Raw genomic sequence first — 61,353 nt, 5'->3', positions numbered from 1 at the left:
GAGAGGAGAGGTGCCAGACTGGTCATCTACAGCTATGCTACAGTAAAACTGAATTGGCACTATCGCTTGTCTTCTAGATCTACAATTAACCAGTTAAGTGTCACATTAATGTTTTTGGTTATTTTGGAAGCAAGGCTGTTAAACGTGATGCAGTCATGCAATAATGCCCCTGAAGGTTGTGGTCTCCCAGGAACAACTTAAGCCTGTGGCTTTCAGCAGACTATAGCGCATAGGTGAGACTTACAGAAGAGCATGAAGAACTCCTCAGTTGATGAACTAGAAGATCGCAGTGAGGAGTCTTACCTGGGACTGTTTGAAACTGTACAAGCAGGCATATTACCTGGCAATCTTTGGGTTGTTTCAGGAAATCTGGTACCTAAAATGCGTGCGTCCAGGAAAATTGTGACGGTCGTAGCTGCTGTGTCACATCAGGTGATCTCTGATCAGATTGTTGCTGTTTTGCCGTGGGCTGCCATAGCAATCTAGAGTTCCTTAACACTTCATGAAATAAAGATTTATAAAGAACTAAAGTTTTCAGCCTGGGTTTGATGTTCAAAGCCTGTGGAAAACGTTGAGCCATAGTTGAGGGAGAAAAAGAAGATTCTTGGTGAGAATACTAAGGTGGCTGGAGCCCAGATCACTTGGCTGGCAGCAGCCAGCCTGAGCAGGTTTTAGAAAGGCAGAGTTGGTACTGCTGCAGAGATAGGAGGAGAGTGGTGGGAGAAGTCTCTTTACTTGAAGCACTTAGAGGGCATGTTGTGCTGCTTTGCCTAAGCAGAAAAAACTCCCAAGTACTTGCTTCTGCCTGGTCAGCGTGAGGTAAAGATGCAGAAGGCAGGTGCAACAGAGCGTAAAACTGAAATGAGATGGTGACTGCTGGTTGATTCTTTGGCAGGATGCCTTTTGTCCAGCCCATTTGCTGAAGAACAAAGCCTTTTGGCTCCTGTGGAACTAAGGGGTGGGGAAGAGGTTCCTGCCTGAGTTGTGTGGGTTTGCTTTGGGTTTGTGTTTTGGTTTGTTTTTTTAATGGATGCTATTGGAGCATGAATGTACTCTTGAGTCTTAAATATGGTTGCCAAAACACTTGTAAAATCTGCACTTGAAATGAGTGGGTTGTCTTGGGGTAGTAGGGATGGCCTAATCGTAGCATATTCTTTGTTCAGCCTTGTGGTAGGTTAGTATGGATTAACCGAGTCTTTACATATAATTGTCTCAGTTAAATGGTAATAAAGCTTGAAGCTCTGTCATTACAGACCTGAAAGCCTCTGGGACTTAACCTGTAGCTAAAAAAATGCTGTGTCAAAGACCTGCAGTGCGGGTGACGTCTATAGTCTGCTTTTCCATTCCTGTAGAACTTGGGAGTTAAGCTTGGTTATGAAGATCCTGCAGCTACTGCTGCGTAGTACTCTGGTGCTTAACTGCCTTGTCATCACTCAATAATTCTTGTGTGTCTGAAAAGCAGTGGTGTTCTCTGAGAATTACTTTTTTAACGAAACGGAAGCTGAGAAATACAAACCAGGACGTAACTTCAGAAAGGAGACAATTATTCCAGCTGAGGTATCTCTTCTAGTCGTCTTTCTGCAGAGAACAGTTGAGAATATTGATGCTGCTACTTCAAGTGTCAGTTGTTCCAGAGTCAACGAGATGAAAGAGCAGATACTGATTTCAGAAATTGTGGGGACTTGGAAAAATCAAACCTACTATTTCATTTGTTCCATGTTAATCTCTTTCACTAAGTGAAGCGTCTCCTCATTTGTTTTGAAGACCAGTGCCCTGACAAACTTGTGGTTTTCGTAGATCTGGTGGATTGTATGGATCAGGAAGGCAAAGAGATAAATATGTGATCGATCGTTTTCCACACACAGGGCTCTCTGAAGGGCTGGCATTTTCTGGAAAGGGAAATTTTATTTTATTAAAATTACCGGCAGTCACTGAATAAATGCTCACTGAAAACCAGTCTTCCCAGTGTGGTTTTTAGACTGACTGCGAAGGATTAATGCAGCTGCTCCACTGACAATGAGATGCGCAGCCTGTACACGGTAAAATGCGGGTGGCTTTGGCCAGTGTGTTGTTTCACAAACGGAGTTTGTTACCCGGTGTGCAACACCCTTTACGCACACAGAGCCGAGATACCAGTTTATTTCAAGTTTGCGCAAGCCGGGGTGCTAGGTGGTGGTAGCTCCACAAAGCTAGCACCCCCTCGTTCACACAGGTGTGGTATTTATACTGTCTAGTTGTACATGTGCATCAGTAATTACGTAAAGCAGTTTTCTATTAGTCTACATTTTCTTGTCTTATTCTTAAAGCTACAGCGCTACTTTAATATTCTGCGCATGCCCAAAGGTGAGGGGTCTCCAGTTGAGGGGGTGACTTGTGGTGTTACAGTGCGGACAGTTCGCATGAGGGTGCTTCTTACCACACTTTTGCTAGCAGCTTCAGATTGTTCCCACAACATCTGGATCAGCTTACGTACTTCTCCAGGATGCGTTCCACTTCCCAAGGACAACGGTTTTAATTAGATGTTCCACATTCCGGTCTGAATCCCCCTCATCAACTTGACGTATGTCCCGGCCTTCCACCAGCTCCTGACTGACGACAAGTAGGCTGCTGAAGAAGTCTGGGCAACAGGAGAACCTACGTTTTAAAAATAGCGAGGTAGAGAAATCTGTGGTCTTCCCCGTTAATTTTACTGTAAATGTACGTATCAAACCGTGGCAGGCGAGAGGTGCGGCGCCCGTGGCCCTGGCTGCCCGCCCGCCGCTGCCGGGGCGGCTGAGGGGTTTCAAGGGCCGCGCGGGGGCTCCAGCGCCGCGTGCCGGGCGCCCCGCGCATGCGCGGCCGGGGAGGGGGCGGGCTTTCCTCGCGGCGCGCGGGAGGGGCATCGCGCACCCGCAGTAGGGCGAGGCGACGAGCAGCCCGTTGATGCGCGTGCGTAGTGGGCGCCGGTTCCAGTTCCGGGGCGACGGCGCGTCTCCTTCCGGGCTCTCCCTGGCGCGGTCGGCGGCGGTCTCCGGGGCGGCGCGGGGCCGAGGGGGCCGGTTGGCGCCATGGTGAGTGCGGGGCTCGGCCGGTGGGCCCTTGCTCCCCGCTGGTGCTCGTCGCCCGCCCGTGGGTCGCTCCCGCGCCGGGCCGGGTGTCCCCCCCGCCGCGCCGGCCGGGCTGGCGAGGATGAGGAGCGAGGCGGGGGGCCGAGCGCCGTCAGTAACGACGCGTCTGCTTTCTCTCTTTCAGGCTCGAAACGCGGAGAAGGCCATGTAAGTTACGCTGTCCCGCACGTATTTGGCCCGCGTATTTTTGTCTGGCCGTATTTGGTTTCAGAGACGTCTGTGCCCTGGGTGCCGCGGCTCGCACCCACGGAGCCACGCTTGCCCACTGGGACTTGCTGTTCAGCCTGTTCTAAAGCACCGGGAGTTTCGTAATGCGCTTCGTGTCGTGCCGTGCCGGTCTAGAGGCGCGGGGAGCAGGGGGCACAGGAGGCACGGGCACACGGGGTGCCTGGCGGCGTGGGGCCTGCGTGGCTGCGCCGGGTGCTGCGGGGCGAAGCAGCGCAGGAGAGAAACTGCGGCAAGGGCTGGGTGGGAAGTGGAGTGGAACACCTTCTCGGGGCCCTTTATGCTTTTAGGCAGCGCCCGTTTTTGGACAGAGATGCCAGGGTAGATAGGGATCTGTCAGCATTGGTTTAAGCATAATTCTTCTTGCTTGGGAGTGGCTTGGGCTAAACCGGTGTTTTTTAACGTATTTATTTTCGTATTGGCTTTCTGGAGTACTTTCCAAAAATGTTTGCAGACATGTATTTAGAGCTACTAGATCAGAGGCTTTTTTAATATATTTGCCTCATGTTTGTTCTTTTCCCTAAAATACTTTCTGAGCTTGTAATAGTAACTCCGAGGCTGAAGAGACTGCAGCTGTCTAATGCCTTGTGAGGCGCTCTCATACAGCAATCCCGTCCGGTGCATCTTGGGTGCTGCATTGGGTGGTGTGATTTTCATTCTGGAGGTGCCTCTTAACAGCAGATGGAGCCTAGATAATTGGCTTAGACGTGGGGTATAGGTATGCTGTTAAAAGGTGTTAAATGCTCTCAATTGTCTTCTGCTTTTTAAGGTAACTATTAAATGTACAGCAAATAAAACTGTGTGTTAAAAAGCTGTAGTCTGTGTAGTCTCTGCTCAGTTGTGAGAGACTCAAAATATTTTGGTGATGTTAATAAACTTGATTACTAACTGCTGCTTTCCTTACTGAAGCTTTTTTTTCTCTTGAGTTATTAGTTTGCTTTTTGATGTGTCCCCTGCTAAGATATGTCAACTTTATGCTTGTGCTTATAACTTACTGACATCCTTTTGCTGCAATGTCTAACATGCTGGCATATGCTAAACATAAAAACTAATTAGATGCTTACCAGGATTTATATTTATCTAAGAACTTAACCACTGAGGATTTCTAGGGTTGAAGAAGTCGCTAGCTGGAAGAGCTAGTCAATGAATATGTTCGAGCCTTTTGTCATTAAGTCCATAATAAACACCCAGAGCAAAACTTGTTCCTGTTGGAATGTAGATTTGTAAAAGTAAATCTGCTTCCTTTCTTTTCTTTAGGACGGCCTTGGCAAGATTTCGTCAAGCTCAGCTTGAGGAAGGAAAAGTTAAGGTATGAGGTAAAAAACCTGAAGCTTTGTTAGCTCTAGTCAAGAGTGGAATGGAAGCCATGTACAGAGCTGCGTGAGAGCTGTCAGAAAGGTCACGTGCCAGATACAGGTATCCTATAGGAGCGTGACACTAGTCATCTGGAAAGCAGTTGAGGTGGGGACTGTATTTCACAGTGACACAAAACCGAAATGGGAAATAGTTAAGAAAATTCTAAGTAACCTGTTTAAAAAATTATGTAGACGTATGTTTCAGAGGTATGTTGGCTTGGCTGCCGAGAAGAAAGTGAAAATTGAACATCACTTAATTTTTTTATGTAATGTAGGTAGAATATGTAGTAGTTTAAAAGAAAACCCAAACTACAATAATGCTATAAATAGAGGCAGTGTGCTGGGCAGAAAATGAACTGAAGTTACCTCCTCCTGCAATTACTTACACAAATTGATGCACATACACTTATTTTTACTAGCAGTAATCAGAAGGTCTGTTTGGATTTCTTCCCAGAAGAGATAGAGAAATCCTTCTCATAATCTTCTTCATTGGTAATATTCTGACAAAACCATAAGCACAAAACAGAGGGCCTTCAGGATCGTTGTGAACTCGAGGCTTGCGTGAGGCATAACATTGGCATGTTATTAACCCAACACATGATAGCTGTGCATCTATTCATAATTGTCTTCACTGTCATGCAGCTTTTTTTTTTGATTGGTGTAAGCTTGACAAAAAAATGGACTTAGCAACTTCGTAATTTAAAAAACCCCCACCACTATAGTGAAAGAAATAGCACCCCTAAACCCACACAGAACCTTAGAGACTGATTCTCAACTATCTCTGGATATTCCTATACATTTTTCACTGAGTCATAACTCAAATTGCAAGAATATTTATGTGGGGATCAGAGTGTTCTCAATAATGTTTTTTGGACAGGTTTATGATTTTTAATTTTGGGTAACTGACAAAGGAATTCTGGAAACTATCTGAGATGTCCTACGTTTGCACCTTAAGAAATGATGTTTTACACGCAAGTGTGAGCAATATGAAACACTAAAGTGGAAACTAAGAGTTTGGGGAAACTGTAGTGGAAAAGATTCCATGAACAACAGCCAGAGAATAAGATTGAATAGAGTTTCTGGTATATTATGTGAAGGAAGGTTTTTTAAATATATAAAAGGTAGAGCTGTGGAAGTACTGTAGGGAAAGGGACAAAATAACTGCGCACAGAGTCCTAGAGGTAAGATGAAGTATTAGTTTGTGTAAGCAAGTCAACAGAATGTGAAGAAGGTTGGGAAGAAGGTGTTTTGGATAAACTGTAGTTGGGAGAGTATACAACAAAATCAAGTTGGAAAAAAATTACAGTATTTAGGTAGTAGCTATTGAGAAAGTAAGGCCTAAACTTAATAGCTACTTGGAAAACAATGGCTTTTTTTTAGATGCTGTATATTGAAAATGATGTTGTAATTCATCTGTCCTAACTAGAACATTATTTGTATTGGAGAGGATTGTGAGGTGTTTTGAATAAAGTGGATTTAAGTAGATTGTTATATTCTGTGATAGTTTAATTTGGCAAGGCAGTAAGTCGTCATTGTTTTCCACTTAATAAAAATCGGTGGGAGCAGAAGGCACCCACCCTTAGTAGCATAGTTTGGGATTAATCAAGCAGTAAAGTTTGCATGAAATGCTGTAAATATATTGGTGCTAGGTTAAAACTTCATGGTTTGTGGCTTTCTGTCAAACAGGAACGAAGACCTTTCCTTGCATCAGAGTGTAATGAATTACCTAAAGCTGAGAAATGGAGGCGACAGGTAATGTCAAGCTATAGATTTTTTCCAATTCTACAGTAGGTAGAACTTCAGCACTTCCTATTTAGACAGCCTGCTTACAATTTTTTTTCAGGCTTCTTCAGTATGCTGACAGTTAAATCACAGAATAATTTAGATTGGAAGACCATATAGTTCACCACGGTGTTCAAAGTAGGTCCTACCACATCAAGTTGCTCAGGGCCATGTCCAACTGAGTTTTGAATACCTTCAGGGATTTGGATTCCACAGCTTTTGGGGGCCCCTGTTCCAGTGTTTGATTACCTTCTTAATGATTTTTTTTCCCCCCCCTTGAATTTAATCCAAATTTCCCCCGTTCCAACTTGTCCTATTGTCATGCATCTCAAACAGTCGGGCTCTGTCTCCTCTGTACCTTCCACTAGGTAGTTGAAGACAGCAATAGGTTATTCCCTTTTCGCCTTCTCTTAAGGTGGATCAAACCCAGTGCTTTCTCAGCCTTTCTCTGTATTTCATGTGCTCCTGCCCTCATCACATGTACAGCTGTAAAAACGTTCCCTTGGTTTTTAAGCTTCTGAGGGACTATATTTGTGTCTGAATAAAATCTATGTTGATATTTGAAATTGACAGGCTCAGGTCCATTTTCTAGATCAAAAAGCCAGCTTAGAAGTTGGATCTTTCTAGGGTTGTTTTTAGCCTTTTCTAGCTTTTTTTTTTTTGAGAAATTCACTTCTGTGTTCTTATTTAACTAGATCATTGGGGAGATTTCCAAGAAAGTGGCACAGATTCAAAATGGTAAGATTTTTCTAATTACGTTTTTTTTTAATCTCCAGTCCTAAGCAGTTACAGTAAAAATCGCATTTCATGTGAACTCTACTGTTTCCATTGCATAAATTCTGAAATTAGTCTGGTGCTCCTAGTAAGTTGCCTAATTTATTGCCTTTTTCCCCTCTAACAGCTGGATTAGGCGAATTCAGAATTCGGGACCTCAACGATGAAATAAACAAACTTCTGAGGGAGAAAGGACACTGGGAATTCAGAATAAAGGAGCTAGGAGGTCCTGATTATGCTGTAAGTGTAGATTATTTTGTCCTACATGGTTGTTCTGCTTACAAGTACAGTGACAAATGAGAAAAATCTGTGCAACATTTAGTTAAGCACGTATTACTTGGCCAACGTTTATTAGAGAGGAACTTAATTCAGCCCCTGGAAATGTTAGGTTGTGTTAGAAGTATTTGCTTCCATGATGAGCAAATCAGACTTTTCATTCAGAACACCGGTTCAAGGGGTCTTGCCTTCCTGTTACGAGTTTGCAGCAATGGTCTGATTTCACCCATCAGTAGGTGTTGTTTTGCTATATTGTACTCTATCAGTCTGTAGAAAGGTTTTCACTTGACTCACCTACTGACTGCTGAAAATAAAATAATGACACTAGCTCTCACTTGCCAAAACATCAAAAGTATGCTTGTTGCCAGATTTAGTAGTGCTCGTTTATCTGATACCTGAATATACTAGTACAGAGAATAAGACAGGTTTAGATATTTTGGGAAGGTTAATCTGGTATGGGCACTCTATGGTTTGCGCGGTCATTTTAAATGTGTGATTTGTAGTAAAAGTAGAGAACCTGTATAAAAATGAGCTATGAGGGTGTTTTACTTGTGGGGTAGCTTGAGCTGATATGGCATATCTCCTTTCTCAATCCTTTAATCTATTAAGATGCCCAGGAAAATGGGAAATAAAAGATGCAAGAGGAATAAAATTTTAAACCATGAACTCTGTTTATTTTCCAGCGGATTGGACCAAAAATGTTAGATCATGAAGGGAAAGAAGTTCCAGGAAACAGAGGGTACAAATATTTTGGAGCTGCAAAGGATTTACCAGGAGTTAGAGAACTTTTTGAAAAGGAACGTAAGTAAATAGCAACTCCTCCCTGACATGAATCTACATAGTAGCGTATCTTGAGTAAAATGTCTGCTGTAGTGTGTGGCGAATGCTAGTAACAGCATATTCTGGCCTATGTCTTAGATCAGCTAAATGAAACGCTGAACACAAGTAATTATTCAAATGCTGTTTCTTTGGGCAAAGGACCCCTTTGGCTGTTTGCAAGTAAAGAAACGTAGAAAAGAGTAAAGTCTGTTTTCTGCTGGGAGTTCCAAATGGTAAGGACTGATGTTCTATAGAAACTTTCCAGCATAACAGGTTAACTATTGATAAGTTCTAAATAGCACTCTGAGTTTGGAATTTAAAAAAAAAAAAAAAAGGAAGTTGGCTTGAACACTATTTTGGAAGCAGGAATCAGCTTTCGTAATAGGAAAAACTAGATGTAAGCGGATAACACTTTATATATTGATTTGTCATAGAATAAGTGGGAATTACTTGGACCTGAGTGAGGTGAGGCCTGCTGAAGTGAGGCAGGCCTACTGAATCAGCTCTTTCTTTCTTGCCGTCTGCAAAGAAAAGTTATGGGAAGTACTACATGATCTGGGGGAGCTTGGGACAGATTTTTAGTTCCTTTCATATAGTAGTCTTGCTCAGTACTGGGACTCCAGTACAGGGGGAAAAACAATCCCATGCATGGCAGTGTAGAACTGCCACAGAGTGGGAACTGTGCAGTATGAAGCATCAGGTCGTGCAGTCAAACTGTTTCGTGCAGGCCAGAGTAAAATACCAGTACTCCTGATACTAACAGCAGTTCAGATCATGCATTGGTTATTAGCTTAAGCGAGGTAGCTGTAGTTGCTGTGAGGTTGATAGGAACTGGGAATGCACAGCAAGCTGTGAAGATTGACCTGGATGAATGACAGTTGTGTGTTCTTTCAGCCCTCCCACCACCTCGGAAAACTCGAGCTGAGCTTATGAAAGCCATTGATGCAGAATACTATGGCTACAGGGATGAAGATGATGGTATTCTAGAGCCACTGGAACAAGAACATGAAAGGAAAGGTATGTGAGATTCAAAACCCGCATAAAGCAGTCCAGGAAGGGGTGATGATGGACTCTAAAGTTAAGATACCTTTTTTTTTTTTCCCTGTGAGTGTTCTCTTGTGCTTAGCTGTCAGATTTCATCTGTCATGTAGGTATCCAAATCACTATTGTGTAAGGCATTTCAGGGGTGAGGGAATGTGCTTTAGAGTTCACTTTCATCTTTATTACTGTTAATGATTTAATATTGTCAGCAAGTGATTTGCTATTGAAGCAAAATCTCCCTTTTTCCCCCCACCTTTTTCATCTTAAGAATGTAAGAGTAGGTTGCAGCAGGGAGATCTATGGAACTCAAGTGGTTATCTCCCTCCTTTGTGAAAACTGACCATACTGACCATCTGTTTCCTGTCTCACCTAATTATTTATCCATACACATAGCTGTTTAGTTTTTGTGGAGATTAGAGGGGACCTTCTGGAAACCCTCAAGTCTAGATGGCCTATGTTAATTTATCCACGTCATCTATCTTGGAACTTCAACACATTTGTGAATCTTTTTTCCTTTGAAACCCATACTTTCTCAGTAGATGATATTTATCCGTGTGTCTGCTCACTTAGTTCTCTAGTTTTGTTTCTACTGACTTGTCTGGTAAAGACAATAGGATTATGAGTCTAATTCCTGAAACCCTCTTTAAAATTCAGCACTGTGTGCCATCTTCTGGTATTTGTGTAGCTTTAAGCAAAAGGCCACCCACCACCTTTAAGAGCTTAGCTGTTTTCTAAATAGTTCTTTCAGTGCTTCTGGTGAACCTTGAGTCCGGGCGATTTGTTGCTGTTTGCATTGTGTGTTTGTTTTATAATCTCTTCTTCTGAAGCTTCAACTGCAGGCAGATCCTCAGTGCTCTGTAGGAAATGTCCTGGTATAGGAACCTTTGGCAGGCTTTTCCACAGAACACAGCAGATAAAACAATCAGTTTTTGCTTGAATGGTGCTTCTTTTTGTCTACAATTCTCTCTGGAATGAGAGAGAACTTTAAACAAAACTGCAGGAAGTGACTTGTTAAATGATTACAAGTTGCTGAGCTTGTAACTGTTATCAGTACTTAGGATCTCTTGGTGTGGTCACCCACTTCTTACATTTATCCCTTCTCCATGTGTGAGATCTTCATGGTATTGTGTGTTAGAGATCATGCCTTGTCGGTTCGGTTATAGGCCAGGGAGGAAGAGGGGAATAAAGGAAATATTTCACTTATCTGTGCCCTGCAGCATAGCTTAGAGCCTTAAACCAAGCTGGCTGGCAGACAATTGATAGCGTAAGAAAGGAAGTTGTGTGGTGCAGCACTCCCAGAAAGGCATCCTACTCTGCGTTCATCTCGCACACCTTGCTAATTGCAGACAGGAGAGGTAGCTCATCTGGATTCATATGGTCATTTAAGCAAATTATCATCTTTGGTGTCACTTGAAATAACAAGGCTAGAGATGCTAACAGAACCAGTAAGTATACTATTAACGTACAATTAATGTACTATTAATGCACAATAGCTAAGATTCTCTTAGTGTCACTTGTCTAGGCTCTTGTAGTTTTTACCTTGTTATCAGACGAGTTAAATTGTTGTGAAGCAAAGTATTGAAAAAACTTTGTTTGGGATACCTTTTGTGTTATGAAACCACATAAAAATGCAGCTGTGTGCCACTAGTTAGTTAGATTTTGCTTTCTCAGGGAGAGTATTTCAATGTTTAATCTTTGAGAGCTAGGGGGAATGACTGCTGGCTTCCATACTTGTAGGCATTTCATACTGCCTAGTTGCATTAATCTTGCAGCTCCCTAGGATTTTTGTACATACTGGTGATGTCACTGATTAAGCTTCTTAAAACTTGTTTTAGCACTCTTACTAGCACTCTGCTATGTAGTAGAGATACAGCAGCCTAACAGCTCCTAGCTAGCAGCGAGTTACAGAATTGGAATCGTGCGACAAAATAAGAGAAATAGACTGTGAGATGGAAAGAAAGAGACTTATGTGGGTGGTCACTCTAAGGAGCGTAATCATGTTTAATTACATGGTGATCAACATTCTTATAGCTGTTGACATGCTACAGGGCTGTAAGAGCCACTTAGGCTGGTCATGTGACCCCCCGTTACTCAGTTCAAAAGTAGGTTGATATTTATCCGTGACATTTAGAGTCTAAAATGTACCCAAATTAAGGCGTTAGCAAGTACCACACTTTCACAATGCTAGCATTGGGTTTTGCTCAGACTAGGTTGATATATTTTATTAGATACTACATCAAGGTTCTACAGTAGGTGTGTGTTACCAATGTAGAGGATTTAAGCAAGAAGTTTAAGTCTGTTGGAAAAGCTTTGGAAATAGGAGGCAAATCAAGGGAGCTGTAACTTCAGTTGTCACGGAACTGGGGCTACAGCTGGACCATGCTGCTCTAACTTGCTCTCAGATACACTTGCCATTTTCCTTTGCTAACCAGTTATAGCAGAAGCAGTGGAGAAATGGAAAATGGAGAGAGAAGCACGACTTGCAAGAGGGGAGGAGGAGGAGGAGGAGGAAGTAAATATCTATGCTGTCAACGATGATGAGGTATGTGATGGCTAAGGTGATGTAACATTTAATGTGTCTTCTATGCTGCCTTCTTGGAAGTAGAGTTATTGTGCTGAGAATCTGTCTTCTGCTGCGTTCTGCCCTTCTCTCTGCCTAACTTACTATACAATTGTCCCCGTTGTGTAAAAATCAGTAGTAGATGAGTATGCTTGGTCCAAGTTTAGAGAGGGATGAAAGCTGGCAGCTAGGGAAGACTTTTCACTCGAGTGAGAAACAACTAACAGCTGAGACCTTGTTGTGATTTAACTGTCACTGCCTGGAATGCTGGTACTTGTAAGGTAGCGTGTTGTTAGCTGAACACTGATCGGTCTTGCTTCTAAGAACAGTCTACATCAGTTACAGCACAAGTAGTTTTGTGTACAGTATAACTTCATACTGTCAATGCATAGCAAAACCAAGGGTTGCCAGGGTCTTGTTTATAGATGAATATAGCTGATGCTATAGTCACTGCTGTGACACAGTTCTTGCCTCTTTCTTCTCCCTGCTCCCAATAGCAGTAAAGGAAGCGAGGGACGTTGCCGCCGCTCTCCAAGATCTGTAAAAGGGGTACTGGAAACTAGTTCTTATTTTGCCATACCTAAGTGGGTTTATTACAAGAATAAAAAGGAGATAGTCCATAAGGTAAAACTGGCGGTTCCATCAGTACCCTGTTTTATTTGTATAATCTCATGATTCATAAGCCCAGCTCTCAGGTGTGAGAACAAAGCAGTACAGAGCTATACAGGGAAGTGGTACATATATTTTTAAAGTACTTGCTTTCTTCTTGGTTAGTTGGCTCCTCTTTTGTTTATAGCTTTGCTATGGAAGCCAGAGAGATATGGAAGAGGAGGGAATACAGCTTTACGTGCATGCCCATGCCACAGCAGAGGAAAAGCCATATGAAGAATGAAAGCAGTAATTCTGAAAATGTCAAGGAGCAGGATTTGAATGTGATGCTTGTCATATTCCTTTGTTGTTTGGTCCTGTTCACTGACTTCTTGTGTTTGTAGCATTGATCATGCTCTATCTGGTTCCTTCTGGCAAAGCAAGTAAAAGTGGTTTCGATGACCCCTTCAGAAAGTAAACTCAATGTGGCTTTATTTTTATTTTTTTTTTTTAGTCTGATGAGGAAGGTGGCAAGGAAAAAGAAGGTGAAGAAGGCCAGCAGAAATTTATTGCACATGTTCCAGTGCCATCTCAACAGGAGGTAAGACATAAGAAAACTAAGTTGCAGAGATGCACTCTGGCTATTGCAAGATGGAGATCTTAACTTGTGTCAGGTCATCAGTAAAAATGTCCTCGATTTGTTATTTCTGTGACTTGACTGCAGTTGTTTAATCCTCTTGCAAATGCTGTGGAACTGGACAGAATTGTGGTACCATTGCTGTAACCCTTTTCATCTGAGAATTTCCAAAACCTTCATAAATATTACATAAATTGGAAAGCGTTATGGTGGTATGGTCAAGATAACCCTGATTGCCTTCTGTATCTTTACTGTGCTTTTCTGCTGACGGTCTAACGTTTTTTTTAATTCAATGGGATGGTTTCTGAATTGCAGGGTTTGCTCTCATAAGTTTTCTAAAATTATTCTGGTGGCATGACCTTGAATTGACTATTTTATTTTGAAACTGCTCTAGGGCATATATTACCTTAACAGTGACAGGTTGTTTGAAATATAACTCAGGCAAGAAGGTTCTGGAGTTATGGATCTTTTGGTAGGTCTTGTGGATCTTGGTAGATCTTTATGGATCTTGTGGCCTTTACGTCACACAGATAGCATGTGGCGGTTTGTCCCCTGCTGTCATCTTGTCAGATGACAATGCTGTATTCTGCTGTGAAGTCATGATCCTGCACATTCAACAAAATATACATGTAATGGCTTATCAAAACTGTAGGGGAGAAATAATGATTAAAAACATTGTGCTCTGGCCGATGGTATTCTCTTGATGAAGAGAGCATAACTGAGAGTCAAAACTGGCTTTCTAATACATAACCACTGATTTGCATAGCAGTTTTTTCTAATTAGACAGTAGTCAGTGTAATCTTTTCTCTTCTAGTGGCAAATCACTCCATACTTTATGCCTATGGGATTATGCCTTCTAGATTCTAAATTACAAAAAGCTAAGGTTCAGAACACTTATTTTAAAGAGATGCTGTGTGCCAGTGTGCAATTTGGACAAATATAAAATTATTACTGAGGTTAAAACATAAGTCTTGCCAGGTTGCTATTAGTAGATCTTTAAAGTACACACTTGTTAAAGAATCATGTATTGCTGGCACTTCTAGACAAAATTTAGGTAAGAGGTTCATAGCCATTGCTAATGTAAAAGGCGCACTTGCTAAACTGTTATTTCAGGGGTGTGGACTAGGGTGGCATAACTCCCACTTGTTCTCCGTTTGTTAAAGCTGTATCCGAGACTATTGTTTGAAACAAAATTCCAGTGATTGTACTGAGAGTAAAATAAAATTGCAGCTAATGTCCTAATTAAAAAGGGTAGGAGCATAGGTCTGGAATGGAGGCATCTGTTTTACTGCTGCTTTTGAATTCCGTGAGCTTCAGTTGAGTATTAAAAAGATGCTCCTGACTCATCTTAATTCAACTACTTTTGCACTAGTACATGCCTCTTTCACAGTCCTGTGTTTTTCTTCCTCCTGTCTTAATAGCTAAGCATGCTAGGTTTTGGCATCTCAATTAAGCTGAATGTCATCCTATTTTTATATTTGCAGATTGAGGAAGCTCTTGTACGGAGAAAGAAGATGGAGCTTCTTCAGAAGTATGCCAGTGAAACCCTCATGGCACAGAGTGAAGAAGCAAAAACACTTTTAGGATTGTAACAGTGCACCAGTATGTGTTGGGTTTTATATAATCCATCTTAAAGCAACAGGTTTAATCTGGTAGCAATCACCCTTAGCTCCGAAAGTCCCTTTGGATGGTAAGAGTAAACTGATGAAGTTACAGTGTATTCTGTAGAAGGAAAACCATCATTTTGGTTTATCCACTGAGATGACTTGCACTTCAGTGCTGAAAAAGATCAGACCTAGGTTAACTTGTCTCTACATCTTCACCAACTGTCTTCAGTCCTTTCACTTTGTAAAAGGGTCTGTGCAGTGGTGCCTTTTACAGATAGAACCGCAAACCCAGTGACTCCTTAAATCCTGAAGGAAAACTGACTGATGTTACTGCCGTTCTGTCTGCTGTATCCTGACTGTAAGTGTGCACATCTTTTCTCATGTTGATTTTTGCTGGCCTGAGTCCAGAACTAACTTACTCTATTATGCCTGGTTGGTTTACCAGAATAGCCTAAAATCTGTTTAGAGATACCTTGATGGCAGATCTTATGAGCGACTTAGAAGTTGATTTGGTTCTTTATACAACACATGCAACATGTCTAAAAACCGTTATCCTTTTTGTGGTTTGTAACAGTGCCTGGGTGAATTGCTTAAATGCTGGATATTTCAGCAACTATTGTAAATACTTCCAACTTTGCAATACCTTGTTTAAATATTTTTAGTAAAACTTATTTACAACCTGATGTCTTGTTTCATTCTAGCTCAAAGGATTGTGTTGTTTCCCTAATCGTAGCCGAAGAACGGGATCATAAACAGCCATCCATGTAGGGATTTGAAGCTCTGCATCCCCTACTGCTCTTGGCTTGTGTATCCTGTGACAAGAGGCAGATTACAGCAGAGCCTGTTTAGAATCTTACGGGTGACTAACATTGTTATACAGGTCTGAATGAATGAAACTTTAAATTGGACATCTGCAGCCATGGAATAGAAGTGCTATCTAAGGAATATAGTATTTAACAACCAAGTGACCATGTCTGGGACTGTTTAGAGTTTGTAGATGCTCTTAGTATTCAGCTCTGTCTATTGTAAATAATCCACTCTAGAACAATCAAAGCTCTAAATTATAGAGGAAAGCTTTGTCTTACTTGAAGTAAATGATTAAACAAAAAAAGCCTTGAAAAAGTGGGAAGCATAGCTGTGAAATTCAAATCTTAAAAAAAAAAAAAATCAAAACCTCAAGTAAGCAGATAGCAAGCAGACAACTAACATTACAAACACATTATTCTCTCTTCCTGTTAGCAGCATAGCTTTCTCTGCTTTGTAATAAAGCAGCAAATGAGTATGTTTATGACTCGTAATAATTTGTGTTCTCTGAGTTAGAAGCACCTATCCAAAGCTGGTTTTAGGTTTTGCTGCTGCCCCTTGAGTGTTTTCTGTTCTTGGGTTTAGAGAAGGTGATGTGCTTTTATCCACATGCTGTTTGTATTGCTGTAAAAGACAATGCTGTTTCCCAGAGTTCCTTCCCTGAAACCCCTGGCCACCAAGAATTAAAAAACAGGCTCCTTTCATGTTGGATGTGCTAACAGGTTCATGGTCTTGCAGTACTGCTTCAGACTGGTGTACTTCACCTGTGGAAAAAGATTAGTATGTGAAGGATAAAGGCTTTGTTGCCTGGCACTAAGCCACTAACTGAGTTCCTGGAGCTTAATAAATTGGCAGGCAGTCTATTAAGTCCTTTTCAGGCTTCAGCAGTGTTGGTCACCAAACCATAGTATGACTGGGGCAGGGGAGAATGTGACACCAACAAAAAAACTAGCGCAGCCAAAGGGGCTTGCCAAAAAGGCATTTAGAGTTCAAGCTCTGTTGTGAACAGCCCTTTGCCAACCACGCTTCTGCTAGACTGTACATTTTTTCTTTTTTATTTCCTTTTTTTTTTGTTGTTGTTCAGTACAACAACTGTTTTTCTTCTAGGGGAACAGGGCTTGGAAGAAAAATGCCAGTCTTGCTATAGACTTGCTAAGCTATATGCTGGAGATAACCAAACTAGATTTAGGGGGGGGGAAAAACCCAACTAGTTTTTATGGCCTGATACAGTCTGGGAGTTTGATAGTACCAATGGTTGATTCCTTCTGTCACTATATGAATCTATAACATAGAAGACAGAAAACAGAAGGGTAATGACAGGTCAGGGACAGAGTGATAATGACAGAAGGCATTAAAAAAAAAGGCGGAAAGAATGAAAGAAAATGGAGACGGGATAGTAATTGCATTCATGTTCAAAGGAGTAGCTACCAGCCCTGAGCAAGACCAATATAATGAGGTAAATGGAGAAACCTTTAAGGCAGTGCTGATCTCTGCTGACCAACACAGAGGTGGAATAAATGTACAAAAATGCAATACGGAACTGTGCCATGCAAACTGTGGCTGCTGCTTGAACCTGCTGTACTAGTAATATTCACTCTGTAGCTCTGAGTGCTAAGCATTTTTAAGCTGAATGTTCTTTTTGGCTGCATCCGAGCCAACAAATTGCAGAGTAATTGTTTGCCAGCAGTGGCCTACAGCAAAATGCCCGTGTTCTGCTTGCTGTACAGGCTGTTAAATTGCTGGTGGAGTTAGGGCTGGGAAGCTTCTGCTGCCAAAGCCAGGAAACTGATCTTGTAGTTTGTCTTAGAGAATGAAACGGTGCATAGGCTCTGCATTAACTCTTGCTTTGTGCAGCTGTACTTAGTCGTGTATGCGTTGTCAGGCTAACTGTTCTGCTCTCTGCATCAATTTTGGCTTGCATTTGTGTTTTAGAAATGCATTCAATTCTGCTTCATTTAATGCGAACCATGGAAGCGGTGCAGATTGAAAGACACCTTCCTTAATCTTTGTCTTGGCGAGTGCAGTGCAATCACTGGAGGATCAGTTTCTCCCTGGAGTCTGAGAAATATTTTTTGGCAAGGAATATTTTTTGGGAGTACCGGGAAAGAAGTGGATTTACCTAATCTGTATGAGCAGATGAGCAAGACAAACAGAGATAGCTCTGCAGAATATCCATTAACTAATGATACGATTTGTGCTCGTTTTCTCACTTTCAGGTCTAGTTGCTGGGAAATGCCTTTGCAAGACAGATCCCACATCTAAGATACCGCAGGGTTTGTGTATATACACGATGCGCTTTTTTCTAAAAAGCGTTGATTCCTGAAGAGCCAGAAAGCACATCTGGTTGGTTATTAAAGAAAAATCTGGTTATTTCCTTGGCAGAAATTTCGTGCTACTCCCTCTTCCTTTGCTGCTCCGGTGGTACCACCTCCTGCTGAGTCTGAGGAGGGGCAGGCGGCTGAGCTCTCCGGCTGGCTCCGGCGCTCGCTGCCCCTCCTCAGCGCCCTGGCGCAGCAGGCTCGGAGCCGGCGCCCGGCGGCTCCGCAGCCCTTCGCCGGGCCCCGCGCTGTGCAAGGGTGCCGCAAAGCCCAGGCGCGGGCCTCTGGGCGGGACGGGCCCCGGGTTCCGCGCCGGGCCCCGGGTTCCGCGCGGGGCGCCTGCCCGCTGCGCGGGGGCGGCCGCTGCGCGGGGGCGGCCACGCCCGCTGCGCCCTCGCGGCCCCTGGCGGCCGCCGCTGACCCAGCGCTGGCGCGCGCCGCTCCGCGCGGGGGCGGGGCCTGCCTTCCCGGCAAAAGGCGCGGGGCGGGGCCTCCGCCGGGGGCGTGGGCGGGGCCGCGGTTTGAAGCGGCGGCAGCGGCGGGCACGGCCGGTTCTTGGCGCTGCCGCCGCTCCCCGCCTCCTCCCCCCCGTCCCCCCGCGGCCGCTATGCGGCGGGCGCTGCCGCCGCTCCGCGCTCTCCTCAGGGGCGGCGCCGCGGGGCGGCCGCCCTGGGTCCCGGCACTCGGCGGGCTCTGCGGCGCGGCGGCCGGCCCCCCGGCGGCCGAGGGGGGCGGCGGCAGCAGCGAGGTAAGCGAGGGGCCCGGGGCGGGGCGGGCAGCCCGCGGGCCGGCGGCTGTGTCCCGGGAGCGGGCGGGCCCGCGTGGGCGGCGCCGGTCGCTTGCAAGGCGCGCGCGGCGAGCCGGAGCGAAACCGAAACGGCGGCGGGCGGCGGCGGCGGCCAAACCCGGCCTCGGCGGGGCGCGGCCTCCCGGCGGCCGAGGGCGCGGCGGGGCGCGGCCGGGCCGCCCGCGGGCTCTGAGGGGCGGCCGCGGAGGCGGGGGCGCGGGCCCGGGCTGCCCGGGCGGAGCGGCGGTTCCCGCGCCCGGGGGGGCTTTCCCTGCCCGGCGGGGTCGTCTCTCTCCCGTCCCAGCGGGAGCTGGGAGGCCGTTACCGGGGGTTTCCTCGGCAGAGCCTGCGAGCCCGCCTCTTCCGAGGGCCTGCGGCCGCGCTGGTGGTTACAGCAGAGGGACAGCGAAAGGGGCTGCGGTGGCGCGCGGGGCTTCGTCCCCTCTCCTTTGTTCTGGCAGCGCTGCAGCTCTCCTGTCGCGAGGAGAGGATTCCTTTACGGTCAGAAGGGGAAAAAAATAGCTGTTAGTTTCGTTGTTTCCCGGTTGGGTATACGCTGAATTCCCTTCTTAGTTCTTTTTTTCTCCGTATACTTAGCAAAATACTTTTTTTTTTTCTTTTTTTTTGCTACAGGATTGTTCGCTGTAAAATTCACATTTGTAATCTACGTTATTTACAGATAGCAAAATCGACGTGAAGAGCTGCGTTTGTTACAAAACTATTACAACGTAGTTTCAGTAATTTCACATACCAGCTTACAAAGCCTGAGGAGACTACTGCATGTTCATCAGCGAGCCTGCAGTGTCTGTAGTGGAGCAGTGGGGTTATTTCCGAGGTAGCATTCCTGAAGCGGTCGCAGACAGCTTGAAGACAATGGTTGCAGGGGTTTTTGTTTTTAAATAGAGGGCTGATGATTATAGAGGGGAGAAAGGAGAGGGCTTCAGGGGGAGTACCTGCATGTAAAACTGAACAAAAACCAACTGCCGAATTAAAATCGGTGATATTGCAATACGTTTGAAGTGTTGACTTTATTAAATCGGGCTCTGTCGGGGTATGTACTCAAACTCATGGGTTTTCAAATGTCGTTTGTGTGTCACGGTTTTAGCAAAGGCAGCCGTGAGAGCCAGCGTGTCAAGGAGCGTGTCGGTAGCTATGTCACCTTTCACATGGCAGTGGCAGTGGCTGTCTCTGTGCTGTACCCAGCTGCAGGAAAAATGTAGCAGGTGAATAATTGATGAGGAACGAAGTGCTGCTTAAACAGGCAAACTGCCCTTCTCCCTGCATGGGAGAGGCAGGGGCTGGATTGCTGTCAGTAAGTGCCCCGAGACAGCCTGAATAGCAAGGGCTGTCCCACCTCCGTTGGCTGGGGTCATTTCTGCGCCTGTTCTCCCCATCATGCTCGGTCTCAGCGCTTCATCTCTCACTCCTTTTTCATCAAATGATGAAAGAGGGGATTGTAAACCCCAAGAGTCCTCGATTCCATTTTGGGCTTGGGAGAGGAGTGAAGTTTAGATTATAGACCCTTTTTGGTCCATCCTTTTCCAACCTTATTCAGTAATGGTTTCATTGCTCGACAGTCCTCTCTCCATCTCCACTGCTTAGGCTTATCATCCAGCTCATCTTTCTTACCCCCAGTTAGCCTCGCTCTTCTTTTCTGGGCTCGTGAAGTCCAGTTCTTCAAAGGCAGGCAGTGAGATAAATTTTAGTAACTCAAACAGCATCTTTGTTAAAGGAGGTGCTAACTTTAACGACAGGCATTAGTCTGCCACAAACAAAACTAAGAATCAACTGAAGCGATGTGTAAGGGGTGCAACAGATACCTAGCTGTAGTTGAACCTGTTGTGGAACAGAAGAGTACAGGTGACAGCAGGGACACTTTTAGTAGCTAAACATCTTGTAAGGGAGGAGCCCAGTACAATATTTGCATTTGACCTACCTGCTGCTGAAAAATTTACTTTTGTTTATTTTGTTAGTAGCTTATTTTGTTAGCGCTCTGTGCATTGAAATGACCTGTGCAATAGAGTGGGGTTAAATCAATCAAAAGTGTGGCTCGCTGGCACAGCAGCATGTATTTTTTATCTCTTTTCATCAGTTTAACTCAATTTGTCCCAATCTTCTGAAACATCCTGGAACTACTCACAGAGCAAGGTAGAACTCAGGGGGCTGCATGCATAAGGAAAAGGGAGCTGTAGGGCTCCTTTGTTCACAGTAGGTGTTGTAGTGTATGAATATGTCTGTGAGGCACATGAAAATGCGCAAAGTTAAAGATCCCTTCCTTCTCTGTGGAAGCATCTGTTTTTATTGGGCTTTAGCTATTGTAAGCTTTATCAAACAGGCCTAAGTAAGGGCGTAACTAACGTACTCTTTCTTTTCAATTCCTTCTTGCAGCTCAACGTACTGCCATCCTTTGGTTTTCTTTTTGACATTGATGGTGTACTGGTACGAGGAAAGACTCCAATTCCTGCTGCAAAAACAGCCTTCCAAAAGCTAGTTAATTCTCAGGGACAATTCTGGGTGCCCGTAGTATTTGTCACCAATGCAGGGAATTGCCTTCGCCAGAAAAAAGCCGATCAGTTGTCCCATCTACTGGGAGTTCCAGTGAGTAGCTTAAATCCTATTTAGTTGTTTACTTATGGTGAATGTGTCAAATGTATTCTCTTCCACTAAATGCTGCTCAGTTAATCAGTTTTGGTTTTCCCTTAAGCCCCCTGAAATGCTTTGCTGGAGGTATTATAAAAGTAAAAAATGCTGTCCAAAGCTAATGGCATTTCCATTGGTAAAGGTACTGATTTTTCCAATGGTGAAGCTAATGGTATTTCTTTGCAACATCATTATTGCGGGAATAAATCTTGCCTTCTCCTTCTGAATAAAAAAATGTATGTGCCAGTAACATGAAGCTCTGCTCTAGCAAGCTGAATGTCTTCTGTGATAATGTGCAAGGCAATGTGAATGTCCTGCCTCTTTTTGATAGCAGTGGTAAAACTTTATTCCCCCCGATTTGTGGGCGCTGCAGGCAGTAGGATTTCTCCGTTGTTGGAGACTGTGTTTGAGCATTAGTAAGAAAGCCATAAAGTTAGTTCTGCAGTGCCTTTTGTTTCGGTAAGGGCCAGCAGACATGGACATATCTGTATCAATAAAATCCTGTGTGTCATGGGTACAATGACATCTCGGCTATTTTGGGGTTTTTTAGATCTGTAAAGGTGATATGTAGTGATTCATAATAGCATCCTTCCAGGATAACAATTTTACTGTTTTTATACCTATTGAAGGAACGGGGATATGTAAACTAAAAGGAGGAGGTCTTCTGGTACAACTAAATCAATGCTGCAGTCTAGCAAAGGGACCACAATTGGAACTAGGGCAGTTCTGATTCTTCTTCCCTGTTTGTTTTTTGAATAAATTCGGTGATCCTGTAAAACTAGGAGAGAAAACCTGGTCTTCATGTTGAATAGAGTAATTCTGGAAGCTGGAAGGAGCGCATAGGACAATTTGTCAGTAATGTATTTTTTTCTGGCACATTATCAATACATTGTCTGTGAAACTTAGGAGAAAATGATGTGGTCGGGTTTTAGGTAAATATGTATGATTGTTTTGTAATTAATAGAATTTGTCACACCTGTTAATTAAATCTACATATAAAAACTTATCTGAAAAACAACAGACTCCTTTTGTTTTTAAATCCCAAACAGATTTCACAAGAGCAAGTGATGATGTCACACAGTCCTCTGCGGATGTTCAAACGTTATCATGAAAAATGTGTTCTTGTATCTGGACAAGGACCACTTCTTGATATTGCTCAGGAGTATCTTTTAAAAAAAACCAACAACTTTCTGTTTAAGTATTTTCTTTAATCAAGTTCAGGGGATCCTGTGGATCAAGCGAAGACCAAATATTTCAACATTACAAATCCAATAATACGCAATGGTAGTTCTTACTATGATGTCAAATTTAGGCATTGAAAGTGGTTGCTGTGTCGATATTTGCTTCACTTTGTTCTATCTGTTTTTAATGAGGAAGGAAAAAAGAGAAAGAATTCTTTTTTTGACTCATATATAAATGAAAGAAAATTCTTTTTTTTGATTCATACGTAAATGACATTTTAGCACAAAGGGTTTGTGCTCTCTGGAGGATGAGAACGTGGCACTCCAGCTATTATTTAGCTCAAGATCCGCTTGTAAGCGTGCGGCCAGGTCAGGTCACGTTGTTTTTGTAACCAACATCTAGAGTAGAACTATACTTGAAAATATTGTGACGCTTTTATACTAACTGCCAAAAAGAACTTGAATTATGTTGGTATAACTGTGGTATCGAAGCTTCAAACTGTAATTTAATGACCTTAGCTTTTGCATAATCTTCACTCATGCTTCTAGTCACTCCCTTCTGTGCTTCTTCCTTTATTGGGATTTTAATTAAAGTTGGTGTAAATCATAAGTTGTAAAAAATGTATATGCAACTTTTAAGTATAAGCTTTATTTCAAAGACAAAGATGAGAAAAAGTTACTGAAGGAATATTCCAGTTAACTGTCAAAATTTGTTAGGCATGGCTAGGAGAAAAGTATATTACAAGACTGAATACAAAATATAAAAACCATACTTCTGTTAGATAGCATTTTCATATGGGATAATCTTGTCTTAAAATAACTTTACAAATGGCCTGTGGTGTTAATTCCAATACAAAATCAGGTGGTTTAGTTTGTATAACTGATATATTTAAATAGCTCTTATTTTCATTTGCATTGTAAGAAGTTGTCTTAGTATTGAGAGTAGCATCACAACTGCTTTTTGCATAAACAAGCAGTTTTAGTTTGATTACCTCTTGTTAACTAAGTTTAAATTAACGGGGTATATCAGCTTTTAAGACCACTACTGTGCAAATCAGGAGGTTCATTTTTCCCTTTCTGGTCCTTTCCTTTTTTGATGTGTTTTGGTGTTTATCTTAACTACCTGTAGAGCATAATTAACCCTGATTAGTCACTCCACCATTTTGCAAAAGACTTTGCTTTACGGTGTTTGTTTATCTAGCAATACCTTTGCAGCGATAATGGCCTAAGGAAAGCATAGTTTGTGGAGACAGTAATATTTCCTCGACTAGCTCTTATTTCTTTCCTGTAATAATTAGACACAATGTTGTCTTGCTGCCAGATAAACTTCTTCTTGTGCTTATGTAAAGATGATCTTGGAGTATTGCAGGTGTAGAGTGGCTTCTTGCTTTTCATCTCATACTTTGAGAAAGATTTACGTATAATTTCTCTCTTGAGATTTCAGACACATAGGTCTCCTGTTTATAAATAATGGGGTGATCATCTTCTTTTCTCACAGCAAAAAAAGTCAGTCTTTGATATGTTGCTTTCATTCCTAAATAATTTGCTTTACCAGATAAACAGCATATGTTAAAATTGTTAAAATGGAATTACTGACTTTTAAAATCTTTTAATATAAGCAATTCTGTATCCTTAACTGGTATTTTCCTAGCCTTGGTTTCTGTCAACCTATTACCATTGAAACATTGCGGGAGAAACACCCTTTGCTAGATGTAGTTGACCATGACAGAAGACCTAATGTTCTGGTGAGTGAGTATTTTTGTTTTAAAATTCTTTGTTTGCTCATTAGGTGATATTCTATAATAGGGGTCAATATTTAAACTACTGAGCTAATGCTGTTGTTCTTGCATTGTATTTTGACTTTGCTTTTCTGCTTCTTTATTTGTTTTATTACAGCATTTTCAAGAACAACTGTATAGACTTTTTTCTATCAGTGGTAATTCTTTAATGTAATCTTTGATTTTGTAACTTAGTGTTGTGGGAAAACTTATAATTTAGTACAGATACCTAATTCTAAATCTGTCTTGGAAAGCTTATTAGCTTCCTCAGGTGTGCAGAAGATTAAAAAAAAGCTTTTTCCTTCAGTATAGAATTGTCTTGGTATTGTTTCTAGGCTGTGAGGTTGCTTTGATTGTAAATTAATGCTTTTTAACTGATTTTTTCTCCAAAGGACTCCCTTTCTTGTTTATACCATTATTTAAATATATTTAAATATTAACAGTGTGTACGGTATGGTTTCAACTGAATCGTGCAGAATTTCAAAAAGAAGTGAATACATACACAGTAAACACATGCGTGTATTGTACGTATTCAGGGTCAGTATATAGAGTGGATTTTTCCCCTGTGAACTCAAGAAATTCTTTGTGGTTCATAGAATCCATAACTCAAGTTATATCACCTTTTGCCTTGCTTCTCAACCATGCGGATGTAGAAGTTCCAGAACCTGTTAATGTATTTGCCACCACAGGGAGTAAATAATGAAGTGCAAACTCTTATTTGTTTAGCAAATATATTATGTGTTATACAATGTATTTTTCTTTCTTAGCAGTGATAAAAGAAATACATTTCAAAAACTATTTTTCAAACGTCTTGTTAATACTAGAGGCCTCTTACTCCTGTGGAAAAACAAACATCCAGACTTTCATACACAAGTTAATTAAACAACTGAAGCTTTATGGCTTGCCAGAGGAAGTTAAGTAGATGTAGGAGACTGGCAAATGTAGAACACGCTAACTTGTCTGCTGACCGTTTGCCACGAGTTGACACTTCAGAATTGAAAGACAAGTTTCTAAGTAAACTGACGTCAGGTATCTACCAAAATAGAGAGTGCATTTCCTGTCAGTGTTGCAGAAGGCAACTGTGGGACCTATACTTGAATTTATTCTGTTAAAAACAGTAGTAGATGTTTAATCTTGTAGAAAACTTTCACTTTTTTCTTATTGCAGTACCCCTCTGCTGTGGAGCTTCCCAAGATTGAGGGTCAGTTATCTTTATTTAACTTGCAACTATCCATTAATAGATGAAATATCTTTATTGTACTTTATAATTAGAATTTATTTTTAGATTGCTGGGCAAGAAAGTTGGCTGAGACAATTCTAAAACTTCTTTGTTAATGACATCTGTCATTAATTTGGAATGTATCACATGTGATAAAGCTGTTTTTTAAATGTGTGCAGTTTTCAGCCACGTGGTTTTGGTTTCAGAAGGTAGGTAAGGTCTGCTTTCCTCTTCATCTTCCTTTAACAGGCTGTTGTTGCCTTCCTTTCAAAAATGAGGAATGAAGTGACGTGTTCAGAAATAATCGGTCTTGTTCTTACAGTTGTCAGGATGGTCACTTCAGAGTTGTAGTATGAGAAGCATCTTGTTTCAGCACACTGTATTCGCTCGCATCTCATCTGAAGTACAGGAAAGTAGAAACTGGACTTTAGGAGTTACAAAAATCCACGTCAGATTATTGCTGGAGACCAGAAGAATGTCTAAAAGCAACATTCAAATTTTGTTTTAAGATGAACAAAATAACATCTCTGATGGATTATTTAAACACTGTATGTAAACATAGAATTCACAAAGGTATAGAAGACTTAGAAATACAATTTAGAAGTTAATATTTTGTGGTGCTGTGGAGAAGCTTGGCCAATAAAAAAAATATTTCTTAAACCTGTAGATTTTGCAGTGAGGTCTTGTTACTTCTGAGATTTTCTGTGAATGAATGGGTATGTAATATATTAAAAATCTAAGTTAAAGTTATTGTGACTATTTCATCAGTTCCTGATTAAATCAAATTACTTGTTCAGTCTCTTTAGACCAAGTTTTAGTGTCAGAGATTTGGTGCCCTGTTAACTAATTCCGTAACTCTATTTTATAATTCTTGTTCTCATAGCTGTTGTTTTGTTTGGGGAGCCAGTCAGATGGGAAACCAACCTTCAGTTGATAATAGATGTTTTGCTGACAAGTGGCTATCCTGGAAATCCGTATCACCATGCAAATTACCCTCACATTCCTGTACTTGCTTGTAATATGGATTTGATGTGGGTAGCTGAAGCACAGTCTCCAAGGTAAGTGCCATTATAACACGTGTGGATATCGTGATATATTTGGGGTTTCCTCATTTCTTCAGTAAAATTCAGAGTCAATACTTTTATACAAAATGTGTGCTATAGCTTCACAGTAGGTCTCAGCTTTGAATATGACGTCTCTAAAGCAATGCGCTTTCAGCAGAAATGCTGCCTTATTGTTGTCTACATTTTTGCATTCAGGAAATCAGTTACTCGAGATAAAAACTGCTTTTAAGCTCTAAACCTTTTTGTCTCCCCACTCCCAGAAGAGTGGGGAAAGATAGGTTTCTGCCTGAGGGCCTCAGAGTCTCAGTTCAAAGGAAAAAAGGAAAAAAATATCAAGGCCATTGTTTCACTTCATTAGGTTCTTCTTTGGTATTTCTCTTTTCCACCCTACAGTTTCTGGTAGGGTAAAGAATCGACCCTGCTAGCTGGAAGCAGGGAGTGGTTTTGAGCTGAGGACAATATAGTGACGTCTTTAAGGAACATATGAAAAAACAAGTAGAACACACAGAACAAGGTGGCGTGATCTCTGATAGTGGTTTTGTTTGATTTTGTTTTCAATCGAAGGTAGTTCTTTAATAGGTTTTTTTCCCCTCCCTTCCCCCCAGTCTAAAATCTCAACATACACTGAAATAGAAACTGTTGTTATTGTGACTTGATTGCTGGCTTGATCTGGGGTGGAAGATCTTGTCAGATACCCTTACTTGGATGCAAAGACCATCTCTAATTAGCACATTGGCAAAAGACATAGGCGTGGTAGTTTCAGGCTAGAGTAAGGCAACCAATATATCTACAGTGAATAAGGCAGGTAGTTTGTTGTGTCCTTTGGGAAAGATCCAGTAAAAAGTTTGTTTTTTCCTTTGAGTTTGACAGAACGACACGCTTGCATCTGTCAGTGCTGTTACCTTCGCTATGGGAATATAATGCCGTGACTAAGTTGTTTTAAGATGTTGCTAATAATTACTGGAAATAATTTTATGCTTATTTATTGGTATTTCATAATACAAAGCAACAAACAGGGTGGAGAGAGGGAGTGAGGGGTTTTCTGAATTCAGGAGTTCAGAAAAGCTAATTCTGTACCACATTTGAAAGTGCTACAGCTGCTTCCTTCTTTGTAGCTTTTTTCCTTAAAATACTATGTTGATTTCTAGGCCACTAGAGACTTAATTTCTTTATTAGTGCACCTCATATATCTCTACTGGCTTCTGATGCTCATTATATTGGTGGTTTGGGGTTTTTTTGGCTGTAGATACCTGGTTTGAGCAGATATACCAATCTGTGTGCATTAGAAGTTATCTAGCAGCTCTTCTTAAGTAGTATGTGTAACTTATTGTATACAGAATTGTTGTATAGCAACTTTTTATTCTTCTTAGGGTGTTTTTGGTAATGCGACATTCTCAAGTGCTATGTGTTAGTTCATCCCTAATCCCACACCCTGACATCAGTAACGAAGTAAAACTGCCTTTTTTCATCATGAGATTACATCTTCTAAATTACTGATTTACTGACTTGGTTGATGACCCATCATCACTGTTTGCACCTTGATCAAAATAACTGAGTGAGTTATCGAAAGAATGCCGTAAAATTATAGTTTGTTCCTTGATCCTCCTTTGCATCTATTTTTTTAGAGAAACCCATGGTTTTTTGTTTCCATATTACAAGTGGGTTTTGGTATATTCTTGTGTTTAAGGAGAGGTGAATTTTCCTTCTGACTGATTCTAACTTTCCTTTTCCGTTTCTCCCCTTTGTTAATTTAGCTGATTCTGTTAGGTCACTGCAGAGAGTAGATCATTTCAAGAAGCATCACTTTTCTAACTAGAGTATCTACTTAAATGCAAGTAACACTAATGCAAACTATTACTACATTTTAAAACTAGATAAGTCTGTTGTGCTGTCCCAATAATGTGTTTTTATTGTGGTGTTTATTGTTCAGCTAATCAACACTTAATTTTCAGTGAAACAGCTGTGGAAATGCTGCATGCAAACTGAGGGAAATTTGATAGTTACAGGACATGATTTATTCCTAAGAGATCATGAAACAAAAAAGCCTTGGGTTTTTTATCTCTACTTAATATTATTTGATTTGTCTTTATATCTGTGTAGGTTTGGGCATGGAACATTCATGGTTTGTTTGGAAAACATTTACAAGAAGATCACTGGCAAAGATCTGAAGTATGAGGCCTTAATGGGCAAACCTAGTAAACTGACCTACCAGTATGCGGAATACCTCATCAGGGCGCAGGCAGCAGAAAGACAATGGAAGCAGCCTATTCAAACTCTTTATGCTGTCGGGTAAGATATCGTAAGTCTAACGAGTTCATCAGGAACTTACTCGCAATGTAAATACTAGCAATGAAAAATACACAACTCTTACTACTTTGTTTCTCATACCACTGGGACCACCTAACGTTCTTGGTGCTCTGGTGTACTTTTTGTAATGTTTTCAAGCCTCACCATTTCTAATCTTCAAAATTAATAATACATTGCCCTTTCTATGTGTAATTTCTGTAGCAGCACAAAAAGTGGTTTATATGCAACTAAGATTTCTCCTGATTTTTTTAAAATTTATTATTATTATTATTTATGTAACAGGCTGTGTAAATCTAACAAAAAGAATTTGCATGGGTGTTTTGTTTTGTTAGGTTTACTGGTATAACACCAACAAGCGTTGAATAAATGATGGTTATTAGGGAATGTAGAGCTAGAATTTATTTGTGACGTTGTTAAGCTTGGTCATATGCTACTGCGCGTGCTGTCACATCATAGAATCCTTTTCATAGAAAGAGATAAAGCTGTATTGTATTAAAGACTGTTCCAGAATCTCCAAGATGTTTGGAAATATAATGAGCTCATTCATGGACTGTTAATACCTATCCTTGATTTCCCCTCCCCCTGCCCTGGTCTGCAGTTTCAATATGGAGAGTTACTCACTTTTATCATGTGTCATGCTTCATGAAAAGGGTGTAATAAAATAGCTATAGGATTGGATTTCTTCCTATCTGCATAAAGTTATGTAAAGTATAAATCCACATAACTTTATGTAAAGTATAAAATAAGCTGTTAAATCGAAACCCTAAAAATGTCTTTCATACAATTGAAATTGGACAACTAAAATTGCACTGCTGACTAAACTTTCTTCTTGTATTTCCAGAGATAATCTCATGACTGATGTCTATGGTGCTAACCTTTACAATCGCTATCTCGAAGAGAACTCCAGAAAAGGTTCAAAATCACGGATTCAGGCCAAAGTAGCTGGTGGCAGAGGATCTGCCACTCTCTCTCAGGATGATGAAACAGACAACAGTTGGGAGAATGAATTAGCGCCTGCAGCTGCTGCCCACTGTAGGTCTGTTCTTGTTTGTACGGGGGTTTACAACCCTCACACGGAGGTACCCCTGGATACCAGGGAGAGCGTAACTGAAATGGTGTTCCATGGCCACAGGGATTTTAGATTTGATCCTGGTTTAGTGGAACCAGATCATATTGTACCAGATGTTGATGCTGCTGTAGACCTGGTCTTCCAGCTGGAGAACTTTGCACCTAATTGAGATGACATGATTTCTGAAGGACTACTCAGTGCTATGCTTTTCTTCCCAAAAAACAAGCTGTGCTTTAAAATCATGCCACAAACTGCTGCTTTCTAAAATTCTTAACTTTTCAATTAATACAATCTTATATGAAGTACATTAATATACTTAGGTATTTAAGTATATTAAATATCAATAATGCTTTTTCTAAGTACTTTGAAATATGTAATTTCTTGCGTTAGTTGCCCTTTATTGTCCTCCTCTTCATTACATTAGGTATTCTAATAGCAACTTTTCATAGTAGCTTATGCATGTTACTGGTACTTAAATTCCCACAGGACAGTACATTCTTTTGTTCGCTGGAAGATTCAGCTTCTAGGTATTGGAGATATCAAGGATATCAGACTGTGGTGCGTGGTCGTTCACACAATTACAAACTGCCTGGTACAGAGCACAATGTGTGCTACGGCTTGGTATTCTGCAAGTAATGAGCGCTCTTTCAAATTACAGCAAAGTTCAAGTCTGTTCTGCTACTTTTGTACTTGCTCACGTATAACCCTGCAGCCTTTCTTTTTATCTGTGTTCCCATGTGTCTGGAGCTGCTATTGCTTCTCTCTACTCTGACATGTAAAGCCTTAATAGAAATGCCCATGTAAGATGGAGAAGGCTGACTTGTTAACACCATTTTTGGAACTCCAACCAAGCTGAACGCAGTCATGTAAGGAAAGCGGCTAACATTAGGTGTCCTGTGTGGCATAATACCTGGCCTTTTTGTCTTTGCCTTTTTATGTGCACTTTTTTGAGGAATTGAGAATCTTAGAAAGCTTTAGCAATTATGTTTCAGGTGTTTCTGTCAGTTGGACTTTTCCACTGAATGAGTGACTACTGTTTGGGCAAAAAGTGCCTAGTAATTTACTTGAAGCTTCATACCACTGAGGTAATTAACAGGCCTTTAGTGTAATATATTTCATCTTGTGTCAATGTTATATGTTGTTGGGTTCATGGATTTCATAGCTGTTCATTTAAAAAAAAAAGTAATTTATTTTATGTTATTTTTGTCAAATACTTTTAAAACCTTTTCATCCAAAAGATGTCTTTGAAAATATTTTTGTGTTAATGTGTTATAACACAGTATATGGTGTACTTGGGACATAAGCTTGGAAAACATAAGCCAATTAACTGTGTTTTAAAAACAAAGTCAACTTACACACAATTATCACTTAAAATCACCTTGGGGGCTACTGAGGTTTTTATGGTTGGTGTTTGGTTTTTTTTTTCCAATTAGAAATTGTTCAAACAAAAATCTGTGGGTCTTCAGTGTTCCCAAGTTCTTGCAGAACTAGCAGAACGCTAGCTTAAAAGCATTGATAGGCAGATGGTGGCATAAAGTGAAATTATGTCCCGGCCAACTTCTTCACTGCTTATTATCCTGAAGTCAAAATCTGAAAACTCATGTCATGAAGAGAACATTGCTGCTATGAAGTCAGATTTGTTTTTTGTTGTGTTTTCTCCATTTGCAAACCACTGTAATCCCTCTCTCTACTATCAGGGTTGTCGATTCATTCACTCATGTTTCATAAGTAGCTTTCAAAATATCTTGCTGGATCCAGTTTAAGGACACTGCTCTAAACAGTGTATTTCCTGCTTCTTCACTGGGAAAGTATTATAGCAGCACATTCTTGCCTTTTTTAAATTGGTATAATAAACAGATATATACCTATTTCTTTAGCACTTTTCTGTAATACACCAATTATTTGCAAAGTATGCTAAATCTTTCTAAGTGAAGATTGTAGTTTTGTAAAAATGTCAGGGTGACTGAAGTTGCATTATTTCAATACTGAAGCATGTTGCAGAGCTCTTTAACTAGTACCAGAAGCGGTTTCAGGCTGTTAGTGAAGCAAGAAATAAAAATGTGAAAGTTGATGAAAAACAGAAAATGTTCGATTTGTTTCTTTTTTTTTTCCCCAAAATATCCATGAACATTTGAAAAGGTTCATGAAGGAACTGTGTATATACTTTTTAAACTTCATCCCTTGTGGAAACATTAACTTATAATGTATATGTAGGAAAAAATACTGTTTGGCTGCTACCGGTTTTTAACTGAAAGACAGACAGGCTTTTAGTCTATATCCTTCTTAGAACATTTAAGCTATGTCCGCGTTGCAGGGATGTGAATGTTGCCTGATGAGTCTGCTTGAGCTATCTTTAATATGATTCTTCGTATGAACGTATGACTGAGTGCCAATAGCGGACTAGGGTGCCACTAGATTTGGAGCTGTATCAGCACAAACCAAAAAACAGGCAGTTGTTGCCACAGATGGTGGACAATGATTAATATATATGGGTATTACTATAAAACACAAAAGAGAAATGTTAGTGTAGTAGACACTTGTTGTGGTGTACCAGTGAGCGAGGCAAATATTTTGGTGATGTATCATGAAAAATAAATTTTTAAGGAAGGATTTGAAGGAGTATAGTGAGTTACCATTGAGGATGTTTACCTGGAGCTCTTGCCAAAGGTGAAGGACCTCACAGCATCCACTTGCTAGATGCTCCCACAACTTCATTGCAGTGCTAAGCTAGGTACATTGCAATTAGATTGTGTATTCCCAACCACACAATAGTACTGCAACCACACAGCACGCATCTAGCTCTAGAGTCTGAAAGCAAACTGCTTCCTCAGGGACATGTTCCAATGTTTATGTGCACTGAGCACTTACGCTGCAGTTAGAATTTTGAAATATTACTGGCGTTAGTTGTATAGCAAGCTCCTTGACAGAGGTCCTTACGCTTTGCAAAGTGAGTAGAAAAGCATGTGTGTTCCTCCCTCAGGGAGTCCCAGTCCGGTTCACACTTTTACTTAAATTCCTGGTGAAAATATTTGTGCCTAGATGCTAGTATGTGACTCAGGCAAACCATCCATTCCACCTGCTTTACTGAATTAATACCGAATTCCACCAAAAGACTTGTCATCTTTTATCTTTTTATTAATGTGACCCCTCAAAAAGCACACATGGTTCATTATATTATTATTTAATGTTTTACAAATGAAGACACTACACTGACAGACTTCTAAGTCTTTGAATTTTGTGCCTCCTATTCACTCAGGAAGTGGTACAGATGAGAATTTTTTTGAATAGAAGTGTCATAAAACATTGCATCAGAGTTACCATGGTAATTTTTAATGTTTCCTGCTATGGCACTTTAAGGTGAAATTTAGTGATTCTTTGTTAGTAACAAGCTAAGATGTGGAAAACCTTAGAAGCAATCCAAATCTCTAGTACTGGAAAGGTGCTTTTTTCAGAGTTCTTAAGGAAAACTGAGTTTAGTAAAATGTTCTTTCTAATTATTCAGCTAAGAGTGAGATGGATTAATATTATATTAGGTAAGAAAAAGCTAAGACCCTGTCTTAGCTTTTGCTCCCCTTTCTTTGAATGTCCTCTTACCTGGATTTTCACTTCTTTAATATGTTTTCAGCTTTGACATTTACCTCTTCGAAATAGATGGCATTTCCCACGTTATGTTCAGTGTATTTCAGTCATGACATAGGTAAGCTATTGGATGTTACAACACTTCTTTCAAGTTTAAAATGTACTGTTGAAACACCCAAGTGACCAGGATGTGCGGAAACAGATCACTGAAATCACTTTTAAAAAATACTGCTGAGGATCTTGCTGAAGTTTCTTCTAAGTAGAACTTGCCCTTTGTTTGCATAGTAGTGTTTTTATTCTTGATACCTTTTGTTCTATTAAAAAAACAAAACTCAAACCCAACCTTTCAAAAATATATCCTGTACTTATTTTTGCTAATACAAAATTGACAATATTTTAAACTCCAGTCATGTATTGTCTTCAGTATCACAAGCTTTTCTTTAGAAGCATTTTTCAATTAAAGTTAGAGGAATGTATGAGACTTACGTTTTAAGAAAAACAAATTTACAGATATCTCCTCTTCAATATAAAAAAATACTTGCATTTAAAATTAAATTTATCATGTCAAAACTTGAATAATCTTAAATGTAATGAAAAGAATAATTATTTTGTAGTCGATCTTACATTTCTGAAATTAGTCTACTACACCTATTGATACTACTTGTTATGGAATAATCTTTTCAAATTGCAGATTTTTTTTGGTAGAAGATCATATCCAGGCAGCTTGTCTTAAAGATGTGAGTAATTCACAATAATCTGTTGCACTATTTTGTAGTAGTTTACTTCTTTCCATAAACCACTCAATATTTTTTTTTCTGGGACAACCCTCCTTATGTTGCTGTGTCTTACGTTCTTCAGCAACACAAATGTGATGATATGGTGATATGGTGTAATCGAATCACATCTAGAAAAATTAAACTTAAAAATATTTCAGCAGTAGTAGGAGATGAAACACAGCCTCTGCAATGCGGGGGGATTGGCAGATGACTATCAGTAAGAATATTGAAAAAGATCTTCTAAAGTGAAACTTTTCTCTAAGCTCGAAAGATTCTTGCTGGCTGTCAGTGTAGTATTTAAACCTGGTTTACAATTTTTAGACCTCTGTTGGAGTGCATTAGGCTTCATCCAGGGGGAATCTGGCTGATGTGCTTGGCGACTGCTCTGCGGAGCAAGTGGAGGTGATCAGAAGCTTCACATCAAAAGACACCTTGATCCAGCTAAACAGCAATGCAGACATACCCACAGAGGAGCACACACTTTGGCAGAGTTGAGGTATTTAAGTCCAGGATCTATTAAATTCTGGAAGAATACAGAAGAACGTACTTGGGGTTTGGGCTGGGCTGTTGGGGAGTGCAAAGATGTCTGCTTTCACATGTGGCCTGGGTTCGCTTCCCCACTACCATCTGTAGTTCTTGAAGGGGATTGTTTGCCGTTCCAGTGAATTAACCTCTCCTTTTGGCAGAAGACATTGAAATACTTAAACTAGAAGATAGTTCTAATTAATCTCCAAATTGATGTCTGGTTCTCTGAGAAGATATCTGTGGCTTGCCTCCTAAAAAGCTTCAAAAATGTAGTTGTCCAGGCCCATCTCCCATGAATGTGAGCAGATATTAATAGGTAATTAGCTTTGGTTTTCACATAAAAAACCTGTTCTTCAAAGCAGCGCATGCCTTTCAAAGGCCTCATCAGCATGAGTACAAGTCACAAGCATTTCTCAAAGGTATTTAGTTCAGTGAAGTCCTGGTGCGATCCATGTCCAGGTGGGAGCTTGTTTCAGCCTTGGGAAACTCCCTGCCTGCAGTGTGATGACTGCTCCTGCAGTTGCCCCAGTAACTCTGTAGCTGGGGGACTGGAGACTCCCTTATCTTAAACACACAAGTGTGGGGCATCTGAGTAAGAACTGAATTTATTTGAGAAGCAAAAGGTAGATACCTCCTCTGATGGAGGCTGCGATGGTTTTTGGTATGGGATTCTCCAGGTGAAGGCGAGGGCTGGCGGATTGCCCTCTGAGCTCCCCAGCGGCCGCCGCGGGGGGCGCCCTCCGCCATCTTGGCTTTACCTCAGCCCGGCTGCCCGCGGCCGCGCTCAGGGCTGAGGCGCGGTGCTAGGCGCGGGAGGGAAAAGAGGAGGAGTATTGCGACCCTTTCCTGTCTCTTCCCCCCTCCCCCCAAATCATAGAAGTAGAAAAATGCAAAACCATTGCCCCCACGCCATTCTCCAAGGCTCAGTATTTCAGGTTCTCCAACTCCATGGACTGAACTCCAGCTTGGTAAGTGGCAATACGGGCTTGGCAGACCCTCAAAAAGCCAAAATGTTTAAAAAATAGCAGGTGAGAGTGTTCATTCATAATTTTAGCTTCCTGTTATTCACACCCTTTCTTGGTTTCAAACAAGTGCAAAGCACTTCGTAAGTTTTTCCTGTCAGCAACTGAGAACTTGTGCCCGAGGAGTTTGAGAGATGAGCTCAGAGTTTGGTGCTCTTGAAACTTCTCCCAGCTGCTGGGAAAGGTATGTCTACCCCCCAGTTTTGCTGTAGCTGGTTTCAGATGAATCAGAAATACGCAGTTTTAGTAAGAGCTATGTTCTATGTTTAGGATTTGTGTGCTTTATAAAACTGACAATTGTTTGTGCTTTCTTCAGCAAGAAAATAAGCAACTGTGGCATGGAAGTGTCACAGTGAATGTTGTTTCTGTAAAATGTGGAAAGGATGCACAGTTGAAAGGCCCTGGAGCATTAGGGTTTTGTTCCATCAGTGGATGGATGGACTCGCAGAGAGATGGGTATTGTACCATGGCCACGCTTTCTCAGCTCTGGATTTTCAGGACGTCGATGTCAGCTCTTTGTGAGCTTTTTCTTGTTCAAAAAGTGTTTCTAGGTGATGGATGGGAAGGAGCAATACTAACAAAATGATTCACAGAAACATTGTGCTAAACTTTGACTTTTTGAATGTAAGTTATTTTTGTTCCCAACAGCTAGGGTTGAATCTCAGTTGAGTCAATTAATTGTTCAGAGTGCAGCTCCAAGCACAAGATCTGCATGCAGTGGCACCAAGACATCCACCTTTGTAATGATTGAATATAGTTTTGTATGAAGTGCAAATACATTTGAAATTAATGTACATGTATATATTGCTTTAAATTACACTAATTGCACAGGCAGCTGAAAGCATGTGAACTAGCCCAGACCTCTGGTGGACTTAGCTTTCCACATACCCTGTCTTCTGTGCGCTGGTTAAAAGCAAGAATGCCATGTTGTTATGTCAAGTGCAGTGTAGCTATTTTGTCCCCCCACCTAGTCTCACCAGGGATTAAAGGAAGATAGAAATAGTGACCTGAATAACACTACACACAGAAGGCAGTTGCTGAAAGAGGTAGAAATCTCTCTCCTTCAGTGTCATAGGCAAGAAGCCGGGTTACAGGAGTTTCTTTAAAACACAATGGTGTGCTTGTATGTTCTGTAACTTGGACAGAAATGGGTACTAACAGTCTTTATTGTATGGTATCACTGCATATCTTACACAGTCTGTATTAAAATCTTTTGTCTATACAAGGATGAATTCTTGTGTGACGAAAGACATCCTGTTTTCAACATTGACTGAAACAGCCTGCACATTGAAAGTTTCAGAAAAGAGTGTTTCCATGGTCACTTCTGTGAATAAAACAAATCAGTATGTATTCAAAATAGCACAGATGGGTTTACTTTGTGTAATTAAGACCACCTGAGACTCAGCTGGTCTTAATTAAAAGTTCTCCTCCTTGCATTTTGTTGGTCTTGTATGCCAAGCTCAGAATCAAGTGTCAGAATCTAAGATCATGCTAAAGGTGCCTTACAGTTTAACACCCAGCTAGGTTTACTGCAGATTTACCTATTGACCTCTTTCTGAAGCAAAAGTAGCATCTGTTGTATAGGTAAGAATATTTATCAGAATAAGAAATGGATTTTCAATAGGAATTGGGTCTCATGTCTTGTTTTATGGAAGTGTATCTGTGAATATGCTTTCTGCTAGTTTAACAGCTAAGTTCCTGACCATAGATGGGGAGAAAAAATATTCAGTGAACTTAGACTATAAAAAAAAAAGGGTATTTTTTTGCAGGTGCAAGCTACATAATGAAGGCCAGCTTACCTCACTAACAAGAAAAGAAAAAATGGTTGTGATGTGTGTAGATCTCCTCCTGTATCCAAACTATTCCACATTCCTAGAGAATTCAAGGAAGAGTTCCTAGAAATGCAACTAAGAAGTCCCTTTAAAGTGTTTGTCATTGCACTTATTATAAGCCAACTAAACAGTTGGCTTATAGTCATGGTGGTTTTCCACAATAAATTCAAGTTACCGAAAGAGACCTGTTAATTATATGTATTTTAATTTGCCACACACACTTACAAATGATCGGGGAGCAGAGTTTTGTTTTTTTTTCAGTGTGTGTTTTTTTCCCTTTGCATAACCTTTTATTACTAGTTTAGCCTGTTCACATTTTCAAGGGTCCACAAGGGTGTCCTGGGGAGATTCTGGCCACCCACCTTGCTCCCTCATCCGTCAGAGTTGTGTGGTCTGCATGCCATACAGTTCTTTGGAAGATGACCTGGGAAGCAGCTATGAAACTAGTTATATTGACACAGGTGTGTGTCCTTTCTGCTCCGGAAATACTGTGAGAGCTTATTAGCAGCAAGGCAGGCAGGTTCCAAGGTTAATACAAGGTGACATATGACTAGCTCATCATTGGTGTATGCTGTGAAAGCACAGGCTTGCTTTTGAAGGCCATGCGTTTTACAGGGTTTAGAGAGAACTAGTCTACGTGTTATATTCTAGGTCTGTATTATAATAATGGTATTATTTACACAAATGAAACCCAGCTTTGTATAAAATGTTTCATTTTGTCTTGTATTACAGCCTTGGAATTCACAACCTGCTTTTCCCTTTGTATTTTTTGGGTAAGTTGGTTTTTTCCCCACAGATTTAGAAACTATACTGTGGATGTGCAGAACACATGTGAAGTACATCAAAAAATAAAAGTCAATACCTACGAAGGGTAGGTACATGTTAAGCATGACCCTTGCATTATTTCTCTCTTACACGGATTCTCTACAGCACTGTGCACACCAGTGACATGTATAGTTACATCCAGGATGTTTCAGCAGTAAAGAATGTGTCATTATAAGAGAATTAACTAACGAATTCAGCTCTTCCCAGCACTCCAAGGAACCACTTTTAGAGCATGGCCATTTCATTGAAAACTACTGATTGCTGTTTTGGTATCTGAGGCTGTTACTGAAGTAGTAGACAATGCAGAACCAAGTAACTCAGTATTTGGCTCCTGCGGCTCAAAAATGCAGGTTTTAAAAGCCTGCTTAGCTTATCTACTGATGTTAGAATTAAAGAGCCAAGCAAAAAGAAAGGGGTGTCTCTTTGTTTAATTTACAGCAATTAAATAAAGTCCAGGATCTAAATGTTCCCTTGGGAAGGTACAGTCGTAACTACATTGTTTACACTTAATTGTAAGCACTGAAAAAGTTATTTGCACTTCTCCAACCCTGACGACTTTGGTTTTCATTATTCATCTTCTGGCCAGTTATGCTGGAGAGCTTACTAATTTGAAACAATTTAACGTGCATGCATTTATGTAAGTGATGGGCAGTTGTAAGGATAAGAGGAAGAGAGTTAAGCACTGTTTGTTTAATAAAGAGTACATTAGATCATATCTTGTGTAAAAGTAGAAGACCGTACCGCACTGTAGAATAGGATACATAATTTCTTAAAACTTGATTTTGTTTCTCATCATAAACCACAGCAAGGTACGTGCACAAAATAACAACAAAAGATATTAATTGCCAAATGTTTACTTTAATTAAACCTTTTTAATGATACACAGTACAATGTATCCACTACTTTGCTAAAATTCACAACAAAAAGCAGGTTTCATATGTTTAAAAATATTTTTCATAATAAATTCATAAATAGATGAAGGAAAAGTATAAAAAATTACTGTAGTATGCAAGCTTGCTCCCTTGTCTCCTCGTATTCCAAATTATCTAGTCAGTATTGTGGTAAGAAAGTTTAAAAGCAAAGTAGTTACTGATGATTAGAAATGTACAGCCTGCATCCCTTGAAGAAACCCTGAAAAACAGCAACAGATTTGTCCTAGAAAATGCAGAATAATTTTAACACTGTTATCATCCAAACCCCTCAAATAATTTTGGAATGCAGTGAATGAATTCAATATGAATTAGAGATTTTTATTTTCTCCCCAACAGGTGTGTGAGCCAGACTCACTTGAATGTTATCTAGTCTCTGGAGTTGTGGGGTTTATATCTGTCAGGTATCAGTGAGTGCGGCACAAAAGAGGGAAAAGCTGTCTGACAGCACTGAGCATATCTGACTATCAAAAATCTTAGCACTTCTCCTTACAGACTTATAAAACAGAAATCTTTAAGAACTGTTACAAATAACAAAATACACCTTCTGTTCAGTATACGTCCGTCTCTATGTCTGGCAAGCAGGACAGTGTCTGGTCTCATCCGTTGCCTTCCCCTGGTTTTGAAATGGTATGCGTATGTAGCACCATTCCAACACTTAACTCTATCTGGTGAATCCCTTATATTACACCACCAAACTGTATTAGCAAAGTTGTTCTCCTCATCAATATTCTCACTCTCTTAAGAAAACGTATATAGCACTTTATTTTGTCAAGTACCAAACTACTTTTCACACTTAGAATAATCTATTTTAATACCATTTATAAAGGGAAAAAATGCTTACTTACGCATTGAAATAGGGAATGAACATTAAAAATACAAAATAATCAGGATGCTCTGCCTTTCACATTAATGTATTTTTTTTTCTGATAACTATTTCCCTTTCGTGCAAAACCAGTTCCATACAAGTTTTGTGCTTTTTTTGTAATGGTAACTAGATGCTTTTTAAGACATTGGTAGGCATCTGTCTGCAGCTTTATGAGCTTACTGTCTGAAAATTCAGCTCTTAACTCACTTTTTAAAGGTACCTTCAAATTGCCAAGACAAGTTTGCACGCCATGTTCAGAGGACAATCTTTCATACCCTTGTTTTCACATACAATAGTTTAGATACCCAAAATCACTCCTCACACCTTCATATTAGTCTATATTGCTCATAGAATTTATTGCAGAAAAAGTGGGTGTTGATAATCGCATGTTCTACAGCACAGTGCAGTGTAATAGGCTGTTACTTAGCGGTTACTGAAAAGAGGCTGGCTTTTGGAAGTATACAGATTGTGTTGGTCAGGTGCCTTAAAAAGACAATTTCTAAGGAAATATAGTCTTCCATTTAATGTTTTCCTCTGCTTTTATCTGGAGAAGATAATCTTTGTGTCATAAGGGTGTTTTGTATTGATTGAACAGTTAGAAATCATAACTGCTAGCTTGGCACAATTTTGGTCATACGTAAGGTACTTTAAGCTAAAATCTACAGAAACTTGGATCCTTTTAGCTAGCTATTACATCTGAATAGTGTGTACTTTAAGATGTCTGAGTGAGTTTATGGGGGAATTAAGGTTTAAACTCCTACAGAGTAGTCAATGATAAGGTGTAAGTTCTTATGAAAGCTTAAAATAGGTGACTACTGTTCGCAGTATTCTCACCTATTTATATCTTTTAATTTTAAAATTAAAATATATAAATGTAGCATTTTTTTAATGTTATGTTTATGACTAAAGGAAAAGAAAATAGTTCACTTGTTGTAATTTAGCTGTAAAAGCAAATTTTGAATGGGCTAGGTAAGCCTTAGACAGAAGTGGCTTAAACAGAAGCAGCTTTGTGAAGCTGCTATACCTACCTAATACCTTACCCTGACCTACGCTACCTACTTGGATGAATGATCGCAAAGCTGGACTTGATTGATTTCAGAGTACAGTGTATTATATACACACATTACAGATATTAAGTAACTGTCATAGGAGCAGGAGATCGATAGCTATACATGTGCAAAAACCTGTTGGTTATAGTCTATCTGGTGGCCCTTCAGGGCTTTGTGATAGGAAGATTAATCCTTAATCCTCAGTTTTCTGTTAAATTTGAGGTTGAAAGAAAGTAGAAATCAGTGTCAGCAGTTCAGTTGGATAATTAAATTGCAAATAACTCAACTGAAGTCTAAAATATCTTGCAAAAGAAACATGGAAAGTGACTTCTTTAATGATAAAGACAGCCTCAATAAGTTTTTATCAGGGTATGATCTTGGATCTTCTAAAGGTTTTTAAATGGTGTCTTGGGGGAAAGAGACATACTCTTTACCTCATAATGGAAGGAACAGGATCTAAATACAGCTTTAAGCCAATTTAACAGCTCTCCAAATGTTAAACTATGCTGTTACCATACACTTAACCAGTTTAGCAGTCCACTTCAGTACAGACAGCAGTCAAGTTTCTGTTGTACAAAAAGCCAACAGGAAAACCCGTAACTATTTGTGTAGTGCATTATTTTACCTTTGGGAAGGAAAGTATTTTCTTTGAACTGAGTAAGCATTGGTTAAACCTGACACATTTAATCGGACTAAACAGAAAATCTTCCCTGACTGTTACTCAGGCTTCACTTTTCTCATTCTTGTGAAGTTATTCTGTGCCCTTGTTTTCCACTGGCAGCTGACTCATATGGAAAAACAAGACAATTGTTGACACAGTCTGTCTTCAGTGACGCCTAAAGTTCTGAATGTAATACAGGTAACTGCCTTCATCAGTATTCAAGTAATAGAAATCCTTGTTTAAAAAGACACAGTGAAAAAAATCGTAACCCTTTGTGCTTCAAAGAATTATTTTTAAAGTGCATTTTAACATTTTTCAGTCATATTAAAAAAATGCTATCTAAGATCAGGATAGGATAGTATGGTGGCTATTTTTATCTAACCTCTGGCAACAATTCCATGGACAGCAAATATACATTTGGGTTGGTTTGTTTATTTTGATTTTGTAACCCTGCTCTTTTCCAAGTAAACTAAAATGAAATTATAAAAAAGATGCAGAGGGCTAAACTTGTGCTGGAAATCAGAACATCTAGTTGTGGAATAGTTTGGGGTTTTTTTCCAAAGTAAGCAGTGGGGATTGCAATTAAATGCTTCCATCTGAGATTTTTTGCTGCTTCAAATAGCTCTATAACCCAATTCAATAGAGTTAAAAGAAAATTAACATTACCTGGCCAGTAAAAGCTAAGATACCCAGGAGGCTGGTTCTCTAACTGAAATCTCAGCGGGATGATCAGCACCAAAAGGTACTACAAAAATAAAACTGAGACAGGATTTCACAAATATATGAATCTCTTCTTAGAGCATGGAAAAGAATTGTCAAATCTGAGAAAAGCCCAATTATAAAGTACTCTGCTCTGTGAGTCTGAAGTCACTATACTTCACACTACTGTAATAAAATGTAATTATTAATCTCCATTAACAATGTGGCATCTTTTATTGCCAAATTTGTAAATCTAGAATGCCTTTTAGTTGATGAAACAACCTAGTATTATTTGAGAACGGATAATTAAGTGGTTAGGGTGATTAGCCTAAACTTTGGGATTCATTTCCTTTCAATTCCACCAAGAACTACACATGTCCTTGGATCTGTTGCTCTTTAATTGCCTCATTTCTTGTACCACAAGGGTGGGAATACAAGCTCTGTGGTCATCATCAGCTCGTAGGGCAAAGCGAGTCATGTGAGAACTGCCTCCTCACAAAAGAGTACGCACTCGCTGCAATTTCCTTGGGTTTTCCCTGTTTATTGGTTGCACGCTCTGCCCCTAACCTGGTTTGTTTCTGTGAAGTCTCCACAGAGAATGACTGACGGGTTAAACTGAGCACACTCCAAGGTTGCAACATACCAAACAGAGAGTAACTTCATTTTCAGTTTCACAAAGCATGTATTGTTCTCACTTCATTTTCCTCCAGCACACTGTTTACCCAAAATAATGCAATAGGGTAAACTTCAGAGTCTGTTAATATATAAATGTTTTGGAAGAAGGAGAGGTAAAAATAAACAGTTTCTATTAATGAAATAACATATAAATTTGTCTTGATGTAAAGAGACTCTTGTTATAACATTGAGTAAAACAATCCCATGAAGAGAAACTAATGATGTTATTACCTCCCAGTTCCTTCTGGATTGGCATGAGATGGCAAAAGACATTCAAGTGGTCAGCTGGCTGGGACTATGAGATTAAATATCAGAGGTGTAAATCTTAGTGGGACAATATATACTGGGGCAAATCAAGGAAAGGCTTTAATGTTATTTAAGGGTGCTACTGTGTGAGTGTATACATACTGTAATTTACTACTGCAGTAACGCATGTATATATTGCACGTGATGATCAAAATATGATCTTCTTTAAAGGCAAAGAAAAAACTGAGCAAGAGCTCCACTTTTCATGAAGTTCTTAAATCTATGTGGTATTAGCTGGGCTTCATTTAGTTTTGTAGTTTTCTCCCCCAAACGTGACCTGCTTTCCAGTATAGTGAGAGTGATAAAATCATTAGGACTCTTCCTCTGTTCTTAAGTATTTTCATTTTTAAAAAATTTTGTTTTGCAAGGCAAATGTTAGCAGGTTTCTGGGCTGACATTTATTTGGTATTATATTTCCATAAATATTTGTACAAGTTCCATCCATGATGATGGACTGGATGAGTAACTGGAGATAAAATTAGCTCAAATCAAAATCAATACAAAGGATAACAATGCCCATGCTCCTGGGAACCACATTCTGCTGATGATTTCATTTCAGTATTTGCCTCTGCATTCCACTCCTAAGTGTTACAAGGCAGGGATCAATGTCCCCTTCTGTATTTTTGTAATATTTTGCACACTTTGGGTACTGCCAAAAATAAATGATAAATACTAATGCAAATACATGGTCAGCCAAGGAGATCTGCTTAAAAGCAATTACTGCACCATAGTCTTGTTAATGTTCAACTGCCAGTAAACAGGTTTCTTGGCAAATGTTTATGCTGTGAACTCTGATCGTGCACTACTGAATTATTCACTCGATATACATCAGTGCACATTTGTAACCTAAGATTTGAAACTGAGGTTTTTACCCGTAAATCTCAGGTTTATTGCTACTCACTCTCTTTACCCAGGTATCCTTTTGGTTTCAATAGGATTAATGGAATTAAACCAACAGGACTGTCTTCCTAATAGTTGGATTACATCGCTATGTGTGTGAATTACAGATTTAATAAAAGTCTTCAGAAGGGGAGTGAAAAGCTCTAAGTTACATTTACTCTTTAATTTATTTCTGGTCAAGAAGGTATCAGCCTAGTGAGTACTGTGCTATTACTAATAGACAAGTAAGGGTTTGGTAATTGAAATAGCCTTTTACTACTGACAGGCCAAGCACTGTCATTCATATCTGCTACTAACCTCAAAAAATAAACCAGGTCTTCAGTCTATTTCTTTGTTCCCTTTTGTTCACTTAGATAGGGCATGCAAACTTGTATTACACTTGTTACAACATAGAAGAGCCAAGAGTTAGAAGACAAAGCTGACTTAAAGCCATAGTCTTAGTTTTCTCCAGCAAAATGAAAACTAATCTGAATTGGTGCCTTCATTTGAAAACACAGCGAACAAATCGCTGATGCTGCATTTCATGTTTTCTGACTGAAACAGACTAACCTGCAGACAGAGTGTCAACCTTCAGGACTAGCTTAAGAGATACATGGGGGCAAATTGTAAGGAAAGCATAGTGCTTGGTCTAATTCTACTTGTTTATTAAACAAACCTCAAAACTAAGGAAATGGATCAATAATTCTTCAGTTCTCCATCTATTGTAAAAACACAATCGTTCACTGACTGCATTGGATGCAGGATTTATGTTCATTTTGCACCTTGCTCCAGCTTTTAAGATGAGTTACTGTGTAAACTACTGATTTAAATCTGAGTAGTAGCAATACTGTTCTTAAATGCGTGTGAATTTTTATCAGGATGGCTTAAATAATTTGGCACTAATCCTGTAAATAGTGGGAGGCTGAGCTTATCTGAGGGTCCCCGTTCAAGCATGCAGAACTGCAGGACTGTGACCTACAGTTGTAAATTATAATATGTCATGACATAAAGTCAAATGCTTGCTAGTATTCTGTATCTTAAGGACCATCTAACCAGGAGGAAAAGCAGTCATCAGGACTGAGTTTTGGCTTGGACTGTCTTCATTGCTTCTCCCGAGAGTGGAATACAGGGTTTGCTAATCGCTAACAAATCCAGAGTTCAGACAATTCTCATTTTCAGTGTCTAGCTACTGCTGGACACTTACTGCCTGTTATCTTTGGATGTAGGAGAGCTGGGAATGTCCTGGAGAACTATCCAAAAATACTACTGAGTACTGCAGCTCAACCTGCCCTTCCATATAAAACATCAGAATTGTGAAAACTATACTAATTGAAAAATTTAAGGCCCTTTCACTCTTACTACTATAAAACTTGAAAACTAACCCCTTAGATTAGAAGCAAACAGGCTACAAAGCATATGTAACTCCTCAATTATCTACCTCATAGTTTAAAAAAACAGAAAGACCAGAGAATGGTTTAATATTTTCTGTAGGAAGATGAATAGTATTGAAGTTCGGATCAATTAGCCCTTTCTTATATCTTCCTGATTTTCATGATACTGGATATGTTGAATGGCTAAAAACTGGTGTAGCCCTAGTAGCAAACCAATCCAGGTCCTTTTTGATCAAGATTTTCAAAAGGGACAAGTGACACTTTAAGTGGGTGCTTTCTGAAAATGAGCCTCCTTTTTGCAAAAAGGAGGATTGCTCCAGGATTGCAAAAATCACTTGTCACCTCTGAACACCTTTGCTTTAACTGCAGAGTTAAAAATAATCCTGCTTCTGCTCCCTTTGCAAATCCATTTTTGTAAGGTAGTTGAGAGTGTAAATCCAGAGAGGACTGCTGCCATCAGTACTTCAACTGCATCTACAACATATAATACACAGCTGAATCTGAACGACAACTATATGTAGTTGAATTATGAAATCTATTTTACTTAACAATGTAGACTTTTGATCAACAGTGAAAGATTTTCCTGCTGAGTGTTTTCAGGAAATGAAAAGCAATTGTTAACTTGTAATAGGGAGAGTGAAGCAGTTGAGTACAGTTGGGAGGGAATCACTTGAAAAGACGCTGGTTTCTTACAACCAAGAAGTGCAATGCATGCAGTTTTCAGCTATTCTGAGGTCTTCTTTCCTGTTATATGCGCAGATTGTATTTAAAGAGATAGTTTAAAAAAAAAAACCAAAACAAAAACCAAATCCACTTATGCCACTTAAGCAATAAACACTCTGGTAACGTAATGTCAAATGTATGACCAGAATTAACCCTGTATATGACCATTAGGCACATGGCAGGACATCATGGCTACCAGTCTGTTCAAGGTTTCTCCAGTTCCTGTTTCCAGTGGTGCAGGTCTTGAGTTATGGAATGAAATTAAGAGACCTGAGGGCAAAAACTCAATGATATCCCCTTGGAAAAGGGAGCTAGCACTGTGCAAACAATAACAAATGAAATGCATCTACCCTCTCCTCAAGGCTCTATTTAAAATAACTACACTGGTCCAATCCTGCTTGACAGCAAATGATGTGATATCACTCAGGCTGACTTTGCTTTTTGTTAAAATGATAACTTAAAAAAAGTATAACTCAACCTGAGAGAAGGCTTCCCCACCTGGGCCTGTTCCAATACTAACTAGCAATCCATATGCCCTAGGACAGGTGACTGCTATTTGGTCCTGTAATCAAAACGTTGGGTATTCTGACACTTGAAATAATACCTTTATCAAAGACACTGTCACTTTCTGGTCATTGGTGGAGTGCTGAGGATTTAAAGAGACACTGTCAAGGTTGCCTATTCCAAAAGCGACCTCCTTTGCCAATAGTCCCATGCTAAATGCTTCAGAACTTTGGGTGTGCATCCGTCTCTTCCCCAACCGTCTGTCTCCCCACTCCACATCACCAGTTCAAAGTTGTTTCCTCCACTTTTGTAACTTGTATGAAGGTTACAGAAATTAAAATGGTGGGGACAAATGTTGAGTAAGTTTTTCAGAGGGCTTGACTTTTAGGACTACCTCTCAAGAGTCCCTTTTTAAAAACAAGACACCAAAGCAAACAGGATTGTGTCTAACTTCTACAAAATTGCTGGTTTCACAGGAGGAGGAGAATATGGCTACCGTGCTACTCAGCATTAGGGTGAAGCACCATCTAAATTCCAGTAAAGTTAGGGATATCACCTAGCTCGTATCAGCAACCACATCCCCAACCTTCCACAACGTCTTTGCTGTCAAGCTTGATGCTGTCAGTATTCTTCTCACTGAACATAGGGCCTCCATGCCTCATCATGAGCTCTGTAGCCATCTTCACAAAAGCCTCCTCCACATTGCTGGAGTCTTTCGCAGAGGTCTCTATGGCACAGATGATATTATCATAGTGTTCAGCCAGACTGTGAGCTTCTTCCAGCTGAACCTCTCGAAGGTCACTTAGGTCAGACTTGTTTCCTGGAAGAAAAAGAAACAACAGAGTAATTTATAATGACTATTTATGTCAGAGTAAGCAGGAGGTTCTCAGGTTGCCCAGAGAAGCTGCAGAATTTCCATTCTTGGAGATTTTCAAAATTTGACTGAAAAGGCCCTGACCAACCTGACGTTAGCCTCGCTTTGAGCAGGAAGTTGGACTAGATAATCTCCTAAGCCCTTTCCAACCCGTATTTCTATATGACTTGTATAGAGAACAGAATAAGTCGGTAACTGAATAGTGGTGGCTGTAGACCTTCACAGAAGAAAAATGGGCTAGAAATGAAAGCTAAAACCATTTTGTGAAAACAACAGCAGTCTGCTCGTTCCAAGGGAAATCTAGAATACTACTCGCATTGTATTAGCGGGTCTACAGGCCCCGAGAACCACGTCTGAGTCAGAAACATTGGGACTGGGAAGCAGAACTTCTAGCAGAGAACTGACAAACCCTGATTGCCCCAAAGTCCTTCTGAAATACCCTGTCTGCTGAAGTATGTGGGTGTTCCAGTTCACCAAAGCATGTCGGCTTGATATGATGGAGCTTCTTTGGGCCCTGAAACCTTATGGTCCTTATCATCAGAACACCTCCATAGCAGCTGTGCCTCAGAACCTGGAAATCTTGGGTACCCAGTTCTCCGTTAAGCAAAGGATTCAAAACTGGCTTCTGATACAAAGCTGGCTACTTCTTAACAGAAGTTAATCAAAGCAAAACATTTCTGTTTTGATGAATCAGCACTTTCTAATAAAAAAAAAAATACTGGGAAAATTTCCCATCAGATCTATTACATACATCTTAACTTCAACCAAAAATAAAACTTTTAACTATCTTAAACAAGTATTGCAACTAATTACATTGTACAGTAACCTGTAGCACTTGGTATTAATATTTTTAACTCACCAATCAGTAACTGTACTATGTTGGAACCGGCATACTTTCTCACATCCTCGATCCAGCGAGGAATGGACAGGAAAGAGCCTCTCTTGCTGATATCATAGGCTAGGATTGCTCCATTGGCGCTGCGGTAATAACTCTGTGTGATAGTTCGGAATCTCTCCTGGCCAGCCGTGTCCCAGATCTGCAACTAAATAAAACAAAGCATACAGTGAGACACTGGCTAGCAAGCTTTCCTGAATCAAAAGAAAGGACTCGATTCAATAGCCTTGTTATAAATCTCCCTTATACGTAATACATTCTGGCATCACGCTTTTCTAGTTCTTTGTTCATGATTTAAGGATAATAACATACACTGGAGAACCTTTTTGCCCTTGGCTGCTCAGAGTTTATATCTATATCAACTGAGACACTCTGGGTTCCTGCAGGTGAGCTCTGATGGATCGTTCTGTGGCAGATTATGAAATTATCACTGTTGTGTGTCCAGCCCTACCCCTTTGTCACCTTCTCTAGCGGAGTTAGCAAAACAGGATGTTAGCCCACAGCCAAGCCACTCCAGTTCATCATCAGGTGCGTCACCGAAACTACAAGTGGGTTTTTGCTAGCGTATTGTCTGAGGTACTGACATGGTTTTGCCAGTTCTGCTACAGAGGCAGTAACAACTGGAGTAGGATGTGGCAGTATCATCAGAGAGCACTGAAGCTGTTTTATAAGGAAATATGAGACAATTAAAAGAATACACATAGAATACATAAAACGTATAAAAGAATGTATAAAAGAAATGCCAGCTATTCTAGGTTTCAATAAAGTCAGTCAAAGATCTAGTCAGTCTAGTCACCTGTCCTTTTTTAGGTGGTAGAACAGACATTACACCTGGGCAGGAAGAAGGCATGCTTAGCTTACATGCTTTTGCCTAAATCCAGCAGTATAAGAACTATGAGTTTAGTATCAGGGTTTAAGTTCCCAGTACTAGATGTTCCAGAGGAAGAAGCCAAATAACTCAGAGTGGACAAACACAATATCCTGCCCATAGGGAAAATTTATTTTTAAATCCTCTTGTTTTATAGGTTGTCTAATGTCCTGGAACGTGATGGTTTATATTTCAGGAGCTTTTAACTAAAGTAACTGTGGATGTTCTCATTCTCCACATAAATCTCTAATCCTTTTTGAATCTTTCAAAGCTCTTGGCTTCAATATATAGTAGCAATGAAACCAAAGATTTTCCTTTTATAAATTCTGTATTTTCTGTCCTTCTGTTGCTTCTCTATCCCCAAATGATAAATGAGAGAGCACTGCTTGTCTTTTTGTGTCACTCCTTATATTCTGCATCTCCTTTTAACTGAGACACGGCATAAGCAAATACTCCTCGTTTTTTTAATCTCCCCATATTGTGGACCTGTTATTTATTAGTTGCCCTCTCTCTGAACCTCTTTCTTTTAAAGAGCTGACAACAACTTAACATAATGCACCAGTGATGTTTTATATCAAATAACATGGAATCATTTTTCCATTTATTTCTTTTCCACATTAGTATTTTGTTTGTATCTTCTGACTCTGCTGCATGTTTGAGCAGAAACTTTCACTTTGGAAAAGCCTGTACTGATCAGATCACTCTCCTGTGCTAACCAAGCATTTAGATCCCAAATGACACATGTACAGCTTAAAAGGAATCAATCCAATAGAAATGTACTTCTCGGTCCTGGTAAGAGTTTTCTCAGAGAAGGGGAAGGGACTGTAATAGGCTCAGAAAACCACAAAGCAATGATTATTAATGGAACGGATAATGATTTAGAGCAATCAACAGACAAATGCTAGAGACAAGGAAGTTCATGGCAGGTTTATGTATGATGTTCTCTGTACTCAAGTCTCCCACTAGACCATTGTGTCTTTTACGTAGTTTTACTTCTCGATATATGATTAGGTCAAGTGCACAACAAGGCTAATGATGATTACCCAACTCTTGGGAGAGGTCCGAGAGATTCTGTGCAGAAGAATTATAAACTCTTTAAATTTAAAAAAAAAAAAAAATTGTTTTAGCTTACACTTTTCACATAGTATAAAGTGATTTACCTGCAGAGTGACTGAGCAAGCCAGTCTTGGGCCTTGTGCTGTATACTGGATTTTGAAAACCTCTGTGTAAGTACTTTCCATAGAATCACAGAGGCTAGGACAGATTTGGGGAGGTGAGAAAGCCAACTGCCTGGTCAAAGTGGGGTCAAAACTTAATTCTTCCAGGAAGAATTGCTCCATGATTTTCCCAGGGACCAAAATGAGTCTGACCAGCTTGTAGTTCCCAGGATTTCTTGCCCTTTCTGAATGAGTATGATATTTGCCTTTCTCTGGTCCTCCCCAATTTCCACAGCCTTTCAGTAGTGATAGAGCAACCTCAAAATGTCATCAGCAAGATCTCACAGCACCCCTACACATTTTTTACTCAAGCAGTTATGTCTGTGTGTTCACAGGACTGAACGTACAAAGTTGCTGAAGCCCTGAGTATCCTGCTGGGAACAGCACAGACCACAGGTTTGACCTTCTCAGGAGCTCAAACAGCATTCTTCCTCCCAGCCCATGCCCTCCAGGTAGGCTCTTTCCCTCAGGCATTTGACGTTTGTGCTCCCCTACTTGTCACTCCTCTTTTGTGCAACGGCTCTGAATCATTTAGCTTTTTACATGATCTTCAGTTTGTTGTGGTTTTGCTTTCATTGCTGAGACTACAGTATGTATTAGACCCATAAGCAGATACTTTCTTTGCAAACATATATACCAACTGACACACCTGGTTGTCACTGTTCCCATCACTTCTGCTGGCAGAAGGAGCCAGGTGAGTGCTCACTCTTTGTTTCAGGGAAAGTCAGTCAAATAAGGGCATAGTTTAATGACTTGCTTAAGCCAAACTAAGACCATACTGTCATCAAAGAATTGCCATCCCAGCTGCATATCCTTGCCCTCTCCCTGCCTTGAAACTAGCACCTGTTAATCTGATTCACTATATAGCTTAATTTGCTGATGTAACTGAAAAATAGGGGTTTTCCTTTTGTTTGAAGGGTTGACACTAATTACGCAGCCACGTGGTACTGAAAGCATGCAGACTGCGTAGGGAGGAAGGTGAAAGGATCCTTTAGAGCAAAGGCAAAGTTGTCTTGAACCAATCATGAATATGCCCCTTCAGTTTAACTTGTTGCTGAAGGTGGGTGTGAACCAATCCAATAACCTCACCTGAAGCTGAGTAAGGAGTCCTTGTTCAGTCTCCTCTGGCAGACCTATGCAGAGATGGGAGCTTCAGCTAGTAGAAATCAGTCTGCCTTGCAGCATACTCAGTGTGTAAAGGTACTTTTTGGGGGGCTAAGAACAACTCAGTCCTTACAATCTGCCTGTCACATTGTTTGAAGTTTTAACAACGGTCTTATTTTAAATCACTTACAACACACACTACAGACACACAGAATATGCAAGTATAATGAACCAGATTACCTAATTTACAGCAAGATGTATTCCTAAAGGCAAAATATAGCTGATTTGCTTGACAGCATCTTTAGAAAACTCTAAGAAAAATATTTCTGTATAGCATGAATCAATCTGATATGATTAAAAAAATAGTTTAAGTCATGAAAAAAATACCGGTTCTGATCCTAAGTAAACACTGTTTTCTCCAGTAGGTGTACAGAGATACATTTCAGACAATTTTATTGAAAAATAAACATGACAACTATATAAAAATACCAATCATAACTATAATTTAAAATCATCATTTTATAGTAAAAATTTTATATAGTCTCGCTGTTAAACTATACTTACATGTATGTAACTTGACAAGAAATAACAATTGCAAATTATTCGGAAAAAAAATTAGTCCTAGTATTTCTCATTTAAAAGCCCCTCAATGTAAGTTAGACATTAAAATCAAAATACTAAATGAGCTGTACTAGCCACAGGTTACAAAAAAAGGTACGATCATGTATTCTTTTGTATTGTATAAGCATATCCCATGTGCAGTATATGACACAAAGTTCTTAATTATTTATTTCCTCAATTTGCAAATAATGTGATGGAAGCCATGTCTGTCACTTAGTAACCTTTTTAAGCAATTCCTGATTTTGTAATTACTTTGGCAACAATTTTGGTGTAAGAAAGACAGAGAGAAGTTGGGATTGCTGGAGAACTGTGTTAAATTCATCTGAGGATACGAAGAAAAAATACCTATGAAATAAGAGATTGGTAGCAGGCCTTTAGGGGGACCATCTCTAGTAACAAATGAGCACAGGATAAAGAACAGAGAATAATACCCACTGTTCAGAAGGAATATGACAGAATACCCTAAGTGAACAAAGACAAGGAGCCACCTTTCTTGTGCTAATTGTTTCCACTATTGAATGCCCATTTACTTACAAAAGCTGGTTATTTTGATCTGCTTTTAGCTTTGAATTTTTTGGACAGCAGAGCCCTTAGCACTAGCTGGTACTGAATAGCAAAGCACTAAACCAACTATTAACTCCTGTAAGATTTTTCATTACTCCATATTACTGTAGAATTGGAGCTTTCCATAAGTACATTAGACAAAGTCTTGAACATCTTTTCATATTTGCTTTTTCATCTTTTCCTGTTGGGAGGGAGCATATGTCATTCACCCCTTGCAAGGATGTAGGCTGGGGTCTGACTGGCTGGGGAGCAGCTGTGCTGAGCCCTGGAGCCAGCAGTGTGTTCTGGCAGCATCCTGAGCTGTATTGACAGGAATGAAGCCAGTAGATCAAGGGAGGTAATTATTCCCCTTTATCTGGCACTTACTAGATTCCAACTAAAATACAGTGCCCAGTTTTGGGCCCCCTGTACAAGAAAGACATTGAAGAACTGGAGCAAGTTCAGTGGAGAGGCATCAAGATGTTCAGGTAATCGGAGTACATATGGTGTGAGAAGAGCCTGAGGGAAACAGGCTTATTCAGCATGGGAGAGGGATTTGAGATGTAAGGAGGAAAACAGAAGGTGGTAGAATTTACAGTGAGTCTCTGGAAGATCATTCTGGGATGTCTGATTAGGCTTAAAGAAAGCAGAGTTTCAACTACAGAAATAGACAGTGTTGAAAATGGTGAGTGACAGGTTGACCAAAGAGCATGGTAAACGAGTATTATCAAATGGTTTGATGTGGATTCCTCTTGCATTGATAAACATATTGTTTATCAAAGGTTAATGCTTAACAAATGGCCTCAAGGCACGTTAAATAATTTCTCCCTCCCTTACTTCCTGCATGATTTATTAAGTACTTTGCTGATTCTTCTAAAGAATCATGGGAGTTCAGGTTTACTTTTGCTCATGAAGCAGCATTAATGATAACTAAGTACATCCTATAGCTGATGCCTTCCTTTACAAAGATAGAAATGTCACTTTTGTGCTATTAATTCTTCAAAATACAGCAACTTCCATAAAATTTCCGGGTAGTGAAATGGTGGATGCAAAGACTGTGCTAAATGATTCTTAACCAACTGACTGCATCTAAATCCTGTCATCTCAAATGGCAAAAAATAATATACATTTCGGTACACTGGCAAATCACAACACTTGCTCCTAAAAATACTTACTGAAACAATCTTGCAACTTAATCTATACAGTTTTTGCTAAAAGCAACAAAACTAACATCTGTATGGCAATGTATTTCAATTTAAAGTGATATTCATACACAGAACAGTTAGGATAAACTGCTCCATTCAATTGTTTCCCTACAAAATTTTCAGAGAGTGAGGAATCTCTGTTTGCTGGGAATGCAGCATTCCTGTTTGCTCTAGCGTTATGAGCGTCAAAGTAGTTGACAGAAAAGAGAGCTACACTTTCCTCTGGATATCAAAGAATATTGCTTCCATGTAATAACCAATAGCTTCACTTGTATTTAATAACATTGCTAAACAAATACAACAGTCAGGAGACAAGACAGTTAACAAGTTGTAATTTTATATTACTTGCAATTTGGCCAGATAATGACACATTACATTTTGAGCCATTCTGAAAGGAATATAGTTACAGCCATGAGGCCTGAATAAAAGCCAAGAATCTTGATATCATATGGGCTGAAAAAGCTTGTAAATTAAAAAGTGCAATGATACATAAAGAAGTATTTGTTATAAAAGGAATGTGTTGGTTGTCAAATGTTCTTCTCTCCTGCTGCTTTCTGAAAGACATAGTAAGAGAGAGAAAAACTATGGCATAAAGGAAAAAATACTCAGTATATGTAAAGCACTATGAAATGACAGCATAAAGTAGACATTAAAGATACCCAATTAATTTATCAGTTCACAGGAGGAAATTCATCAAAAGAAAAGCAATTTTGTTATTACTAACTACGATTCATGGACTTGGACTTAGGAATGTCCTTGCCTATCATTATGTAAAATCTTAGTTCCACCGTTTTATTAATATCTTTTCTTACAGTGACATAACAGTTACAAAACATTTTTGTTCTGTTTGCCAGACTGTTTCTATGACTCAAAGAACAAGTAATTATTTTATCAACAGGACTTTAATCACTATGCATTAAGTCAACAACCACAACTTTTAGGAACTACAGTCTGTACCCTAGGATTTAGCCAGCTAAGAAGGATGTATTTTATAGAGAGTGGTATGCCACAATTTCAACCCTTTAAACAGCATATACTAGAGCATTTGTTTTTTTAAATGAAGATAGACTGCAGACATTTCATAAAACTGAGGGGGGGAAATTCTGGATATATGCTGGTCAGAATTTGCCTTTGTGATAAAAATCAAGGTGGCATCACAGGTAGCTTTGACTTTGCAGTTCTGTGCCATGCAGCCTGCCTTTTAGACCCAACGCCTCCAAGAGCCCATGGCTCACAACAGCCTGTCCCAGAGGCAACTGGCTTGTATAATCCCACTGGACAATATCTCAAATTGCAGTTGGAGATCCTGAAGAAAGAACAAGCAGAGAAACAGAAGACTGGATGGCACAGACAAGCTTACGTATTCTTCCTCTCTGGAAGTGGTGAATCTCTGCAAATCAAGGTTAGCACATATTGGGGAAGCTTACGATACCAGCACTTTACTGTTTTATTTCTAAAGAGAAAGCTTCAGTTATCAGGACTGCCCATGAATAGCTCCTTTCTCAAGCACTAATGTCTCTTTATACATGAAGTTTAGTCAGCTTCAGTAGCTGATGAAGCAGTAGTGTATGAAATATTGTTTGAGACACTTGAAAGGATACAGCTTTAAGATGCAAGGAAAACCATGAGTTAAAAAAAAAAAGTTATTTGCAGAACCCTAACCTTTAGTACCTGAACATGCTTCTTTTCCCTTAGCCAACAAAAATGCATCAAAAGGAAGCGAGACTTAAAATCCTTGGGCTCCAAATGTTTCAGAAACAGTATGTAACTGTAATGACAACATTTGAAGTTTTAAACAGAAAGGGACACTAACACAATTAACCTTAAAATGTTTGTTTCAATCTCAAAATAAGTGCCTGATTCATACTCACTCAGTTGCATTGTTATACTATCCTCAGCCTGACAAAAAACGAAGCTTAGGCCACTGGGGATGCGGAGCAAGTACTGTTCAAAAGCTCCTTGGGACTTTTTTTGTACACGCTGTTGTTCTGAAGGAACTTCTAAAGATGAGCTTATAAAACATTATAAAAATGGGAATTTTCTTATTCCTGCACCATTTGCTAAAAAAAAAAAAAAAAGCCTTTGCATTCCTTATTAAGATATTGTCTTGAGTAGCATAAACCCATAATTAAATTGGAGTAGCACAGAAAATCACCTGGCATGCTTTTGTAAGGATCTTTTTGTAAGGTCAAACAAACTTTATTTTAAACATGTCCTAAACATCTCTTGATTTGAGGCATCCCAATCAACGATTTATCTGAAACTCTTTTAAACAAGTTTGTCTCACGTAACTGAGACAGAAACAATGAGAAGCACAGTGCATCTCCCGCAGAGCACATGTACAGGCTTGTTTACTAACGGGTCAGATAGCTAAAGTGCTCCTCCTAGAATCACTATAACCGACCACCAAAACTAAATTTGTAAAATGTGCAAGATACAGACACCTGATAGTAAGAATTTATTTACCTACTTTATAAGGGAGCTCACAAAAGTATAATAAAATGCCTCCTTGTTTTCCATTTCCTATAACATGCTGAAGAAACCTACCCAGATTAGATGGACTGCTCTGAAATCTCAATCCAACTGCACAGGCCTGACTGGAATTTAAACTTCACATACAACCCCCCCCTTAACAGACTAAACAAAAAAACTCCAAGCAAATGTTTTCATATTCTAGCTGTGTCCCTGACTCAGCAGCTAACAAAAATGTCTGTAAGGTAAATCAGCAACAATGTTGGATTAATTTGCCTCAAATAATGCTTGAAATATCCTTCTTCAATCTGTGCATCCCTGATTTTTTCCTCAGTGGAAGTACAGAACAATCCAAAGCAAAAGTATCAAGAGACTTACATTTCCTTACTTGCTTTTTGTAAAATACTTAGAAATAATCCACAGGTTTTGTTACAGACTGACTACTAATACAGGAATATTCAGGTGTAAGTACTGACAATACGGAAAAGCACACCTATGAAGTTTGGGTTATCTTCTGGGCTAGTCCCCTCCTACTCCTGAAGTCTGTGGCTGAGACCCCTGGCACCAGGAACAGACACATTTGTCACTTTCTATGTGCCTGGCATTTAAATGGAGCCAGGTTTCAATCTTAAAGGAGAAGTCCCACTTCTAACAGCTCACTTGCTAGAAAGCACAGAAGAGGTACTAACAGCACAAACAGAAAATCTGAGTCTCCTTTTCAACTGCTAACCACAGCTATACATGACAGGAAAAGCTATAATACCACCAGGGAAGTAAACACCTGTGCTAGGCGTGGAACTTCCAATCCCCCTCCTTTCCTAGAAAAATGTGAGCCTTCATTTCTTCCATTTTCTGCAACTTTCTCTGCTCAATACTCTGCTCACCAAAGTTAATTTATAAGAAGAAGACAATAGAGGACTTTAACACCTACTTTGGTAAACACAGACCAAAACTGAGCTGCAATTACCATACTTCTGCGTCACCTTTCAACTCAAAAGCTTTACAGTTTCATGATCTTTCCCAGGCAGCGACCGCAATAAGTTCTTTTTAGTTCCACTGGGGATAAGTAAGGATAGTTGTACGACTCCGTTCCGGAGGGGGCTGATGAGGGGATTTACTCCAGCAGCCCCCACAAACTGCAGGTGCTTTAAGCCTTTTTTCCGGCTGTTCGATCATGTTTCTGTGCTCAGAGGCCAAGTCTGTTGTAGGGAATTTCTGCCACTGAGAGTCTGAGAATAATTCCACCAGGTGAATGTCCTCTCCTCTTTCTAACCCTAACAACAAGCTGATTTTCTCCAGCATAAGAAAAACAGAGGTCAGATTTAGGATTGATTTGTTCTGGTTTGAGAAGAACTATAAAAGTTGCACTTTCTGAGACACCCTGTAAACAGTGTCTTAAGATAACTGTTAAATATGCCTAATTTAACAACCGCTCCCCCAGCCTCTCTTAACCTGCCAGTTCCACATCCCTTTCTGGCAACATGACAGTCCAGCTGAGGTTCCTTCTGGCTTGTAAATAAACCATCGCCAGAAGCCTGCCTGAAAAGCGGGGTGCTGCAGCTACAGTGCCGCGGAGGCAGAGCGTGTCTTGAGCTGCGGGTTTGCAGCGGGGCTTTTACCAGCGTTCATGTGGCGTTAACGAGGAGCCGGCCCGCCTTGCGGCTACACAGCTGATCCTGCCGTAGCAAAACAAGTTAATCGGTGCGCTCGCTCCCTCGTCGCCCGTAGGAGCCGTCTGGGAGGGCGGCACCGGCGCCGAGCTCCCGTCCTCGGAGCACGGCAGCAGCGCGCAGACAGCTCGGCAGCGGGACGGGGGCACGGGCACGGGCAGCGGGCGCTGCCCTGAGGCGGGGCACCCGGGACGGGCGGCACCGCTCGCCGCCAGCCGCCGTCTCGCCACCTCCTCCTCCGGCAGTCGGGCCGGGGCCGGGCGGCCCCGCCGGCATCTCGGCGGCTGTGCCGGCCCGGAGCTCCGCGGCGCCGGGGAGGCGGGCCGGGGGGGGGGTGAGGCACGGCTCCCCGACCGCTCCGCCAGCCCCGGAACCGGAGCGGCGGGGTGCCGGGCCGCTCCCTCAGGGCCGCCGCTCCGCTCACCTTCACCCGCTTGCCCTGGATCTCCAGGCTCTTCATGGTGAAGTCCACGCCGATGGTGCTGCCCTGGCGCTCGGCGAAGGCCCCGGTTTTGAAGCGCTGCACGAGGCAGGTCTTGCCCACGCTGGCGTCCCCGATGAGCACCAGCTTGAAGAGGAAGTCGTAGCTCTCCTCCGGGTCGGGGCCGGGCCCCGCCGCCGCCCCCGGCGCTGCCGGGCCGGGCATGGCGCTGCCGCCCTCCGGCCTTCCGCCCGCCGCCGAGGGGAGCCGGGCTCTGCGCAGCGCCCGCTGCCCCCCGCCGCGCCGGGCCTAGCGCTGGGCCCGCCTCTCGCCCGCCCCCGCTCTCTCTCCGCCCCGGCCGTGGAAGCCGCCTCCCGGGCATGCCCGCCCGCAGCCGGGCCGGTCGGCGGGAGGGTCGAGCGAAGGTTGGGCTACGGCCTGAGGTGCCGCGCCCGCCTCGCCGGCTGCCCGGGCCGAGTCGTGGGGGGGCACCCGGCTCCCTGCGGCCTCCCGCCGCCCCCCGGGACCGCCGTAGGCCGCGGGGTCGCCGGCAGGTCCCCCGGTGGGCCGGTGCCGGCGGGGCCTGCTCGGGTCGCGGTCCGACATAAACCATCGTGTGTGGGCAAACGAGTGCGTTAGCTGTCGTGAGTGGCACCGGTGAGCCGTTAATCGCTCCCGCTGCCCCAGTCCCGTGCGGAGGACCTACACATGCGAGTATTTGTCCTCATTCTTGCTGGAGTGACCTTTTGGTGGTGTATTCCTTCAGAGAGATCTTACAGTCACCGACACACAGAAATAAACAGGTGCAATTACACCATTAAGTCATCCAGGAAGTGCAGCTCATTTGCCTTCTTGGCTTCTCATTTTTAGGGCTGAGCTGGGGTGTGGTTTGTTTCCAGAGTCACAGTCCAAGGCTCAGGGCTACAGTTTTTCACCCTTGAAATGTGCTGCACTGCTCAGACACGTCTTTAAAACTGTTAGCATCATGCTATGTGTCTTACATACGCATGTGTATATGTGTGATTATATATTGCATCACGAACTGGTTAGGTGTATTGAGATAAGTGTATCTCAGCAATCTGGAATTATTTGTGTTTTAACTGCTACCTGGGTTATCTACAAAACAAACTGCTCTTTAATAGCTACTGTTGTTTAGATTATGTGGTGAGTCAAGATGCTAATAAAAATCAGCTTTACTGATAAAATGCTTTGACGCAGCACATTTTGTTAGTCTGTTCTTTGTAACAAAGATTTGCTGAATTCCATCCTCATAGTTTCAAATTACAAAATTGTGAAATGAAACTGTTTACTGGCAGAGAGTGAGAGTTGAATTTTCTCATAGGTAGTTGTGCAGGAAGAGAACAACCTGATTTATGACTGAGCCAGCAGAGACCAGCCAGGCCAGCTTGTCTTGAATTGCTCTGAATCAATGGATTTTTGGGTGGCTTCATGATTATTCCTTTTCAGGTCTCCATATATATTTTTGGTGATCAATGGTAACCTTCCATCAAGAGCAGAGGTAAAAGTACTCTGTCAGGCTGGAACAAAGGCTTTCTGTTCCTGGTAGCCTGCAACTGTGAATTAAGCAGGCCATTGAGTTCTGGGATATTGATCAACCAGGACAGAAAAAGTGTTAAAGAGGAAATAAGACATCACTGTGCATATGCTCTCATGTTAATTAGCACTTTTTATGTTTTCAGGGTTTGAGCAAAGCACTTCAGGGAATTTAGATTAGTTAGGAAGAAACATTGCTAGAGATGTCAGTCTTTAATATTTAGAATTAATTGTATGACCTCATTTTAGTGGAAAAATAAAGGTACTACTTCCATGAAGATAATTATAAATCAGGTATTCCATTATCCTTGCTATAGATCATTACAAACTTTTTTGTATTAACTGTCATTGTTGCTGCTTGTCATCACGAGCCTTTAACTGCTTCTAAAACAAAGAATTCCCCCCCAAAACCCCATGAATTGTCACATTATGTTGTTATGCTTGTGTGAGGGATCTTTCATTAGTTGTCTCAAGTTGTGAAAGCTGTAAATAGTGGTTTGAATGTTAAAATGCTTGTCTTTGATTAATCCCCAGACTCCATTGGGGTTAACACCTCTTCCATGCGAAGATCAGAAAAACCAAAATGGGTTTGAGTCAATTCCAGTTTGTATCTGGTTGTATTTGAGTCATTCATCAGAGAAGAGTAGAGAGCACTAGAAAACACTATATTAGAGAGTAGTCTCTCTACCAATGCTACTCTAGTAGTTACTAGAAAACAGTACCAAAGC

At 40.7% G+C, this 61,353-nt stretch overlaps 3 protein-coding genes across 7 annotated transcripts; 2 read left to right on the top strand and 1 right to left on the bottom strand.

Moving 5' to 3' along the window:
• Positions 1–2,944: 2,944 nt before the first annotated feature.
• Positions 2,945–16,309, top strand: ISY1 (ISY1 splicing factor homolog). Of its 5 annotated transcripts, none has more exons than XR_012044560.1 (12): positions 2,945–3,050; positions 3,232–3,254; positions 4,590–4,641; positions 6,374–6,439; positions 7,165–7,207; positions 7,371–7,483; positions 8,203–8,320; positions 9,233–9,355; positions 11,812–11,921; positions 13,042–13,128; positions 14,649–15,129; positions 15,473–16,309. XR_012044560.1 is itself a non-coding variant. In XM_072875781.1 (12 exons), exons 1-11 carry the CDS (start codon positions 3,048–3,050, stop codon positions 14,754–14,756), a joined length of 846 nt encoding a protein of 281 aa, XP_072731882.1. In that variant the 5' UTR covers positions 2,945–3,047; the 3' UTR covers positions 14,757–14,766; positions 15,001–15,448. The 5 variants fall into 5 exon arrangements, 3 of the variants coding, with proteins under 3 accessions (XP_072731882.1, XP_072731881.1, XP_072731883.1); XR_012044561.1 differs by lacking the exon at positions 15,473–16,309 and having other exon boundaries at positions 14,649–14,854; positions 15,001–15,448; XM_072875781.1 differs by lacking the exon at positions 15,473–16,309 and having other exon boundaries at positions 14,649–14,766; positions 15,001–15,448.
• Positions 16,310–18,406: 2,097 nt separating this feature from the next.
• Positions 18,407–32,004, top strand: LOC140657973 (haloacid dehalogenase-like hydrolase domain-containing 5). The gene is made up of 8 exons (XM_072875779.1): positions 18,407–18,641; positions 21,069–21,278; positions 22,370–22,482; positions 24,153–24,246; positions 25,447–25,480; positions 26,382–26,556; positions 28,663–28,851; positions 29,711–32,004. The coding sequence occupies exons 1-8, from the start codon at positions 18,501–18,503 to the stop codon at positions 30,105–30,107; spliced, it is 1,353 nt and encodes a 450-aa protein (XP_072731880.1). The 5' UTR covers positions 18,407–18,500; the 3' UTR covers positions 30,108–32,004.
• Positions 32,005–39,341: 7,337 nt separating this feature from the next.
• RAB43 (RAB43, member RAS oncogene family) lies at positions 39,342–59,397 on the bottom strand. The gene is made up of 3 exons (XM_072875533.1): positions 59,075–59,397; positions 48,915–49,098; positions 39,342–48,001 (listed from the first exon to the last, which is right to left on the bottom strand). The coding sequence occupies exons 1-3, from the start codon at positions 59,294–59,296 to the stop codon at positions 47,748–47,750; spliced, it is 660 nt and encodes a 219-aa protein (XP_072731634.1). The 5' UTR covers positions 59,297–59,397; the 3' UTR covers positions 39,342–47,747.
• Positions 59,398–61,353: the final 1,956 nt, after the last annotated feature.

Source organism: Ciconia boyciana, chromosome 11, assembly GCF_034638445.1.
Source record: "Ciconia boyciana chromosome 11, ASM3463844v1, whole genome shotgun sequence".
Classification (NCBI taxonomy): Eukaryota; Metazoa; Chordata; class Aves; order Ciconiiformes; family Ciconiidae; genus Ciconia; species Ciconia boyciana.
Note: the sequence above shows the minus strand (reverse complement) of the source record. Positions and strands in the feature narration are given on the sequence as shown.

Bases quoted from the DNA above. Each gene is read 5' to 3' on its own strand.
- RAB43 (XM_072875533.1), bottom strand. From the start codon at position 59,296: ATGCCCGGCCCGGCAGCGCCGGGGGCGGCGGCGGGGCCCGGCCCCGAC. The intron at 49,099-59,074 runs GTGAGCGGAGCG...TGTTTTATTTAG, and splicing joins TCCAGGGCAAGCGGGTGAAG to TTGCAGATCTGGGACACGGC. The intron at 48,002-48,914 runs GTGAGTTAAAAA...TTTTTCTTCCAG, and splicing joins CATAGTACAGTTACTGATTG to GAAACAAGTCTGACCTAAGT.
- LOC140657973 (XM_072875779.1), top strand. From the start codon at position 18,501: ATGCGGCGGGCGCTGCCGCCGCTCCGCGCTCTCCTCAGGGGCGGCGCC. The intron at 18,642-21,068 runs GTAAGCGAGGGG...TCCTTCTTGCAG, and splicing joins GGGGCGGCGGCAGCAGCGAG to CTCAACGTACTGCCATCCTT. The intron at 28,852-29,710 runs GTAAGATATCGT...TTGTATTTCCAG, and splicing joins CAAACTCTTTATGCTGTCGG to AGATAATCTCATGACTGATG.
- ISY1 (XM_072875781.1), top strand. The intron at 6,440-7,164 runs GTAATGTCAAGC...TTATTTAACTAG, and splicing joins CTGAGAAATGGAGGCGACAG to ATCATTGGGGAGATTTCCAA. The intron at 9,356-11,811 runs GTATGTGAGATT...TTTGCTAACCAG, and splicing joins ACAAGAACATGAAAGGAAAG to TTATAGCAGAAGCAGTGGAG.